General features: G+C 34.2%; 2 protein-coding genes across 2 annotated transcripts; both read right to left on the bottom strand.

The window, feature by feature from the left end:
* Positions 1 to 26455: 26455 nt before the first annotated feature.
* LOC141449369 (uncharacterized) lies at positions 26456 to 33451 on the bottom strand. Its single transcript, XM_074118755.1, has 3 exons — positions 32999 to 33451; positions 31852 to 31913; positions 26456 to 30057 (listed from the first exon to the last, which is right to left on the bottom strand). Exons 1-3 carry the CDS (start codon positions 33020 to 33022, stop codon positions 28344 to 28346), a joined length of 1800 nt encoding a protein of 599 aa, XP_073974856.1. The 5' UTR covers positions 33023 to 33451; the 3' UTR covers positions 26456 to 28343.
* Positions 33452 to 40442: 6991 nt separating this feature from the next.
* Positions 40443 to 46536, bottom strand: LOC141450189 (uncharacterized). Its single transcript, XM_074120344.1, has 3 exons — positions 46435 to 46536; positions 43652 to 43719; positions 40443 to 41217 (listed from the first exon to the last, which is right to left on the bottom strand). Exons 1-3 carry the CDS (start codon positions 46534 to 46536, stop codon positions 40443 to 40445), a joined length of 945 nt encoding a protein of 314 aa, XP_073976445.1.
* Positions 46537 to 50556: the final 4020 nt, after the last annotated feature.

The following is a 50556-nucleotide window of genomic DNA, read 5'->3' as shown; positions in this document are numbered from 1 at the left end:
ACTGTTCGATAAGTTAAAGGTAACTTACTAAACATTTAATGAGCTGTATTTGCAAAACATATCCCAATTAGAAGTGTAATCGCTTTGGTAAGAGAAAGGTGTATGGATGTTTCAGAGTGGTTTTTTATAATCAAATTAGACAAAAAATATAGAAAGAAAGGCTGATGAGGATCGTCAGATTTATTTACAGCGGCGTCCTTGATGAAAGAAATTGCTTCATCAGTGTTACTGTTACTGTCTCCTTAATGTTTACACTGAGTGCAACAGTAACAGAGTGAAAGTTGTTATACACCTGGGCCACCTCCTGTTAATCCTTTCTTTTCAAGTTCAAGGTGCGGTTTGTGCAACTATTTGCATTATTTTCTAACCGATTCCTCCCCCTTTATTTGCATAATACTCTTACTGTACGTACACGAATCTGGTATTAGCAGTAATATGTTGTCAAATAACAAATCAAATTTTGAAGAAGTACCCATAAGTAGCACTCTAAATATATTCATTTAATAATTATTAAATTTTTTTTGGTAATTGATTCATTTAGCCAAAGGGAAAAATGTTAATTGCCAATAACAGTCTTAATGTTTTTGTTATTTTTGCCAAGCTTTCGTCCTAAACGACCAGGGCTCAACTTATTAACTATGTCATTTGTTTTACATTCCTAACAGTAAAGGTTGGTGTGTCTTCTGTCCTGACTGTTTAGGCACTGAGAGTATCTTTAATATTAACAATTCATTTTGTATTTAATATTAATCTTTAATGTTAACAATTTAAAACAAATTTTATTCAGTTTAGTTTGTTTCTGCACGTCTCTTAGCCCAAGCCTCTTTAGTTTACGCGGAGGGACGGTGCGGTACTTTCAGCAAACGGGAGGGAGGCACGGTGGTAACATAGTTTGTCTTTAAGAGGAATTTATGGAATCTGTGGTAACGGGTGAGAAACTTATCATTTACAGAAGGAATTTTTTATGCCGTGTAGCTTCTTTCATGCTAACTTACTAAAGGGGTATTTACAATTTTACCGAAAATCTTGTATAGGTAGTTTGAAGTAGTGGATGCTCGACAGAACCCAAAATTCAGTCAGTAAATCAATTCAGGTTTCAGCAAGGAGCTGAATATGTTTTTTTTTTTTAAAGTGATATTTGAACGTTTGTCTAGTAGTCTGAAAAGATGGAGATTGAGTCTATTGTGAGGGTTCCACGTGAGCCTCTTAAACCATGATATTCAAAGTTCTCTCCTTGGTCGCAGGAAGTGGGGTATCCTAGCAGTTAATGATGAGGACGTGACCCTCTACGGAGGAAATGTGTGTGATTCTTCTACATTTAACTTAATTCTTTTTAAGATAGTAAGAGTTCTTGATCAGCTGTTAATTGGCAATACTTTCCGAGGAATCTTTAGTTTTGGTCAAGTTTTTGAAAGAAACAACTCCATATTTCAACATATCAGCTGAGTATATCTGATAAAGATGGTAGCCACTTCGCTTCCTGGTGGAACACCTGCAGGAAAAAGTCAATGAGGTGAGAGGAGTAGCCCTTAAGGACTCGGATGTTCTTCTATAAGATAGCTGCGATTAGATGAGTCACCAGATTTAGGCTGCTTTTAGATTCAGTAAAAGAACACAAACATTATTCTAGCCCTTTGGCAGAAAGACTAGTAAAGTTCTTGACTCCTCTAGTTTTACTAGTCTCTAAGAGCAAGGATAAAGTGTTTTCCAAACAGGTGGTAAATTACTGACGATCTTGTATTTAAGTGCCTGGAACCAGTTAAGCGTGGAATTCAGTTTTAAAAACCCCCCCACAGTGTGCGGAATTAAAAGACAATGACGTGTATACACGTCGAACGCAGGGCAAAACAACCAAAAGTTTACAACGTCGTAATAGTCACTGCAAGCAATTTTTCTGCAATCTCTGGGACTTGAGATTACAGAGCATTCTGTGCATTTCAAAATCTTGCACCGTTTCACGTATGCATTGCCTAGTTGACTAGGGAGGCAACAGCTTTTACCAGGAAGAAAAGAGCTTTGAATTCTGTGCAAAATCTAAGGTAAAAACGACATTGCACAAGGGTTGAGAGCTTCTATTTGTGAGCGTAATTTCCAATCTCTAATGCGGAGACCAAACATGTACCAACCACTTATCATTTGGCTGGCTCCCTCCATATAAAATACTTGGCAGTTCTATTGGTAAGATAAAGGAAACATCCAACCAAATAATATTCTTATTGTATTTTATTAAAATTATGAGTTTTTACAGTTAATGGCGATTTTATATTTTTCACAACGAGTATGCACGTCGAACGCACCGTAATAGAGATTTGGTTTGACGTGTACACGCGTCAAACACGCTTTACAGGATTAGCGCCAATAGGCGCTAATCAGCATTATTTCTCTTGCTAGAGATACCTGTGGATTACAGTTCATCACCATATTCTTCAATGATCAATAAAAATCTAGGATTTCAAAATTCTTAGAAAAATCTCCAGACATAAGTTATTTCTTATTAAAGTTTAATATACTTATGGATTTTTTTTTTAACTTTTTCAAAGCAATCTTAAAAGGAAGATTTCTTATTTAATTCTTATATTAGTGGCACCAAATACTTCCGGGAGTATTTGGTGCCACTAACGGACATGTCACAAAGGTTTTGATCCAAATCAGCCGATTGGAAGTAACATTACGAATAATTTTTCACTTTTTTGAGATTTACGCCATTAAGAGAAAATATTCTCTTTAATCAAACGAATATATAATTGTTGTATATTAACTTATAATTTTTAATTTTATCTACAGCTATAAAAAACAAAATTTTATACTTTGTCTTTTTGTTGACTTGTTTTATTTCCTTATCTTTTTATTTTAACCAGTCATTACTTTATTTGGCATTTTGAAAATGTTACATTCATTTTATAACTAGTGGTTTCACTCATTCTCACTTATAAAAATCATCCAAAGTTATTCGAAGTTGTAAGGGTGTCCACTTAATAAAATGTAAAAAAAAATTACTTATATAAAATTAAAATTCATCTGAAAGGAACAAAAAAAGTAAAAACAGTTTCGTTTCGAAATGTAAAATTAAAATAAAATAATTATAGAATAATTAAATAGTTTAGAAGGAAATGTCATAAAGGGCGAATTCCAAAAATGATTTTATAGTTGATGAGGGAAGGAAAAATAAAAAGTAAAAAAAACAAGGCTAATAAAAATATATTTCTTTTAACTTAAAGGGAAAATAAGCTGAAATTGAGGTAACAGTCGAAATGTCGTACGCTTGATGATTCTAGAATAAAAATGGATTTATTGTTACTTCTATTTGCGCAGCTAAAGCGATTAAATGTGAGGAAGTTTCCCAGGAGTGTCAAAAGGGGAAGCTAACTGGCGATACAAGACGATATAGCGCCATCAATCCTGTCGTTAGTATGCTCAACTATTTGGAAAAAATGTTTAGTCTAAATCTATTTAATGCTATTGTTTTCTGTGATTACTAAGATAAGTAAGTAACTTCTGATACAACGTATGCACATTATCAACATAATTTAAGAACTCTTTATTTTTACTGTAGAAACTATAGAATTTTTACTGTAGGTGGTGATTTTAGATAATATAGTTACCACGAGTCCACAATTTTTTTTTTATTTTATGATTTAAGGCGCGTCAACATCTAAGGTTATTGGCGCCCAGAGCTTTTTTCAGTGCACTGCCGGCCTCCGGACAGTGTTCTCTCGTTACAGACAACACTGTCCATCACCGGACAGTGAGCTGTAAGAAGCTCTTAGGAAGAGAAAATCTAAGGGTCAGCAGCTGGATTCGAACCCGGGACCTCCGCGTGGGAGTCCAGTATGCTAACCTCATAGCTAATCCCTTCCCTATTAGTCCATAATTAGTTGTTTAATAGTAAGCAAATACCTGTCGGCAAAAGGAAACCAATGAAAAATTTCCTTCTAGGTTGTATAATCAAGTTCTGAACAAAGGACTATCGAATGATAAGTTCACATGAAAATATTGGCTAGTGAATTAAAACAAAGTGTGGGCTGATGTAGAGATGGAAGTGGGCAAATAAAGAGGGCAAAAAAGTGAATTACCCACTTGGAATTAAACATATAGATACACTATTCTAGAATAATAATGAAGCCTTGCACAGATATTACACAATAGTATTTTAGGATTTCCTAGTTTGTAATAAAATAGAAATCCACTTTCCATCCTCATTTTATTGTTTTGTTAGAACGTTTTCTTCATTTACCTACTTTAATAAAGAACTTCAAACTACCGTTATAAAGCAACAATTCTTTTCCAATATTTGCAACGTGGGCACATCAAGTGCTTCTACGGTAGACACCCTCTTACAAATAAATTATTATATTTTGCAAAATAATTGTTAGAGATATCCGTTCTTTATTTTACTACAGGAAAGCTTTAAGCCCAAGTTCGCATGCACTTTAAAGAACTTTCAAAGCCATTTCGCCGAAGAATGCCATACTTTTACAATAGGATATCGTTGATTCTTCAAGGCTCACTTTTGGCAGCTTAACATTTCGGGCACAATGATGCTCACAGAGAACAAACGATGCTCAGAATCAACAGTAAATCTTTCCAGCGGTCAAAATTGGAGTTGTATGTATGGTTAACTCGGACAAAATAATCGAAAGCTTGTGATTATTTTATCCAAAGCAAAGCCGCAGCTAAAACAATTAATATTATCAAATTAAAAATAATATGATAATGCCTCATCAAGTGAGTGAACTATGCAAAAATAGTAGATTTACCTTCTTTTATTTATTAAATGTATTAGGAAATTAGCAAGGAAAAGCGCAGTAGCCCCTTAACAGAGAAACAGGACCGGTATTATTCTAAAGGTTAGGTCCTTCACATGTGCACAGAAATGAGGAAGGAGTCTAGAAAACCAGCAGCAAACCAAGACTTGCTAGAAATACACAGCCGGAAAACTTTTTGAGGATCTAGTTGACTGATTTAGGAAGGACTAAATATAATGAAACAAATGCAATAATTCCTCTTAACAGGTGAAAGAATAGTATCGAGCTTTCATGTTACATAGAGAAGTCCTGACCCCTTCATCCTGGCAAATTTGAACAAAATCGTGCAATGATTTAATGAGTTATTAGTAATAGTATTTATAGAGGGTGCCTGACATATGGGGCAAACTCCCCTTGTAATGTATATACAGACAGTGTCGAGAGTCCCAAAAGGCAAATCTGCATGTGCAAATCGAATGACACCTCATTCATGAAAATCGGTACACCGTTTAGGCGCTTCGTTGTTCACAAAAAAGGTAACAACAACAACAACAACATTTTCTGGAAATCCCTTTTTTTTTTCCAGATTTTTGCAACTTTTTCCTCCAAATCTATTAGATCTGGGTTTTTACAAAAAGGTTACAGTTACAAACGAGGATTTGCCCTATAGGGTACAGTCGAGTGAGATGGCCAATCTGGAGAGATGGCTAACAGCCGAAATTTAACCGAAATGTCGTCTGACGGCGCTGCGTGACCTCTCCAGTGATGAACGTTCATGTCTGACTACAGCGAGTTTATTTTGGTCTGTGTCAAAGCGTTATTAATTAACTCAGAGAACAAAAACATTATCGTCTCAACAAAAATTTTTATGATAGTTACATACTGCGTGCTGCAGCGAATGTATTTGTCGAAATTTTAGTGTTGTTTTTACATATTAGGAAAGTACTGTATACATTAATGAATCCTAACCTCTAAAACTGTTAAAAATTATGCGTTGTGTTATGTTTATTATGATGGACATCTCTCTCTGGCATTCGGGACAGTTGGCCATCAAATAGTAGGGATAGATGGCCAATTATTTTTACTTTTTTTCTGTTATAGTTTGGCTCAGTTTCCAATTCACTGCAGAAAAATGCCAACTCAGCATAAAAGACAGAACACTAACCGCGGAAATTATACTGAAGAAAATTTGAGATCGTATTAACCCAACACCCAAACTGTCGTCTCTGCAAGAAAACGAGCCAAGTCTGTTGTCACTTTATTAACTTCTCTCGAGCATATTGCTGTTGTGAAAAACAGAGTTGCAAAGAAATCCAAACCAACAAGAAATACTATCCCCAAAGAGACAATTCTGAAAGAAAGGATTGTTCGAAAAAGAAAACGCTCACCTTCCCCAAGTTCCGATGAAGAGGACGAAACAGGAATCGAATTTGAAGAGGAAAGTGATGCCATTTTAGAAATCGATGAAACTGAATGTACAGGATTTGGGGAAAGCTACAACAAGACCAGAAAAAAAAGATTGGTTGGAATGCATAATATGCCGGAAATGGTTCCACGAAAATTGCTCTTCTTTTGCATACGCTTGCCAAAATTGTAATAAAAGAGCATTTAAAAAGAAGAATAATAAGTAAATATTAAGTAACCATTCATTTTTTTCTGTTATTTTTACGTTTTACTAGTGCAATTTCATTTACAATATGTGGCCATCTCTCCCAAGTTACATTGACCAACTCACCCAACCCAGTGGGCATAGATGGCCAATCGCTATTTTTTTTGGTAAGAATAAAAATGTTTCCCTTAGCATTTTTTCTGAAATTTTTTCCTTATCTTATGTTTGTGAGCGTATGAGGTTTCCAAAAATAATAATAAAGTAAGCCTAGCCCTAACCAAAAATTTGCAGGCACCCTCCAAATAAAATGGTCGCCATCTCACCCTACTTTACCCTATTATAAAGAAAATATAATAATTTTATCTCTTATAGGAAAATGGGGGGGAAAAAATGTCAAAGTTGGGTATTTTTAAACGTTGCACTTTTTTGACGAACAACCCTTACACAACCGTCTAACCAGGCAAGTTTTTATTTGGAAATCAGAAATTTTGAATGATCAATCTGTTGGTCATGTGAGCACCCGGAGGATTTTTCTGAATTCGGCCACAGTGTTGGTGCAAACAACGGGACTGGAATATCTCTAAATCCTCACAGCTGAAGGCCTTCTTCTGAAAGAGGGTCGCATAATATGTTCCAATGTAGGAAACCCATCAGTTACAACTACCTCGAAATTCTCATTAGAATTACCGGACCTGACCAAGGCGATATTTTTAGTGGTAAATATTCATTTTTTGTAAATTTAGATATGTTTATTATATATTGTATGAATCAGGTTATCATCTTATCTATATCTCTCGAAGGACTTTTCTACTAATCATTGAGCTGGATGGTGATTGCATCTCACAAATCTGTCAGGCTGCTGCGATCTACTGAGATTACTTCTCTACTGAGAAGTACTGAGATTGCTGCAGGCTAACTTTACTAAGACTGCAAATCTAAACCATTTGTATTCAGAGACATTGAGGGCCTAGAATAAGAAGGCTAATGCAGATTCTGAACAGAGGGCGAGGTATTCCCAACATCCGACGGGTTGCGTTGCTATAATAAACTTAAGAAGCCTAAATATTGAAGAAACATTCTCTCTTCTAGAACCACTGCAGAGTGTAGCAATCCAAGAAGGGATGCTACATATGTATTTGAGTGAACTTAACCCAAAACCAGTAAAGGACTACACAAACCTCTCTCAGTCGTCGCAGAGCACAAATAAGTTATTATATGTAGATGCTAATTAAATTACTGAGTAAAAATAGGTTTGTCACTCTGGAATTGTGTCACTTAAGATAAATAACGATGGATCCATTTTATGAGGTGGAACGGGTCGCTAATGAATGGCGAACAGTGTGTCAACAAAGTCTGGCTTCATTGATTTTTCCATGGATTCCTCGAACGCTCTCAATCGTGTCCATTATTCTGGTCAGTCACGTTCACTTTGCAATAAAAATGTAGAATAATTAACTTGCCTGTTTATATGCTTAAAGCGGAAGGAATCAGATAATCAGTCTTTTTATTTAATTATTGAATTAAATGTTTCTAATATTTAATTTGTCTTAAATCTATTCTCACTTTTGTATCAGCTGTTTACTTTTTCTTCAAAATAATAAAAATAACTTTTTCAATTGGTATGATACACATTTGGGACACCTTTGTTTTTTTGAAACCAGTAGTGCTATCTGTTAGTTTTTGGTGTCTTACTACTCTTTGAGGTAGGCTTTGTCTCCTGCAGAAGGCAGCGCGTCAATCGAGTAGCAGCTTTGTCCAAGAGAGGACCGTGTTGATTTTGTCAGTGCTAAAAAGTTTTCTTAAGGTTGATTTTCCTCTAATTTTGGTTAAAGTCCCCCCTATCATGTCTTGACCTAGTTCTCTAAGAAAACTGATTACACCCTAATTTTTATCCTTAATGTACTATAATTGTGTAAAATATAGCTTTGTGGCATATTTAAGGCTTCTTTTTACAATTCATGGAGAAACGATAACAATAAATATAATTATTATGTGTGCCCCATATTACCACCATACTTTCTGAAAACCCAATATGGCATCACGACAGACTTTTTCAGTGTAACTCCAGGCTCTGCTGTAATCCACTCAGGACTCCAAATTTACAAAGACAAATAATGTATGTCTATGATTTTACTTCAGAGTAGATTTTAAATTCAGTAGTGTTCAAAATATGCAAGGTAAAAAAAGACTGTCCCATATTACCACCTTCTCCTCTACTTATTTTTATTGTATTTGATGTATCATTGATATACAGAACATAACCTGCCTGGTGAAAATCAGAACTAAAATGAAGATTGGAAATGTTATTTATTTCAAAATTTACACACCATATTTTTTTATATTATATGTACACACTTCTTAATTTAATGCTCGTCAACATCTTAGGCCATTTGCGCCCGCATTCTTTTACAGTACACTTCTGGTCTCCGGGTAGTGTTCCACGTTATAGACAATCTCAAGAAGCTGGCTGTAAGAAGCTTCTAGAAAGAGAAAATCTAAATTTCTATTTTAAAATATTACTTGTAATCGTAGAAGAAAGATTTGTGAAGGTTGTTGACTGTTGCCCTTCTAGACAGACTGTAGTCGCCGGGAATGAAAATGAAAGTAAAGTGAACAAGGAGTCATGAAAATTGTTCGATAATGGCTGCTTTTCCTGCTATGATATGTCACACTAATATTGTGCGCTAGAACTCCCTTACTGATTCATAAAAGACTATTTGTCCCGCAGTGCAATTGTGTTTATTGAACTATGAGAAAGCGATAAAACGCTTTTCTTTCACAAAAGAAGGTAGGTTAGAGACAGGAAGTTAAAATAGAATGCAATCACTTTCATTAATGAGATTGTTTCTGAAAATATACTTACAAAATAATTTAGCAAAAAGTGCTTGGCCTAGGAATATTCCGGTAGTATAGTACAAGGACTCGAGACTTTTACGCTGTGAAATAAAAATTGATAATTAATTTCTATAAACTCATGACTCAGCCGGCTCAAGAAGAAGCGAGGAGCCGGGGTATGCGGTGCTAAACTGAGGTATTATAAGCCTAGAATAAGCCACAGTCTTTGAGGCTGACCTAGTTCGACTGCTGAGATTATAAGAATATAATAATCAATTCCAGGGTCCTGTTTTTCTCAGTCATCTCACAGGCAGGCGGCTCGACTGGATATCTAGTGCTACGAAGTTAATTTAAGTTAATGGCACCGCTGGATGCGTTATGGTACATATTTTCGGGTGTCCAGGCATTAAGGTCAGAGTAATGGGAAAGTTCCCGTGGTACCAACAAAGGAGCAGAGCCATTTACGCTGATCGAAGCCCACAATACGTAAACTCAATAAATTGTCTAGTTTAACTCATAATAGTTGACGTAACATCAATTCGGTGTAAAACCTCAGGTATGGGCACCACTGTAGCCGAGCAGTTACGAGACGAGGCCCACAAAGCCAAGAAGTATTGATGCTGGATTCGATTCCCGGTCTAGTCTATTAAGAACTAGTGCACAAGTCACAAGTTTGAAGTGTTGACAGGATTTTAATTGGTAGATCACCAAACATTTTAAGAGAAAAAGTCGATCATATATTTGGAGATAGATAATCTATTTTAATTAATTATAATTACTATCTTGTGGCTATTTTAGAACTGTTCAGAAAGCATATGTATTTTTCAGTGAATGAGTATGGTTATACTTTCAGAGAGTTGGTTACGAGCCTGCCTAGAATGAAATAAAGTTCATTTTTTTAATAAAAGATTTTTTAAGCTATAGTTGTCTTTTCAAACAGTATTTATAAAAACTCCAAAATATAAAAATCCTTTACACTCATTTATTAGGTGGTGTTTCACCATTAAATGCCTCGGTCTGCGATTATGCTCAGCAATAGCCATTATATTGGTTGATCCTCGTGCATTGGTTTGCCCCAAACTTGAAATTCTAGCTGTAAGAATAAGACACACTAATAATTATTGCATAAATTATTTGTGTATGATTTGTTTCTTTATATTCATCTCAGCTACTTTAAAAGATTACACAACAAACTAGATTCACACATCAACCCACTCAAACTGACATGATCTCCCTGACCTTCCATGAGAATCCTCCCAGACATTAAAACGCTACCAGCTAAGCGTTTTAATGTCTAAATATCCTCTCAGAGTAAGAAGAGTAACCTGTCTAGGAAAAAAGGTTTCGTTTAAGCCGAGACAAGTCATTTTACTGTGTGAACAAATTTACTTTTTGCACTGATTGCAGCTTTTAAATATTAATAATAATAAAATTAAAATAATATATTTATAGCCTAAAACTTAACAAGAGGCTTAAGAAAAAAAAAATAAATTTGATTTAAGATTAACAAATTAACTATTTGAATAATAGTCGAACAGTCTCAAGGAATTTACAACGCTTAGAACCTTTCACCCTACAACAATAATTATTTAACGCACTAACTATGATTGGAAAGAATATTGTAGTAGCTGGTCAATTTCCGTACTGTTGTTCCTGATTAGAAAGTCTTTCACGTTCCGTAATTCCGCCGCACCTTCATTCTAATTTTTATTCTTAAATATTGCATTTTTATTTAAGTATTTTAACCTTACTGTAAAAATCACCGAATCATCCCATGCTGAATTCATTGATTAATATTACTTAATACTGTAGAAAAAACTATCTTAAAATATCGAAAAATATAATTTTTTATTGTGGAAATTCTTCGAAAGTTAAGAGGTGGCTTGATCAAAGCAAAGAGATTCAACCCTCGCCTAAATGGAACGGGAACTTACTGGATAGATTTGAGTGAATGCCCAGGGATACGAGAGCAGATTGATGCATATGTTTGTTTACTTAATTTGTAGACATATTGTAGTTTTTACGGTGGACGTCATTGAAAACTTAAAAAGGAGAATTGCGAATTTATCTGTGGGCTTTAGATTTGAAGGAAGTACTTTCGGTACTTCTCGGTTTTGGAAAACGTTTCGCTTCATTTATAGGTCCATTGTTTTGTAGGCCCTACAGCATTTCTACGCTAACTTGTTTTAAAAGTGTGGGAGAAAGCATACGGTTTTTGATGCTGAGTCAGTGGGTTCAGCAAAATGTTCATCAACATATGAAGCAAGGAATTGTGCTTCGCCTATTATTGTAAATTTCTCTAGACTGGGATGGAAGATTTTTAAAGAAATAGCTAATCCATTTCTCTCTAATAGTTCACCAGGATTAATATGGACAAGATTGATTTGTTTTCGTTATTTTTTATGTTCACATTGAACGATTTTGATGACTAATGGGTCAGCGTTCTGCAATTCGACAGTTTCGTTTTGAGGGATATTTCAAGGTTTAGGCCATCATTTAACGATTTTTCGAAATAAATTTCAGTAAAGTATATCATTACAGGCGATCCAGGAACATAAGTAACTGGATTAAAACTGTCCGGTAGGACAGTTGTATAAGGGTTGATCATCAAAAACTGCACGAAAAAGTGTAACGTTGAAAAACACCCAACTTTGACAATTTTTTTCACTTTTTCTATAAAACATAAAATTCCCAAATTTTCTTTAAAATAAAGGGCAAACCCTCCTTTATAACTGTAATTTTTTTTGCAACAACCCAGATCTAATAGGTTTTGAGAAAAACGTTGCTGAAAATGAGCAAAAACGGCATTTTCAGAAATTGTTGTTGTTCTTGTTCTTGTTCTTGTTGTTGTTGTTGTTACCTTTTTTGTAAACTTGATGTATGTTGGTGTAAGCATTTTTTAAAAAAGTGTGAATTTTTTTAGCCTCATAATTTTTTTTATTTTTAATAACGTTTTCTTTTTAACATGTAATTAATAGTTTGATTATTATAGATTAAAGTCAATCTACAGTGCTACTTGAACAAATATTTTGTAGATGAAAATGGCCAGCATAAGGGTCTGTGACATCTAATAAATTCTAAAAAATGTGAAGGAAAAGTTAATGCAGCAAAGTTATTTAAATTATATCAACTAAGCATGAATGAAATGTTGGGTACTTGCTGATTTGTGTACCTTTTGGCGTTTAATCAACCCTTATACTTAACATTTTAAACTGTAAGTTTTTGTTAAGGAGTTGATATTTAGAGATAATAGAACTGGAGTACTAGAAAGAAGAATTCGGAGAAATATTGTGCGAAGGCTTAGATAAAAGACAGAAATGTCAAAGGGATTCGGATAACATTCAAATTGTACAACGGATTCTCCAATATAACTCTATTTAGAGGGTTATAGAATAATCAGTCAGTGTAAATGAGATTCAGTGCCCTCTTAGCTCTATCAATCACCCAATTAATGAAGCGCTCATTCGGGAAAGAAGGAAAAATTCCTAAGCTGTTGTCAAGGTATATATTTTAAAAAAAAGTTGCCCTAGAAGTTCAAGTAAACTTTAACGGGCACGAAAATCTCGCATATGGTGGTATTAGCCAAATATCTAATTTACAAAGAAAGAGAGCCAAAATAATTCATTAAAGGACTTCCGTAAATGCTAATGAGCCTCTTGTGGCTGCGGTGCCGTGGGGCGTGGGTCTCGTTTTATCTAATCTAATCTAAACGCTAATGAAAAACTGGTTAAAAAAGGCCAAAAGATTTTAAAAAAATTGTAAAAGACCAAAGCAATGTAGAACTAGCAGGCTACAATTTAAAAAGTAAAGGAATCGCTTCTTTTTTCAGTCTCAAAAATGTCTCCAAGTGAAGCGTTGTGTCACCTGCTGAGACGGCTTAGTAAAACGTAATTTTAAATGCAGTTGTTGAATTTGTTATTTAATGATTCCTTTCTGAATCAAGAATGAAAAAATTAGTTGGTGAGACATATGGAGAGAACAGATCCTGAACTTTTGTCTCGAAAGATGGTCTGCCTGGGCATTCAAATAAGTGACAGATGGCTGGAAGATCTGGCAGAAGAAGACAAGCGGATCGCCAATCACTTTTTGATCGAGACCAATGAGAATCGTATCGACATTCGTCTTATTGAAGACAATATTCCTTCCAGTTTCTACTAGTTTGCGTTTTGTATTTAACTGAACACGCAATTATAGTGTAGCAGTTATTTCAGGTGAAATAAGAAATTCGCTATATTAAATTGTAAAACCAGTTTTAAGTACGCAGTTTGAATATACTAGATATGTCTATGAATGAATAATACACTGTGTGAAAGTTCGACCATGGCACTGACCACCTCCTCGTGTTCCAAACACAACTTCCTGCATCTTCCAATATCTAGCTGTGGGACCTTGCCTCTCACCTAGCTAACTGGTCGGAGCTCCCTCTTACTTTCATCCAATGTCATTGCCGGTTGGTCATCAACCTTTTCCCTTTTACCAACCATGATATCTCTTTATTTGTGCAATGCTTTTGTCGCAATTCACATCTATACGTAAATAAAACTCGTTTATTTGGTGAAAAAAAAAAATGATATATACCTCAAGGCATAAAAAGTTACTTTTACAAGTTGTTCTTAAAGTATCCATCCATCTTAATTAAAAACTGAAAATCACGAAAAGTGCAACTTTAATACTTGGGTGTAGGCGCCACTATTGAAACCCAATATTAGGTTTTGATCCCAATACTTTCAATAGCCACATGAGCGTTATCAGAGCAGGCAGTTTGAACACCTGTCCCCCAGTGCCTTAGACAGATAACCAATTAAAAAATCAGTGGCTTTGTCATGGACATGGCCGTGTGTTATAATGGGTTATATTTTTTATCTAAAAAAATCTTTTTATTTATGTATTTAGGATGAAATCAAATTTTTCATTATTTATCGACGTTGATGAAATTAAACTCATTGAGTCGCGATTTAGAACCCAACAGTGGTGCGATACAGTCCATTGTCGATGTAGAAGCGATTTCATCATCCACTTGCATAATTTCAACAGCCCCAGCTGCAAATGTACTGACACCAGCGTTGATCCGCTCGGCCGCATACATTCTTTTACGTTCCCGGCACAGCTTGACTCGGTCATATGGTGTTTTATTATTACCATTCGATTGTTCTTGAGAAGCCCTTTCCAACCGTGTACGATCTCTGTATTTGGTTTTGGCTTTTCGACGCGTATAGGCCGACATTATATATTTTTGATATTTTTTTATTCTAACACCTTATTATATTCACTGTCACTATTTTACAATAATGTTTTATATACAATCGATAGATTGTGACGACAGCTGACGATTAAAACTTAAACGAACATCGTAGCTTTTTTGTGTCAAAAGTTATACTAACTGCAAATCTCGACACGCAGCAAAATGATCTCAAAATGGTGGCGCTTCCCCCTCCACCGCGCGCGATGCGTCACAGCCCTCGCTTATCGTAATGAATTCTTTGATCCTTTAGCTATCCAGTGGTCTAATTTAATTTTGGATGTAGACGACAGATTCGAAACTATAAAGCCAAACTGTATCCCCCGATTTTGTTATCATAAGGTTTTTTTGGATTGCCTCCATATGATAGCAAATTTAAAATTAAAGGTATTCACGTCAAAAAATGAGCTTTAGAAATATATGTATAAATACATATATATAACTGTTACGAAAACTAAAAATCTGTCATTGATGATGTCGAAGGTAGTAAAAGGTACTAATCAAAAGGAATGAAAGGAAACAAATCTATCGGAAATTTTAATCAACAATTATAAAAATTTAATGAACGTTATATTTATTATGGTGAGGTTTCGGAAAACTTTTGGCTAAGATTTATTTGATACGACAGCGTTACTTCTGCTGGAAGCAGAAGGAAAAAGTATTTCTTCATTTTTACTTCTCTAACAGACAGGAAGTGGAATTCTCATAGCATCACTTCACCTGCCTGAAATTGCCTGAAAAAAGTTACGTTATACAAAACAACTGAAGGAAATCTTGCATTCTTCTCCTGAGATAAACGGAGAAAGAGAGTAAGGAACAAAAATTAATTCCAACTGGCAAAAAATTCGCAAGGATAATATCTTTGTTAGGTTTTGAAACTCGAATTTGAAAGAAAGTTTGTTTATGCTTTTTTTAAATTTTTATCCTCTGGATTACTAAAATATTATAATGTTGCGTATTCAAGAATTGGTAAATGAATTTTTAATGAAATTGAAAAAACGAGTTTTTTTTAAAAAAAGTTTCCTTCCGGCTCGTCAGTTGTAGCTTATTATTATCAACCAGACCAGATTTCGGTTACAAAAACTTCTACACAAGTATAACTGGTTTCTTAAAACTAAGTAATTCTCTTTCTACCTCATGTTACGTTCGATCATCAACTTTCTAAGTGAAATAATTAATATAGGAGAAGAACTAAAGGTAAATATTACTCTCTTTGATAATGCCAGCCAAATTTTCAACTTTTAGGATTCTTTTCTTATTATTTAATCGAAGCGGAAATTGATATCCTTAAAAATAGTTTCAGCCCTGAAAGTAGGTATATCACTTAAAAGTATTGATAAGTGCATAGTCTGTTTTTGAAACTATTTTTTTGAAAATTATGTAGAAGAATTACGTATGTAGAAAAATAGTTTGATTGAGGAAACCTATTCTAAGAAGTATTCTGTATTCTTCCCCAAAAATACTAATATAATGTCTTAAGTATTACAAAGAGGAGGGTTAAAGATGTGCTCAAATTTCGAGTTTGTGGAAAATTTGGAGCTGAATAGATTTTTCACTTTTCTGAGATTTCTAAGTAAATTCCTCCTTGGGTTTTGTTACGAAAACTTTGAATATTGGTCGAAAGCTTTTATTTTTTAAATAATTTTTCCCCACACTATACTTAAAAGAACAGAACTAATCAGGCGCTATCGACGACTTAAAACACTCTTAGACGATTGTTCAAAACTCTCTCTGTGGGCAACAAAAGACTGATTTATACTTCTATTTTGAAACCCATCTGGACGTATGGAATAGAGCTGTGGGGTTCAACCAAACGCTCCAATCTCCAAAGGATTCAATTGCTACAATCTAAAATACTTCGAACTATCGTAAACGCTCCATTTTATGTCTCCAACCTGACTATACACACTGACCTTAACATTCCTTTTGTCACACAAGTTGCTAAAACACGATACAGAAAACTCCACTTCATCCTGCAATCTCATATAAATCCTCTTGCTCAAAATCTTTCTTCTAGAACTCTTCCTGTAAATCCGACAAGACGTCTTAAAAGATAGTGGCCTCGTGATCTCCTCTCTAGTGAAGAGAGTGACTAACCATTTAATGTTTGGGAGTGTTACCACTGGGTAACTTCTCTACTCGCTATTTATCATTTGTTTCTCGGTTATCATTGTTACTTATAGCGCTAACGCGCTGATTGTAGCATAAATAAACGCAAAAAAAATTCTGAAAAAATATTTAAAGTAGAAGTTAAATTTTATAACTTAGCAACACGGAAATAGAACTTAGGCAAGTAAGTTGTTCACACCAGATTGGTTTTACATTGTTCGTGGATCCTTCAGCTAGTTTTGTTAAATCATAAAATTCAAAATAACATTGCTATAAAGTGAACTGTTTCCTACATTTAACTGTTAACAGTACATTTACATTCCATTCTTTAAGACTAATGAAAAACTAACTATTGTAATCGAAATTATAAGTAATTACACTCCATGAATTGAATGAAGTCTTTACTTAAGCTCTCAGCTTATGATAAATAAAAGAATGTAATAAATGTAAATGTTGAATGATATAGAACTTTCCTTGACTTTAAATGTTACATAATAAAGTAACTTTATGAAATCATAATGAAATAAAATTTTACATCGAATTCAGTGAAATACACTTTAAAAATGAAAAAGTTAGTTTGGCAGAAGCGCATTAATATTGTGTACGAAAGGGACAACATGAGGAAGTTCAAGCAATATTAGAGGTCATCTGTTGGGCGAAAGTGACCCAGTCTCTTCCGGATTGTAGTGCATGTCGGTGCTTGCTCTCACGCTTTAACTTATCTCCTACATCCTGCGATTTGGCTTATCAACTTTAAGTTTGTGTTTTCATTTTAATAAATTTTATTTGGTCAGTACATTTTGACGAGCTTCTCAGAATCTGTAAATGCTGTTAATTCATTTTGGAAACAATTTTACTTTCACTTTATTACAGTGAACAAGTTTTGCTTTGCTTTGTCTAATTGTCCCTCCTAATTGCAACATATTGAGTTTTTTTTTCTTTTTAAGATAAATTATCTCTTTGGAAATCCAAATAGGCTACCAGTTCGTTGTTGCTGCTCTTTCATTCCACGGGGGTATTCACGTGTAAGAATGTATGTAGTAAGATTCATCAGAAGATTGATTAAAAAAGAGTCCCAGATGTTCTAAAACATCATAAAAAATAAACAAGTTCCAACCATCTCTAGCGGATTGCTTATTACCCTAGGCAAGTTAGCATGCAGCTGCTGAATGCTAATAACGTCACAATACTGGTCTCTGGTTTTATCAGCTATATATTGTTATAACTTTAGTGAGTGTAATGTAGGCTATAAAGTGAATTTCAGTTCAGTTCCACAATCTACACTATCTTACGATATACACGGTCACTTTCTGTAGCCTTTGTAAGAGACCTTGTCATTTTTGGATTGTCTTCTCAGTTTCCACAAAGAGATCAAAGTGTGCCTTAGTAAACCTAGTAGAAAAGGATCTAGAAAGAGACCTTGAACCTAATGTGACCTTGAAATGTACGCTCCTTTACCAAATCCGTTGTGTACCTAAGACACACGTCTGGATAGTCTTCTAAAACTCTGGAATATGGTTCCTAAAGGTAACATTAGCTACTACACTAGCAGGAACATTCCATTAACAAAACCGTACAATTCTGTGTTCCCATAAAAGATAAAGAGAGAACTTTTGCAGTAACACTGGAATGGTTAAGGTTTGTAAAGAAGGTCTTCTATTAGGTTAAGTTTTTATTAACTTTTGGTAATTTAACCGCTTTTTCCGCAGCTTAATTCTCTCCGTCAACACCAGATCCGCTGCTATTTGCAACTATCCACTTTTATTAGGATATTCTTGTGAACTTTTGAGGTGGTGGAATTATTAACTATCTTGAGCGTTGTCCACAGTCTTACGCACGGTTGTAACGCTATTGACCTATCTTGTAAAACTGCGAATAAAAGCAGGATAATAAAATGTATTTATAATTTCTAGCTCTATGCTTATCACTTAAACTAAGTCGAATCAACTTGTTACCAAGTAACCTTTCAACACTTGCTTAAATTACGTTACGTTACGGTTTCTTGAATATATGGGCCATCGATTCATTGGGAGCAGGTAAGGATAGATCATAATGAAAATATGCCGAGGCCACGATCCCAATCGACATTCCAATCCTCACTAGCATCAAATTGCTGGAGCAGAACATGCTCTAGGAGGGACCTCGTCATTTACTGTAATTACCATCAAGAACTTGGAATAAATTTGGTAAATTTAAAGTTTTTTAATTAGCGAACATTTTGCGTCAACTTAGCAATTTAACGCCTAAGTTAGTCTTTTTACATATTACTCTCTTTCTTTAATCTTGTTAACTAACTATTATAATTTTCTATTGCAAAACTTCTTCATTAAGAAAATTACATATGTGTACTGATTGGACTTGAAGAAATAATGCAAATGAAGTTTTCGTTTTTTATTAACTTCCTAACAAGGTATTTTGTAAGTAATTTAGCGTGATTTATTTGCTTACAAAGTGTTAACACTCAATGAACAAGATAATAATGTTTTAAATGCTTTTTAGCATAGAAAGCTAAAATCAAATAACAGCGTTACAAAAAATAATTTTGTTAGTCAATGAAATGCAGTAAATTGTCTCTTAGATTAATAACAATCTTATTATGTTTTCAATTTTCATTTGATGAGTGAATCAAACTCACTTTATCAAACATATTTTTACTGACTAATTCACTTACGACTCAATTAGATTTTTTTATGGAATGCCGCGCATTATAATTGAACTTTAAACGATGACTCAAGTCACGTTAACCAGATATATGGATTCCCCAGAGCTACTGCTAACTATTTTTTCATTTGAAATGCTAACAAAGCATAATTGGAAATGTTTTCTTTTATTAATTTAAAAGACGATAGTAGTAAGTACTTTTATTTTCTATTGATTTATTATAAAGGTTTCGGTGGCAGTTTATGAATCTGTGTACATTAGTTAATAAAAATTTTGAATGTTTTTTTTTCAAGATTTTCTTAAAAGATGTTCAAATATTTGTTTCTTTAAACTAAGTGTTCAACTTAGTATCGTACAAACAGCATAAAAAACTATTTCATTCGAAAATTTGAAGTGGAATTTTTGTAAACTGCTTTTTCAAGTTCATTTTCTGAAAAATTGATGATAAATGAGTTCTTAGATGCAATAATCGCTCTAAGAGGAAGCGGAGAGAGCTGTGATTCCTTAAAGCAGGAATTATTAAATAAGATTTCATTGTTCCAATTTTATAAACATTTCTTATTATTATTTTGTTTGAAATAAGATTAAAACTTTTCAACAGAGCGTAACATAACATTCCTTTTTACAAAACAAAATAAATTCTATTTCCTTCCTTTACTTTATAAACTAAACTTTCCTTCCTTCATTTTTTCGAATTGATTAATTCTATGATAACGTTTTATCATACAAATGATTCCTTATAATAAAGGAGGTCGATCCTTTTAGAATATTAGTAGATCATTGAGGCCTGTTTCGCTGAATGACCAAACATTACCATTATTCATTTCTATCTTAGATAATTTCTATAACAGAGCCTCTTCAAAGTTACGAGACACATTCTGAATACAGCAAAAAAAGTTAGACAATTCAGGAATATTTGCATGGAGGCGAAACGATAACAGGTCGCTGTAAATATGGTCCAAATTTGGAGAAAAGCCTCAAGGACCAATTGATGACTTTGGAATAAAGTAGAGTGGCAAAAAGAATTGCTAAAACTGCCGGATACTGCAACTATACAGGTAGAGTAGACAGCAAATATTTAGGAAACAGCAGACAAGGCTGTTCGCCTCAATACCAAGTGTAAGCACGTACACGAGCGGGGATGATTCAAGTGAAGGAAATGAGTCAGAATCTGATTTGAGAAACATCCAGGGAGCATAAAAAGTATTACTCAATCTCAAAATAAGTGGAAAGTGGACAAAAAAACACTATATGACCCAAGTGCTGCAAAGTCTATAAACAATGGAAATTTTAGTGTAAGCTAAAACTTGAGCAAGCAGGAGGCTTATTAGCATATACTGGTATTGGAATCGAAACTATTGGGCAAGCAGCAGTGAACGTTGATGCTTTCAGCCAAAAAAAAGTTTAAACCTGATGGTGGTACGGTAGAGGGTCATGATACCCTTTTTTGCCTAGAATTGGTTTTAGCGTCTGTTAAGCCTCTCTCCTGGAACACGTAAATGTTCAGTACAAAAACATGAAAGGATAATTACAGAGCAGGCTCAAGAGGATCTCATCGCATCCCTGCGCAATCCTGAAGTTTTTGAGTTCTCTAGTTGAGGACAATAATTGGATACAAGGCAACAGTACGACTAAAGATTTCTTTTCCAAGCCAATGATATTTTCTTTTGCATTCAAAAGAGATGTGGAGCGAGTCATAGAAGAGGTAGACGTTAGCATTACTCCCTTACCAATATAGTAACTATAAGTAGTAAATAAAACTGCAGTGTGGATCTGCTGAGATTTCAACACCATATTAATCCATACATATCATCCGTTACCCTGATTTGAAAAGTTGTTGCAAAACTATGCCAGGGGATAGTATACCCCGAAATAGACCGAAATAGGTGTAAAGAATGCTTACTTGCAATTTGATGTGGAAGAAAAATCAAGAGAGCTATTATTTATTGCAAATTACAAAGTTGCAAAAAAATGCCATTCAGAGTGCACTTTGCTCCATCATTTTTCAAAAAGATAAAGGACACTATTTTACAAAGCCTAAAAAGAAATTACAAGGTAGCTAGATGATATTGTAACTAGAGAGAACATATAAAACGCGTTCGCCTAGTTCTTGAACGGCTTCGGAAAGTGGGCATTCAGTCGTAAATGGAGAAGTGCAGATGATTACAAAAAAGAAGTCAAATAACTCTGACATTTAACAGATGAAGAAGGATACACCCCACTTCCTACCCTATAATGGCCATTCAGGAGATGCCTTTATCTCAAAATGTTCATCAATTACGCTAATTTCTAGGAATGGTATCGTACTTTACCAGCTTTATATAAAATCAACAAGAAAAGTGCCTTCCATTATAATATTATCGCTCGCTAAAGAGCCAGATTAAGATTAACTAAAGACGCAAGTGTTATTGGGATTGGTGAGGTGCTTGCACATTCTGTTGAGGACATTGAGAAACCTATTGCGTTCCTATTGATAGAGGCTGAAAAGAAATAGTCGTCATTGGATAAAGAAGGCCTTGCAATCATCTTGGGCGTCACCAAATTTCATCAATACTTGTTCAGAAACAAATTTATTTTTCATACTGATCCAAAGCCTTTAATGCGTCTATTAGGGGAAGACTATGAAAATCCAAAAATCATCTTACGCGATGGGCATTTACTCTGGGCAGCTATAACAACCGCGTAAAGCCCACTCCCAGTAAACAAAATCTTACAGCTTTGGTACTCTCTAGATTACCTTGAAACAAGACAAACAGGTAAACGGTAGAACGGAAAGTGTAGGTGTTCCTGCTGAGGATGGAGGATTTATACAGAATACGGATTTGTGAGAAAGCGATCGTTCGGAGAGAGAGAAAAGATTTGGAAGACAACAGAATGTGCTACTACCCAAGGGTCATAAAAAAGTGGACAGGGAAGTTTAATTTAAAATCGAACTGGAAGACGGAAGAATAAAAAGGAAGCACCCTGACCAGTTGCCGTCTATCAGGAGAAAGCCTCTTCTAGTGATGTAGTGATATCTGATATTATAGTTCCTACTTAATTATTTCAATTATCTAAATTTACTTAAAAACCATAGTTGATAAAGTATTAAGTGACTTGTATGTGTTAAAACAAACTATATAAATTAAATATTACTCTTATTAAAAATGAGATTACATTTACGTTGGAATGAAGAGTATCCTCTGATTATCTTTTATAATGATATAAATTTATCTTCTACTTATTTTTTATTATAAGATCTAAAAAAAATTACTGCTTCTTCCCAACGTTTCTGCTTATCAAGAAATTACTTACTTTGAATTTTTCTGCAACTAGATGTCCAAAAAACATTTTGAATTTATATATCAAATCTGTGATAACAATATAGTCCTTATTAGCCTTGTAGAAATTAGTTTGTAATTAGTTTTCTTTAAACCATCTGAATTTCATTCTGTAAGCTTGATCAATTGCTGCTTGATCAATGAATAAATTATTGAAAAGTGGCTTTGTAATTCGTTTCTTTAAAAAAGGTGACAAATACGATGTACCTATGTATAAAGGTCAATAAGCTGTAAAAAGCTCCCAGGAACAATAATCTAAAAGAGTGGCATTAAATTTATGACAAATAATTGTGTTTACACAATTTAAGCAGCTTCTCCTTGGAAGAAGAAAATATTCTGAAGTTTAATTATTATTAGAATCCATTCATTCTACTAAACATGGGTCCTGTGCAAGGATGGCTACTATTAAAATTTATTGGAAAAAGAATGATATTTCTCCTAATATTTCATTAATGAAATTATAGTACATAGTACATGTACAGAACATTTAAATGAGTTTTATATAGTGTACAAGAAATACTCCGTTCATATTCTCTACCATGGTCCTTTTTGAATGTATTTATTTTTCATGTCAAAAGTTTGAACATCAAGAAACTAATCTGTATTTAAAAAATGCTAGAAACAATACAAAATGATTTTACTGAAAGAGAGATAGGGCTACTTCCCAGAAGCCTGAAATTGCTAGGGCTGCCTTGACAACTGATGTCATTTATTTGACTTTCTTAATTATAACAGGCACTTATTACAATTAAATTTAATGGAGAAAGTAAAAAATAAATTATTTTCACAAACGAAGTCTAGCGTACTGGTTAATGTCGCGATCTAATGTCAATTTTGTAAACCAAGTTTCTTTGACTAGCATCTGCTGCTATCTAGTACTTTTAAAAAAAGTGTTTTTAGAGAGGATTTGTTGCTTAGAACACAATCTACTGGCACTTTTGTTTAACTTAGTCTAGGTAAATTCTAAATCATTGATTCAATAAAATCCTAATTTATAAAATTCTAAAATTCCTCAGTTCAATCGATTTATTTACCGAACTTGTAAGAGTTCATCTTTTGTTCTCATTTATAAATTATTTTACGGCCCTGAGTTTGAAAATAGATTCTTTAGTTTATTAGTAGAGAAATTGACTTCTACTTATAATTTTATCTTTTGCGCTTTTTAACGTGAAATGTTTTCTTATTTGTTTAATTAATAAATAAGAGATTAGTAGCAGGCTGTACTTGGTTAATTAAGGAGAAGTAAAAACGTATGACCTATTAAATTATTTAGTTATTTACCTATTTAATTATTTTAGTGAATTCTCTTACAGATTAGTCTAATTATTGATGTGACTGGAACTGTCCAGTAAGATGAGATAAGAGTAAAATTTTTCCATTTTTCCTCTCCATAATGTGAAAGTAAATTAATAAAATTTGTAAAAACCTAGGAGGTGGGCATAAACTTGCGTTTAAGAAGAGAGGCCAGTAATGAAAATTAAATTTCATTGTTCAGTCGCACACAGCCTTTGCAAGGTCGCGGTTTCTAGTTCCCGCTAAACATTTGCTGTGTTTCTTCTCATTTCTTTTCAGACTACCAGACAATGCATCTCATTCATCGGCAGAAGAAGGAGCAACAATCGCCTTCCTATATCCTTCACATATTCATCTCTTCAGCGTCAGTTCTTCTTCATCTTAAGCTTTAGGTTTGGTCCGCGGAGTTCTTATTTTCACCCTCTTTAAGGCCCTAGCCCTTCCAGCGTTGACCCTACCTGGAGTCCAACCTTGACGAGGTGGTGAGGCATACGCACTAAGGGCACTAGAGACTAACCCTCTCTAAAATTCTCGCGTCTCCGCATCTGGGTGTAGGCGCCTTCGCGTGCCCACAGTTATGTTGTAGAGAAGGCATGAACAGAAAACCATAATTATAAAAACTATATTCTTATTAGCCTTCTACCAAAACCTAAATTCTAATTTTTCTGGAAAAATGTTACAAATTAAAGTTTTAGATTTATAATTTTTTTTTTTTTAATCAGTGCACAAAGTATTTGGGTATCACATTTTATTATATAATAAATATAAGTAACAAGGTAGAACAATAAACAGTAATGGTACTTTAGATGGTACATTACAGCTCCTTTCCTAGAACGGCAGTTAATAGAATATTCCTGGAAATTAAGGTTGTAAATCAACCAACTGTATCGATCAATACTGTTGGTACAAAAATTTTCACTTTCTGCGTTTATATTATTTTCTAGTTATGGTGGCAACCGATCGGACTGCAGCAATTACAGATGTACGAATATGCATCAAGGCTAAATGGTAGGGAATCGAAACCTTTCATGTGCTAAAAGAAGTCAAGTAGGTTGAGCTTCTATTGATTAGGTGGAGAAGATATGAAAGAAAACATCCGTAAAAGCTCAGAGCCAGATTTTTTGTAGTACAAAATGAAAACATAAGTGACCTAGAAATCTTGAAACCAAACTGATTAATCTATTTCTGCTGTTGGCTGAAAGTCCAAAATCGATCAGGGATTCAAGGAATGTACGTGTTACGACGTTTAAAATCAAAGATATAATCCAGCACTGAGCTCCTAACCACATTTTCAATCTTTCTTTTCAACTTTCATTTAATCATCCCACCTTTCTGTTTTCAAAACATCAGCTGCACATTCCAGACGTTTATTTCCGCCAGATCTAATTTTAATAAGCTTCACTAGAGTATTGTCTTTTTAGTAAAGGACAAACCTTACTTAAAATTGTGTTTTAAATATCTGTAGGAGAGATGACTGCTTCTATAGCAGGTGGCAAGGGTTGTAAACAAACTGTTTGTACTATTTAAATATTGGAAAGTGGAAGGATTGGAAAGAATACTCTATGAGTTAACATTTATTTTTTAATCTTTTTTATTAAAAAGGATTCTTTTTTGGCAGAATCACTCTCACAAATTGCCAAAGTAATAGAAATAAACTTCTTTCCGCTAAATACAAAACAATCGCTAAACAATTGCAGTTGGAGCAGTGGTTCGGTTCCACTCTTAGAGTTATTTAATTATACCCCGATGTGAAGTCATGACCGGTTAAAATGATTTATAAACCTCTAAAGAAAAAGTTGTCAAAATTCTTTATTTAAGGGTGCAGCATAAATCAGTTCAATTTAATTTAGTAAATAACTATATAAATAGAATTAATTATATCTTATGGTTAGAAATACTTCCAATCAAACACACATATTTTGATGTTCTACATTAATAAAGTTTTGGTATTTGAAATGTTTCAATTTATCTTACATATTGGCGAAGAGTGAAAACGAGAAATCTCAAAGTGGCAAATAAAAGGCAAAAACAAATTTCCTGTAGAGAGTCGACTGGAACGAGACGCTCCTGACTCAAATAGTTAAAATAAAACTTTTTTATCCAAATGACGAAGAATGGATACATTACTTCCAACCCCTAGAAATGCGTTTGAGTGCTAAGAGTACTTGACGATGATAAAGCAGACAGATTCTGGCGATGTTCTTGATTAAACTTTCTCCGGAACCATTTCAATTACTCATTAAATATTTCTGCTTGCATTCGATGAATAATATTTCTTATTGAAAATTACTAGAGTTGTTAAATCTATATTATACAAAACTCTATTCACTTTAGTAGAACGAGAGGAGTAGAACACAAAGCGACACACAGACGCCATCAGAGCAATTGCAGGGCGTTGTAAATCTGACTATATGCGTAAGGAAGGAACTGGGACTAGGAATTTTTTATTTATTTATTTATTTACAACCTGTACATATACATATACATCAAGTAAATGTGTTCTTAATTGAGTTAGGGATTGTAGGCTGAATGTTAGTGGGTCCAGCGCCACAATCGGGAAGGCATGCTGAGAGGGGCCAGCCAATACTGGAACTCTCTAGAAGTTGGAAGGAAGTTTAGGAAATTGGTAAAAGGTCGCGGGGCCAACGTCTTTTCAGGCCTCGTGGAGGACTGTCAGGATGGGTTGTTGTGGATAAGGCTTGTACTGTGCGATTAGGATGTATGGTTTGGCTATTATGGAAATTAAGGAAGCGAAAATGGATTAGGTCATTGACAAAAGAGATATTGAGGTCTGTGTAGAGGGTTAAATTGGATACATAATAAGGAGCGTTGACGATATGCCGAAGGACTCTAGATTGAAAGGATTGGATTCTTTGGATGTTGCCCCAAAGCTCAGCTCCGTAGGTTCCAGATGGGTCTTAGTAGTGACTTGTGTAGAGTCAGTTTGTTCTGCACTTTCATGGCTAATCTCCGCCCTAGCAGTCTTCGTAGTTGTCCGTATCGTCTATTGAGTTCTTGTCTTTTCAGTCTAGTGTGTGAGTTCCATGTAAGTCCACTGTCTAAATACAGTCCTAGGTAGCGTACTTGTATGGAGGTCGGTATTACTCTGTTGTGTATGAGTAGTAGAGCACAAGTTTGTCTACGTAAGGTGAATGTAATCTGTTTGTCTTCGTTTAGTCTAATTCTCCATTTTTTTGCACCAGGATGAAATGAGGGACCAGGAAATTAAACATAATTACAAATGATGGCAAACAGATATGCATTTTAATGTCTTCCACTTTCAGAAGTAGAATCGACAGTTTTAAATTTAGTATAATCAGCAAGGAATTAGTGGGCATTTAGAAGTATCGAGAGCCGCTAAATCGGTGGTAACTGAACCATTTGGATGAAGTACGGAAGTTTTCTACTGGACAAAACAATATTAGGTTATCCACCCAAACGTGGAGCAAGCCAGTAAATTACTCGTCAGGTCAGTGAAAATGACATTCAACGTTTCAGATTTGACTGGGTTCCTGCTTTCAACTTACCTGGGCAGATCAAAGCACAAGGAAAACATGGGGAAAAGTGTGGTATAAATAAACTTAATACAATTTAGTAAATCATTATTTAAATGTAATTAACTATATCCTACAGCAAAACAATCCCCCGCGTTTAGATGTTTAAATTGTAAAATACTTTCGAAGAGATCTTATTTGAAATTTAACAATAATTTATCTAAAAAACTGTAAAATATCTCAATCATTTTTGTACCCCCTAAGGCCTGCTATTGCAGCTGTATGATTGACAGTTGCGTTCTGACCCAACTTTGAAGATTTATTAGTTAATCAAAAACAGAATGAACCTTTAGTTTCTTATAAGGAACAAAATTATTTAAATTTTTTTAAAAGATCTCACAAAGTACTCAGGCGCCAATATAATTGTGATATTCAGGTTTTCATGAGGTGGAACAACACAAGAATATATTTACAATATCTCAAACCATTCATAAAATTATTAACAAGAGAAATTAAATATATATACAATAAAATTTGAAACTTCATAGAATTGTACAAAATCATATCAGTTTAATTTGACTAGCGACTCTAATTGTTAGAGATGAATTAATTTTCTTAGAAAGTAGAGGAAATAATGAACTTATTATGGTAATTAATCTGACCGTTTTATTTTGAATAAAGAAATCACGTTAATTATTTATTAATTCCATTATCCAACGGTATTAGGAACTACTAATTGCAAAGTTATGGATATGAGGATAATATTTGCAGTTCATTTAATATCCAGTGGAGCTTTATCTGTTGTATCTTCCTTTCAAACCACTCATAGAGAAAGTAAATTGCAAAATAAATTAGCACATTTTCTGAATAAACTTCCTTCATAAGTGGATAATTTGTTCTGCTTTCAAAGGCAGAGAAAATTTTAAAAAATCAATGAAGTCCCATATAAATAATGATACAAAAATCAAACTATTCCCATAAAACTGGCAATAGGCAGAGATTATCTTAAATGTTGGTTGATTTCCCTCTACCATTTTACTAAGTTTGATCAGAATTTATTCTTTTTCCAAAGTTAACTTCCTGGTAACTGGATGACAAGCCTGTGCCATTAGTTCTGTGGCCTATTTTTGACTGATACACAACAGAAAATCCGTCACTTTTATTTTTTGTTTGCGTCCTATATCTTGAAGGATTCAAACGAGGCATCAGAGTGGCATCACGATATTCTGAAGTTTGTACTCCATTGTTGGAATGATACTCAGGAGTTGTAGGTTGTAAAGGATTATACTTTGAAGCAGGTGTTGCGTGATATAATCCAGTACTAGAAGATAATATCCCATGCGTACTTTTTTTATTGCTATCTTTGGAGTAAGAAGGAAAATTGTTTGTGCCACTGTTGCTTATTTGTTCCTTACTGTAATCTGTATTTCCTGGTTTATTAGTATTCATAAGATGGTAACTGTGATTAGCGTCTTGTTGATTATTGGGTTGTAAGTAATTGTAGAAATCTGGTGTATTACTTGTTGAGCTCATGCCGAAGGAATCATTATAATGTCGTTTTCCTTGATTGTTGTTAATTAGATCAGTATTGTAAAACGGTTGAACTAAGTTTGGTAACGATCTGTGGGGTCCTTCGTTAAACGGGGCTATTATAATTTTTTGAACACTTGGATTCAGATGATCATTATTATCAAAGTTTTGTGGAGATTTACCGGTCAAACTTTGTTCTGTAATTTCACCGTTGAAGTAGGCCGACAAAGGTATACTCAAGGCATTCTTTCTCACAGCTTCATGGCCTGATTCGATACTTGAACTTTGCGGGAAATAGTCTGATTTGCCATTCCACGAACTACCATAATAATCAGATGAAGGGACAAATTCACTAGAATTAATGAAGTCATCAAAACTTATTTGACTAAATTTGGATGAACTTTCCTTAGGCTTCTGATCCCAGTCATCAGTGTGTTCAGCTACTGGAATAGACCATTTTGTATTTTCACCATCTTTCTTATGCCAGCTTGGATGTTCTCGTCTCTCTGGCCAAATGCTATCTTTACTGTAACTATCTTCAAATATTTCTGACCCTTCGTATTTATCATTGATTAAATAAGGTCTTCTACTTCTGGGCTTTTGATCACGATGTGGTTGACCTCTTTTTTTACCATTCGATCGATAATTAGTTGGATTAAAGCTGCCCCAATCTTCTTGTACTTCATGAGATTCTTCTTCATAATCGCATTTTTTTTTGTGAATACGTTCTTTATTCCCTCGTCCTCCCCGGGAACCAGACACTTTTCTTTCTCTACCATCCATTAAGTCTTCAAAATGATCCCTTGCCAAGTGTTCCAAATCTTCAGAGAAATCATTATCTTGTTTCCAGCCTTTCATTACTCCGTAATAATCCTTATGTATTTTACTTTCTTCTGCTCCAGATTCTTCGTAACTATTTCGTTTTTCATCCTTTCCTTTGGTTACAACGAATCCTTTTGGTTTAAATTTTTGCTCATACCCTCTTGTCTCTTTCCAATTTTGATTGTCTTTTCTATTGCGACCTTCATGTATTTTTGGCTTCCACTGGTTATCTTTCCAATCTGGTTTCCATTTGATTTCTTCTTGAATTTTTACAACTTTGACAACTGGTTTTGGCTTAGGTTTAGATATTTTTTTTGGATGTTTGTGTATGTGTACTTTCTGTGTGTGTTGATGGTAAATGTGCTTGATTCTGGATGGCACTTTTATAACCACTTTCTTCCTGAAATCAATAATTATAATTAATAATGTGCACGTAACATTATTTTTTTTCAAATGTTTATACAATTTTACTTCATATTTCAATTAATTAATATTTGAAAATTATTTTGGATAAAATGATACTCTGGTCACCCTATATACTATTAATTATGGAACGTTATAATTTTTTTTGCATGTTTTTTTTAGTATTTAAGCTCCTAAAAATACAAAAAAAAATTTTGAAATCGGTTAGGTTTTTCAAAAGTTATGGTAATTTAAAATATGAAAAACAAATTTCACTTTAATGTCAAAATTACCTTATTTTTTTTAAAGAATCTGTTCAAACTGGGCACAATCAACGGATAGGCAAGCCAAAACTCTGGACTCCCACGCTCTGCTTGTAGCAGCACTTGTGGTGGCGAAGTCAAGATTTAGGCAGGCTAGAGTTATTCGACGTTCAGGTAGTTTATTCAACAAACGTTTGGTGAGGAGATTTAGGAAATCAACTAATCGGCCCATTCTTCTACAGAGAGAACTTAGCTGGTGCAAGGTATCTAACTTTTTTTAAGTGACATTTTACCAGTTCTGCTTGAAGATGTTCCTCTACAACGTCGGCTAGATATGTATTTTCAACAAGATGGTTGCCCGGCACATAATGCGAGAGTGGTTCGAGGTTACCTGGACACAAATTTCCAAGAAAAGTGCTTAGGGACTCATTGTCCCATCCATTGGCCACCTCGATCTTTAGACTCAACCCCAATAGGCTATTTTTTGTGGGGATATCTAAAAAATAAAGTGTACTGTAACCTTAATCCCGTAGCTTCAGTCGATGATCTGAAACGTCGAATAACTCTAGCCTGCCTAGATCTTGACTTCGCCACCATATGTATTGCTACAAGCAAAGCGTGGGAGTCCAGAGTTTTGGCTTGCCTATCCGTTGATTGTGCCCAGTTTGAACAGTTTCTTTAAAAAAAAATCACATAATTTTGACAATAAACTGAAATTTGTTTTTCATATTTTAAATTACCGTAACTTTTGAAAAACCTAACCGATTTCAAAACTTTTTTTAGGAACTCAAATGCTATAAAATTATGCAAAAAAAAATATATAACGTTCCATTTGAAAAAAACAAAGTTGGATGCTGTATCTCGAGATACAGGGGTTTAAAAAAATTGGTCAATCACTAAAAACAAGCTAGACTAAAAATGATTAAATATGTGTTTTTTATTTTTTCGAAATTTCCCGTTGTTTAAAAAAAAAAGTGGGTGGAGCACATAACTCAGGTCACCCTGAATAATTATCATTTATCTGTTTATCGTTGAACAATTACAGGTGCAACTTAGTGAAACTATGGCGCTGCTACAATATTACTAAGTAGACCTAAATGCAGTTACAACTTTGTGGCATCTAATTTTTGAAATGCCGATTGTCTTAGTGTCATTTGAAATTTTAACAAACCCGCACTTGAAGAATTAGAGCTCAATCCAATCTCAATCATTACAGAGTAAACAAATAAATAGGGTAGTTAAAATAAATTATGTGTAGTTAAAATTAACTGTAGGCTAGGTTTTATGATTATACAGTTTTCATAAAAACTTCCTTCTATTTTAAAAAGGTGACAGCATTTTCAAGTGCTTGAATGTGTGTTTAAGCGTAACTTAATTTCTTAAAATCCAAAAACCGTGAAAGGAAATGTAATTACATAACCTGCATCCATTTATTGTTCATGATTTCGAGGGGAAAATTGGCCTTTACAGGAAGGAAAGCGGAAGTATTGTTAGTTTTTCTTAATAACTATCTTTATTCTTTTACTTACAATTTCTCATCTGCTTTTGTGTTTTGAAGAAATAAACATCCGAGAACCGCCAGAAATAAGCCCTGTGAACAATAACAAATTGAAATGCGCAAGTCATATTACTTAAATAACTTACAAAGCATAAAATCAACCACTAACAAAGAAGGCAGTTTTGTCAATAGCATGAGATCACAGGATTTTGTTGAAGGATAGGAGACTTCACAGCTCCGTCACAAACAATATTTCCTGAGAAAACGTTGCAAACTGAAGTGGTTGGTCCCCGTGGGTTGAAATTCAACTAACTCGTAATTTTGTTTTGGCGTTCATGTAATAAATAGAACTGAAAGAGCTGAGCGATTGGAGGCGAGGATCAGAAAGCTATGATTTAATGTGGTACTGAATACGATTCTCGGTCTGGCCTTTGAAATTTATTTTACAGTTAATTGTAAAGTGAGTTAGTTGGGCTGAAGTGTTACTCTAACAAGTTAATTGTCATGTTAGGTTTGTGTCTCTTTTCTCAACTATTGTAACAAACACAAGGGTTCACGCCTTATTCTAATATACTGCTTCGGTTGCAGTTATGACAGTTTTCAAGCCATTTCAAGCTCTAAATGAATTACAACGCATACTTACGTATTTTCATTTCTAGATCGTTCTCTCTTTATTCAATCTAATCCAAATCTTTTTTAAAGAAGTATGGCAAATATAGAAAACTATTTTGCAGAATCACACTACAGCGTTAGAATCATTTTATTGGGAAAACGTTGGACTAAGTGCATTACTCAAAGAGTTTCTACTGAGAAAAATGAATTCATTTTTGAACGAAAAAAAACAGTCCTTTAATGCATCGGTCCCTCCGAGAACCGCGCCTATGAAGATACTCTCTAACATCTAATGTGCCGACAGGGCACCAGAGACTCTCAACCATCAAGAACTACGAACAGACTTGTTCGTAAAAAAAAAAAAAAACTTTTTTGTATTCAAAGCGTTTAGCTCCTTGAGAACTCAAATTTCAAATCAATAATTTCTACGATCGCAATACTTCTCTCAAGAGGTAAGAGAAATTAAAGGAGAAAGCGTTGAAAGACTGATGTAGTCCTTTATAGTTGAGATCCTTTATTAATAAATAGCACAACACTGACACATATTTGGGCACTTGATTACTTACAATTCTGAGAACGAGAAGCGCCATTAGAAGTGAAGAGGTGTTCCTTGCACGATGATCGATATGCACATACACTTTGAAACAATTTCAACACCAACTGTACATTATATACCCACACTCTATGGTCAGCTGGAGCGCATCCATCATAATCCCCTCATTGTCTTATTATTATACTTTTAATTAAGGAGACATCTTCATTATTGGTGCTCATTCGACCGCATCGAATGTCGTTTTTGTTATTATTATAGGCAAAATTCCTTAGCACTAGATTTCATTTGTAACCAGTCCATTTTTTTCCGTATTTTGGTTCTATGTTTTAGTAGTCATCGCTATAGTGTTGAAACTTACAATGGTGAATTGATAAAAAAAATTTGTTTTGATAATAATGATTGTTTAAACACGTTTCGTTAATAAGATTTACATATAATTTCTTAGGAGAGAAGAAAATCTAGTAGAAGGCAAGTGGAGAATGGTAAGAATTCACAGTAACTTCTAAATAATGGACCTTTTGATAAATTATTGCCATTTGAAGTGGGAGAGTTTAAACTAATCATTATTTTAACCTTTAAGTAATTGTAAATATCTAATAAATATTTAAATAAGTATTGCAATAATAGTACTATGAAAGTGTAGTAAGGAATAATTTCTGAATCAAAACACGGTGTATTTTTAAGTTCGATTACCTATTGTAGGTAGAGAGAAGGAATTGAATCGTACATTTTATCGATTTTGAGTTTCCTCTAGAGATATCCATTTTAAGGATCCCCTGAGTCGAAAATATAGTTTTTAATAATTGATCTGTGTTTGTGGGTGTGTGTGAGAGAGTATCCATGGTAACTCAAAGAAAAAAATCGCTTAAAGTTCAAATTTGATATTTCATTTTGGTGCCAAAAGAGAGCGCCATAGTTTTGGTCGCTTTGCTGTAATAATTTCTTAATTCTTAGGCTGGAAACATAGTGGAGCGGCGAGCAAAGCGGCGATGATAGCGAAGAGCGAAGCGGCGAAATCAAACACAAGTTAACATATGGGACCGCGCATAGTGGCGAGCAAAGCGAAGATAGAGCAACTCTATCTATTTCTAGTTTTTGTTTTTGCCGCTTTGCTCTTCGCTATCATCGCCGCTTTGCGCGCCGCTCCACTATGTTTCCAGCCTTAAGGGTTTTCTCAAACATATCTTCCACGATTTTTCTTTCTAATGGTTTGCAGATATATAATTTTTATTGGACTCATTTTTACAGAAAAATTGGTTGTACTACCAAAATTGTAAAATTGAAAAATTGTACTATCTTACAATCTCCTTTTACTCTAAACATTTTTCTTCAAAATTCGATTTAGGTTACTCCTGAAAGGCAGATTTCTCCTAAATTGTTGAAGGATTAAATAACACTAAAACAATTGGTGTTGGAGAAAATTTGATTGAAAACTGAAAATACTAAGAGAATGTCGTGTGAGTCATCGGGTTCATCACATTTCTGATATTCTTTTTAATTTATTTGATATTTACAATCTACAGGAAAATATGCAGTAAATGAATATGATGATATGATTTTCTTGAGCGAAATAGCCGCCTCCAGCAACACTCTCGCTGGGGTTGGAGGTGGTTTGGGAGGCCAACAGCATCCACAGTGATGGATTATCTGGAATCCAGATGGAATTAGGATTTAGAGAAGAATAGAAGGAGGTCAAAAAAATCTCCGTATTTAGTTTATTTTTGAGTGATTTACACATGGGATTTTATGATCTTTTTTAAAGAATTTTAGACATAAAATTAAGTAATCTGTAATCTGACGAATAATTTTTGATTAAAAAGACTGGATTTTCTGTGAAATTGTCAATGAACCCTATAGTTCAAGTCTAGTTGGTTTGATCATGCTGTTGTATTTTGTCGTTTCTGTTCAAATGGTAATTTCATCATCTGCCTACAGGGGCAGTAGTACTTTGTAGGTGTAAGTTATCTATTCAGTTCATGTCTTTTTAGTCTAGTGAGTATTCAACGTGATTATCGATGAACCAAGTTAGCAGGAATAAGAGGAATTTCTAACGATCATAATCGTATAACCTCAAGTGCACACATTCTCGTGAGGTAACATTAGCCACAAGATTTTGCTTTGTCCCACATCTCCCTTTCTACTAATCCTATTCGTACTACAGGCTTAACTCAACTTGTTCGATCTCACAGCCTTCTCGATAAGGACTTGTTGGAAGTTCGGGAACTTCCTGGGGCAGTTTGTCCCTTGTTACTAGTATTTTTAGTTTGAAAGTATTAGATTTAAAACTGAAATTATTTTACTTTTTCCTTTAACATCACATTAATATTTATATTCATTTATTTATAATAATAATAAACTAATAACCTTAATTCTCACATGGGTTATTAACCACTATTTATTTGCATATACTTAATCCCACAATTAATAGATTTATTTTTTTTAATTAAAAGGGGAAAGTTACTTAAGTCAATAGAAATAGTGTGATGAAAATTTGACAAACAAATTCTTCTTGTTAGCTGAGTACTGTTGCTAAATTTGATTTTTTCACCCAACAATTGAAGCAGATGGTATAAAAACTTTTGTTTATAATGCAGTAATTGTGACTAAATATAATGTAGTGAATAAATCGGAAATACAATTGAAGCGTATCTATTTGAAACAGAGCTGTAAAATTAAAATAGCTGAAAATATTCAAAAAGAGTCCTTAGAATGAGTTTTACATCGAAAGAAAGTTTTTTACGGCTAGATAAAAATATAGAAGTTAGATTGTTACTACAATTAAATACTGTTGAGTTTACCATCAGTAAAGTATTCTGTCATCCTTGCAATGAACATCGTTCGTATAATTAGTAGGAGAGTTAACTGTTGCGGATCTAAAGTATGATAAGCGAGGAAGTTGGATTAATTAATACGAGAATGTAATTCACTTAATTGGCGAAGATAGTCTAGTTTTTTTTTTAAGTTTTTAATCAGCTTCTTTACACCTTTATCTTTTAAGCGAATAATGCTATACAATGGTTTTGTCAAAGGGAAATAATGAAAGTAATGCTTAAATCGTTCCTCTTTCTAAGTAACTCTTGTTAAATTATAATTGATTTTCACTTGGTGTTAACTATCCAATATTTATAGTTACATGAATTTTAAATATGGGGCTACGTTGACCGCTGATGTGGATATCTTCTGTTTGGAGTGACCCCAACCTGACTTCCGTGTCTCTTACAAGCTAGATGAGCTGGTGTATAGGCTCCTGCATATGGTGATCTTGAAGTAGGGTATGAACCCAGATGATTGGTGATAGAATGGATACCAAGACGTACAATGAATTTTGAGTGACTCTTTGGCTAGAGAGTTGTGCCTTCGCGTAGACTGACTGACTGATTGAGGGAGACAGGAGAGCCTTTGCTGAGAGGTACGCGCTAAGCCGTTGTTTGCTGCTTTCCGGTCCTGTATTTCCCAGGTATAAATATAATACAGGTTATTTGCAAAAGCTATCGCTTCGCAGCGTCACACATCACCCATGGGTAATCATAGAAGGACAAGGAATTTAAACACAAGTTTGCGAAGTGTTACGAAAAGTACCTTTTAGGAAATTGGCACAGTTTTCAGCGAGAACTTCTTTGTTTTAAACCTTTCAAAACAGCCGGCCACCTTCAATGTCGTCAACCGTAGCTCAAAAAGCAAAAACCAAAGTACCAAAAAGTTCCTTTTCTATATTTAGATTATGTGACACCACTGGACCCAACTGTAAACTTTCGGGCAAAAATCCAGTTTTTCCTGTTTTTGGAGAGTATTATTTGGGAGTATTCAGTAGCATTGGGAGTTATAAATTTCTTAACACTTGGTATATTAATTGTGCCCTAATCTATAACATTTCACCAGGAAGGGCCCGTTTGGGGGTAGGGGGTGGTGTCAGGCTTAAAACGTTTTCTCAGGCAATATCGATTTTAGTGGGTAGAAAAAGTAATAAAACACGCATTGGAACTTCATTTTACCTGACTTTTATTATTTCCTCTCTCTCCCCCTTCAGCATAGAATGGCTAAGTATGTGTAATAATACATTGTAAATTTAATGTAATAAGTAAAGAATAATACTTAATGACATCTTGTGAAGAACTCACACCTATTCACTAGACTCATTCAAATATAACCCACTAACTCTTCAATTACTCCATTCATTTGTCCAAAAACCTTTCAGCCGTCTGAGTGAGTTATGAAGAAGGATAGAGAATCAAGCTGATGTACTAGGGGGTTAGGAGATCTCTGAGTATATTGTGGAACTTTTTATATTTAATTTCAACTATTCGGATAGGGAATATTGAGGTAATGGGTTTTGGACGGTTATGAATAATAGTATTTTATTGACAACAATTTGAATTCAACAGGGATTAAAAATGCTTGGTTGAATCTTAATAGGATCGTTAAGTAGATCAATCGATTGCGAAGGGGCGATAGTTTTGATTACCTTCCAAGTAATAGTAACAGTAGTTTGATTAGGTCTTGTCTTTTTAGCCGCGTGTTGTTGTTCATTTGGCCATTTAAAAACACAACTTTTAAACATATAACTTTTATTCAACAATAATTTTTATGGTATGACATTTTTTTAAACAAACCATTTTTATCTTCATTACTCAAATTAATACAGTCTGGATCTTGAAAAGAACTATCAATTTTTATTCAAGTTTAAAGTGTAATCTGTCTTTCTTTCAATTTGTTAATTAATTAATCCTTTATTTTTAAAATAAACAAATAATAGTATAAAATTCAAAATTTGGAAATTGCATGGCTTACAGCCGTCTGCAGGAGTTAGCCTTTATATAAAGAAAGAAAAAGTAATACATAAATACATTAAAATAAGAAATACAAAAAATAAGGACATGATACAAAAAAAAAGAAATAAAAATAAAAAAGGATTTTACGGATGTATTTAAAGTGGAGGTGTAAGGTGAATACAAAAATAGGATCGACCGAGGTTTCCAAATGGAGGATGTAATTAGGGATAGAAGTGGGGAGCGCAAAGAGCTTTTTTATATAGTAGCGCTGGAACTTTTCTAATACTTCAAATTCTTCACAACCCCACACCTGACACCCGTAGCAGACACATCGCACGGGCAAGTACATTAAAAAAATTAAGCTTTGCGTAGAACGGGACATCATTTTAAGCTACGAAGCTGGACCAAACTCTATTAATGCCTGCCTTAGCTGAGGAAATTCTATCAACTAAATGTGGTGTGAAAGACAGACGCGAGGTTAACAGAATCCCTAGATATTTGTAAGAATTTACATTCTCTAGCCGCTTGTTCTTATAAAACCAACGCTCGTTGGCCGCTGGTCGACCTCCTTTCTTAAAAACTAAGACCTTAGACTTGCTGAAATTGAGAGAAAGGTTCCAACGATCGCAATACCTCTCCAGAAGATCGCAATTCCTCTGCAGTAGAACAGGATTATCGGCCAGCAACACAACATCGTCAGCGTACGTCAAAATACTTATCTTTTTCCCACCCACGCGAACTCCGCCTTCCAAAGTTAAAGGTAAATCATTTAAGAAAATACAGAAAAGAATGGGACTAAGAAGGCATCCCTGTCTGACTCCACTAGCAACCTGAAAAAATTCCGAAATACCTCCAATAGCACGAACCGCCGACTTAGCTTTTAGATATAGTGATTTCACAATTCGGATGAAATTGGAAGATATTCCCACATTGAATAACTATAAATTAAAGATGCATGGTCCACACAGTCAAAGGCTGACTTGAAGTCAACAAAAAAACTGTACAGTTTATGACGTGGTTTTAAAAAGGTTAAGTGAACAAGGCTGGTAAGGATAAAAATATTATCCAATGTAGAGTAATTACGCCTACAACCAGCTTGATTTTCACATAAAATGTTCTTTCAATTTGTTTTTACTCAATTTTCCGTAATCAATGCATTTTATATATTTCTTATGATATATTTTCTTTTTGTTGACATGTTTTGACTCTTTTCCTTCTCTCTTTTTGAGAGAGTCTCAGAAGAGACCACTTGAGTCTCTTCAGTTTTATTACAGCTTATTTCTTCAATAATTCGCTCCTTACAGTTAAAACTATCTTCTTGATTCCTCTTTTTCATCTCAAATTCTTCAGTTAAAATTGATATCAACCTACCCCATTTTGTGATCATTCTTTCATTATAAACTTTTCTTCCCTTTTCTCAAACAATTTGCGTAAATAATTATCCAAACTTTTGTCTATCCAGAGTTTTCCTTGAGTAATTTTTTTTGAAATCCTGAAACCATTTCTCGACAAGATAATCGTTCAGCCTCAAAAATCTTAAAAATCATAGAATTGATTTTTTGTTGAATAATTGCCTGTCAAACCAAAATTGTAGGTAATTATTTCTAAGAGCAACATTAATATCATCAAAAGCAAAATATAAGGAACCAAATTATGATTGGAATGCATTGTCCTGAAAACTTTAAATCACAACTTATTAAACAGATTATTTTATTGGACTATAAATTATTACCATATGACATTTTTAAAACAATATACACGCCGATGTTGTTCCCCACTTATAAATATATATAGTGTATAATATATGTATATGCATATTTATTTATATAAATCACTTATACTCAGGGCCGGATTTAGATGAAAAGAGGCCCTAGGCTATTTCACTTATGAGGCCCTTTCACCTCCCATTTTTATGTTTGTAAATAACATGAGAGATAATAAAATACTTCATTACTGTGATATATATCAATATGTTAGCAATTAGTCCTCAACTCAGAACAATTTAGAAACTTGGCGATAGATCGTTCTCCTGATATGAATCAGAAAAATATGTGTGCATCAAGTGGGTTCATCAAGATGTTCTCTTCAATTAGCTTAGAGAAGTTGTGTCACATCTAAAGCCTGGGGAACATGTCCTCTTTAACCGTTACCTTTTCTTTCTCCAATATTAAAATCATTGTTTAAAGTAACGAAAATCAATCATTTTCATACTTGATTGATGTCGACACTTGATTTTGAATGATGGAACAAATCTTCGATATTTGAGCCTGATTATATTTTAAAAGTATTCAGATAAGAATATATTGCCTTTCTAAGGCGTTGAACTCGGAACAATCTACGAAGAGGCTTAAACTAATGAGATGAATAATGCTGGTGGATCCGAAACGTGTTATAATTTAAATTATTGGTATTGTCTTCTTACATTCGCTGTGGAAGAATTGAATACAGAAGACAATTTTAATTAACATATATTAAAAAAATAAAATAAAATATACAAAAACTACCATTAAAATCTAACTAATTCTCTTAGATTCAAATGGACGATGAGGATTTCAGATCAGTAACCTCAAGGATTAAAAATAGATCAATAGGAAATGTAAAATTCGCTTTCAGCTTTACATTGATCCTCTACAATAGGATCTCTTTTCTTTGGTAACATGACTAATCCCAACATATCTTAATCAAGGATTATAAGTAAGGGTATATTTCGCTCCCGATTTGAGAATAAATACTGAATTCGTCATTGTGTTCAGCATATCGTGACAAGCCTTCATGGTGAGATCCTCCTTCATCGTCGATATTATGGTGATGTTTGTGATCCGCGTCGCCATGGTGTTGATGGCCATGCCCAAAATGTCCACCATGGTGATGACCATGTCCATGCTGACCAGAATGTTTGTGGCCATGGTGTAGATCTCCTGCATGGTTGTGCCAGTGCCCTTGGTGTCCATGATGGTCGTGTCCATGACCGAAATGTCCACCATGATGATGTCCATGATCACCATGTCCTTCATGTTTATGTCCATGGTCGAAACTACCACCATGATGATGGCCATGCCCAAAATGGCCATCATGTTTGTGACCATGTCCATAATGTCCATCATGTTTGTGCCCATGTCCGAAATCACCTTCGTGTTTATGACCATGGTCAGCAGAGCCGTGATGTTGATGTCCGTGTAAGGCATGTCCTGTATGTGTGTGTCCATGTCCAAAGTGGCCTGCATGATGATGTCCATGATCTTGCCATCCATGATGTTTATGGCCATGACTATGGTCGCCTAGATGTTTATGAGAGTGGGAGGCTTGGCCTGCATGCTTATGCACATGATCTACCTGCCCTTTGTGCTCATGTTTGTGATGGACTGTGTGATCTTTTTTGCCACCGTCAATAATTTTGTACACAGTGTGAGTGTGCTTTATTATTTTTTCGTGGACAGGAACTTTTATTATCACCTTTTTATGCCTGAAACAAAATTTAAATATTTAAACACGATTCTATGTATTTAATTAATATTATATTATTAAATAATAATTATTATTATTATTATTTAGGCACTCTTCAGAAGACTGCTTAACTAGTAGTTTTGATGTAGCAGCCATTTTCGACGCAAGTTCCATGAAAACTGCTTTTTTTTTACTTTTTGGAGATGATAAAATAACATTTAAAGAAAAGTAAAAGTAAAGTAAGTTGTGCCTATTTTCAGATGGGCTTTAATTACCTAATTAGGCTAATTATTATCGCCGGCGGAAGCGACTAGCGTACGAACTTTACTATATAGTTCACATATTAACCATCAAATAAAATCCAATGCCTAGACCCGGAAATGCCGAACCCCAGCACCCTAACACATCTTAGCCTCGCCACTGATCGCTCGGCTCCGAAGTAGAGGTCCGATCTGTTCACCACACATGAGCATATATTGTTGTCCGAGATACTTAAATATATCCTAAATGGACGGAATTTTAGTTTACAGAAATAGGTAATTGAAATCCTTTTTGCAGAAAAGTTTTCAATTTGACGATATTTTCTAAAGCGTTAACTACCATTTCCTTTCAATTTGTTATACAAGTTGAATACAACTGGATGGTCCATGGATGGTAAGTAGTGAGAAGGCAGAACAAGTTGCCAATGTCTAGTGCATGCGTCCGTATAAATGTATTTATTATTATTATGGGACAAGCAAATATATTTGTACAGAAAATAAATATCATATATACTCTATTCGGACTTCCTGTGTGTCACAGAAAAACGTTTTGTAGATATCTTTAGAATATCTTAACTTTTCTGATAGCATTGTTCTCCAGGAGCTTCACTTATTTTTGCAATGTCTTTCGGGGTAGAGAGTTGGTATTTCTCTAGGTACCCGAAAAGTAGAGAGATAATAAAGATATTGGTCTCTCAAACGTTTTCCTAGGGACATTGCCAATAAAACCTAATCAGAATTTAAAGCCAGGTGATTTAACTAACAGAAAAAACTTTGATATTTAGTAACCATCACAAAGAAGATATCTACATAAAAGGAAAACCAAGTAGAATAAATCACCAGTAACTGAACTGCTTAATTTCGTGGAGCTTTTTTTTTAAATTCATATTCAATTAATTAAATATAGCGACTGCTAGAGAAAGAATTAAATGATTATCATTTTAACAATTCCTCAATCCTGTGTTATCCACAAGCTCATACTCTTGGCTCTTTACGTTATTCTTATCTCTTTTTATTTGTTTGTATTTCTTGACACAGCCACTTTTATTTAAAAATCATTAGATTTTTTTAATTTATTCCTAATTACACCCAACAGCTATTAAACATGTCTCAAAGTATCCGATTTTGAAATTCACGTAGATTGGCTCATCTAGATTCTGGACTGTACATGATAATAAGGAATTTGAAGGAAGTGTTGTAGTAGACATATTGTGGATCAGAGGTTTGTAATGACTGTGTAGATTTGAGTGGAGTTTTGTGTATCGAGATTGGGCTATTTCAGATACGAGAGGAATATTTAGATCGGAGTGTATGGTATGATTGGACATGTAGAAGGGTGCGTTAACTATTGCTCTTAGAATTTTAGACTGTAAGGTTTGAAGTCGGTTGATGTTCGATTTTTTTGGCACTTCCGTAGAGCTGTATTCCGTACGTCCATATTGGGGCAAGTAGGGCGGTGTATAGTGTTCTTTTGTTCGTCAGGGTCAGTTTTGAACGTTTGTCGAGTAGTCTTAACATTTTATACCTCAGATTGAGGTCAATTCGTTTCCGTCTCGTGTGGGGGTTCCATGTTAGACGTTTGTCAAGATGTAGTCTGAGATATCGTACTTGGTTAGTAATTGGTACAGAAGTGTTGTGGAAGGAGAGAGGAGGGAGAGTTATGTATTTAGATTTTAATTCATTCTCTTTGATTCTCCACTTTTGAAGTCAAGGCTCGAGAAGACTTAGATGTGATTGGAGTGAACGCATGCTATTACAAGATCTAGATGAGGGGATAGAATTGCAGTGTCGTCGGCAAATGTGAAAATAATTGTAGTCAGGTGAGTTGGTAAGTCAGCAGTATAGAGAATATAAAGTAAGGGGGCTAGAATGCTTCCTTGAGGAACTCCAGCGAGTATTGGAAGGATAAGAGAAGAAGAAGAACCTTATTTGACTTGGAAGAAACGGTCGGAGAGATAAGCCTTAAGAATGAGATAAAAGGTAGAAGACAGTAGGCGTTTGAGTTTATAAAGCAGTCCTGCGTGCCATACCCGGTCGAATGACTGAGATATGTCTAGGAAGACACCCGGGCAATACTGATTTAACTCAAGGGAAGTAGCGATTAATTTACTTATTTATTGTTGAAAACCTTTGCTATCATCATCTAACTTACGATTTATTTAGAACATGTTTGGAAATAAAAGTTTAACTTACGATTCTTCGGCTTCAGAATCACCAATGGATGATATTAAGTGCGGCGTTAGAGCCAGGGAGAAAATAAACTGAAACAAAACAACACTTAAAGAAATATTTGTGCAGCCATTATCTGAAGTGAGAAAGATAGAAAGGTAAGAGGAAGAGCCTTCAGATGAGATTACCTTAGTTGTATCACGACAGTTATGTAATATAAGGGCTACACAGTATAAAGGGTTAGTTATCTTCTTGGAATGTCAGCTTCACCTACCTCCAACTACCAACAGGGTTATTCTAAACATTTCTTTATTCTTTACTTCACTAATGGTTTGAAATCATCAGGGTTAATGGTTTCTACTCCATGTACACCTATCTCTTTTTTTCTTAGTTATCTTTTAAAATTTAAAAGAAAAATGTTCTTCCCACTAGTAATACGAAAAGTTAAAAAACTAACTATACTATGATTACCTAAGTTATTTATTTTGTTCTTTGAGGAATGAACATTGTTTTTATTCAAGAAACGGTGCGTTTAGTAATTTTACTTTTATGTGTCGTTCAGAAGTTGAATAAACTGTAAATGTAAAAAAACGTTTACTGACTTGTGCCATTGCGTGTTCAGAATAAACTCAACAATTTCTGAAGGCACCCTAACGTTAATTATTCTTTAATGTTAAGGAAGCTCCGTCTATTAAAAAAAATGTTAATCACATAAGATGCGCCCAAAGTCACACGCATTGTTTTTTTTAAGTTCTTAAAGATGTTACTTTTTGAGTTATCTCTGAACTTCACGCGCGATAACTGTCACGATCACGAGTATACAATGCACAGGTGTTTCTACACGCTATCAACATTGAAACTCTTCCTTGTTTTCTATTATTATTAATAATAATAATATCTGCTGCTATTTTCCTTATGAATGTGCACTACTAGATTCTTTGAATGCAAATAGCTTTCCCTTTCAAGCTTCTAGGAGAAAAAATAAGCTAAAATACAATTAAAGAAAACTTGATGGGCATCTTTTAACACACTTTCTTTTGATGCTTTCCGCAATTCACGAACATTTATACTGAATTTTATACAACTTTGTTCCAGTTTTTTATTTATTTATTTATTAGCGAAGCATAAGTCATACAAATGAGTACAGTATTCAAGCAAAAAAGTAAAAATCATAATAATACTAATCTTCTAAAAAAAATGAATATAAATAGGCAACAAAAACAATTACTTTAACCAAATTGTTGAAAAAAAGAAGTAAAAAAGAACATAAAATAAATATTGATTCAAATTAAAATAAGTTGATATTATTAAAACGAAAAGGAATAAACCCACTTCTTAAAAAATAAGTTTTTTGTAGTAACGTATAAAACTAAGCAATAATTCAATTTTTGGAGTCACAACTTCCGTTTATCGATAGTGTTCTGTCTGAGACATTCCTCTTTTAATCTCAGAATTAACCAATAACACTATTCGGTAAAAATATTTTTTTTTTTTCTACCAAATTAAAGTTTTCCAATTCAGATTTAAGAATAAAAGGTTTTATTTTAGGGAATTTATTACTATTATTGAAAAATCTTAAATCTGCACCTCTACCTAATGTAGTAAGTAGCCATGTAGCAATGTAGATTTTGGAAATAGTTCACTGAATTTAAGGTAAAATTTAAAAGAAAAATTTCTCAGGCAAATTTAACGTTTTTCAATTAAAATAAACATTTTTAATATCTTAAAAAAAACCTATTCTCAGTTTAATTAGAACGGATGTTGGCCTTCTCAATGAGCCTTCATTCACCTCTATATTGTGCAGCCGCTTTTAATTCTTCATCCCCAGCTTCTAGCTTCAACCTCATCAGTAAAATGCTGGACCCGAAAAATCTCAAACAAACTCATCATCCTCTTGAACACAATTATATCTCTGAATATCTAATTTCATTTGAAACATTTCTAGTTTAATCTTTGTGATTCTTTGTTTTTGATCCTCACATAAAACACAAAGAAGAAAACTAATTCTTAAACAAACATTGATACTCGTAGGACTTGGAAAACTAAATTTGAACTATTAATACGTAATAGTTGCACTAACAGAGTGAGAAGAATTGTTAAGGAAATAAAGTAGTAATTTCGATGGAATGAAATCAATCTTGCACGGTCCAAACATTATGAAAGTACTATTAGTAGTAATGGGAAATGTATTTTGGTCCAGATAGTTAGATCAGGAATGCTTTCTGACATTTTAATTTACAACAGAAGAAAAGCTGTTTAACTGTCGTTTTTATGTAACTTAGGAATTTGGTTTTTGTAACTTCTTTTTTCAACTCCTACTGATCACTCTTTAAATGATTAATTTTGAAGTTTTATAACTGAAACACTATCGGTTTTATTGCAGCTTTAACTGAGCAAACTGAAGGGCAAATGGGTACGACAGAAATTGGGTAACTTGGTTTTTAATTTTCCCAATTCCAAATCTATCTCCCACTTAATTACTATGCCAAAGAAATTTTTTATGTTTATCTTATAATTTAATCTTTTGTTTCGCGTTTAGAGTTTTTGACAACTATACTCGAAAAAAGTTTGTAACGCTGTTAGGTCTTAGGCCTAATAGGTCGAAGACGGTCTGGTGGAATGATCACCTCGAGAGAAGAAGGCGAGAGGTGAGGAGGCTGTTTAATAAAGCCAAAATCAACCAAGACTGGGCATCGTATAGAAGGGTACTGACGCAGTATAACGTTACATCGTAATATAGGTTTGGGACTGCCTAGGTGCACTGAAGGAAATTAGTAGCCATAATAAGGTCTTCCTGGTTTGGGTACCTGGGCACTCGGGTTACAGAGGCAATGAGGCGGCGGACCGCCCAAGCTAACTGCAGAATTACTCCAACTAGGACGGGTGGCCATAAGGATAGCAGTTGGCATTCTCACTGGCCATTGTAGATTAAATAAGCACATGCATCGCATGGGCCTGGCAACGGATAGCCTGTGTAGGTTTTGTCAGGAAGAAGAGGAGACGGCACTGCATGTGGTATGTCAGTGCGAGGGGCTGGTCTGGCTAAGGTACCGCCTCTTTGGCAAAGAGAAGCTGGTGCCCACAAGCCTCAGCCAGGGCCCTCTCTCGGACCTATTAAGGCTTTTAAGGCAAGCAGAACTCGAAAGGGTGCTCTGATGGCAGGTGCTCTGATTGACCACCTGGGAGCCCCCCCCAATTCCACAGTTCGGTTAAGGACAGGATAGGGGGAGGGTCTCCAACTAGGGGGGTGCCACAATAGATCCTTGGGGTGTCGCGGTGGCGTAGGCTGAATAGCCAATTCCCCCGGTAGAATCTATCTATCTATCTAGGTCTTATCCTTAAAGCTGAGTTAGAGATTTAATTAAGAGTGTTAAGAGTGCGCCCTCAGATGGAAAGCAGAAGATAAAGAACAATTCAAATAAAATCTGCTTATAAAGATGGAAGGACTTGTCTATAGCAATTAGAGATCTGAACGATAGAGCAGGATGACAGAGAAGTACGGTGTCAATACGATGAATGATAATGGCGAGAGACACGTTTAGGAAATGACCTGACAGTTTGACTTACGATGTTCTCTCACAAGGAAATACTTGGATGTACTCGGAAGGACATTAACCCTTCACTGACAGGGTTCCAACATGAGGAAGAATAAAATGGAACAGGATATTAATTATCTGTGTGAAAAGATTTTGGACTTGTAAGTAAGGGTTATCAGTGCTTCTCGACGCCAAAAATGGGATAAGAAGATATAAGTAAGGGTTATCAGTGCTTCTCGACGCCAAAAATGGGGTAAGAAGATAATATAAAGTAGTAATAGATAATTAAACACATTAATTAAATATATTTAAACAAACTTTCACTCATATTTATTATAATTCATAAATAAAACTAATTATAGCTAAAAGAATTATATCTGTAGAAAGATAATGTTGGTTACCAGGGTGTTTCTAAATTTTTATTTGATCCACTTCGCCACGACCGAACGTTTACTTGATCACTCCAAACATCATTAACAAATAAATCGTATTAGGCAATCTAAGTTAAAGGATTTCCTGTGGAAAATCATTATCGCAATAAGGAAAAGAAATTAGCCAAAGACACCTGTTTGTATACTTTTAGTTATAGGTTGTCACTTAATTAGATGCGCTTTATAACTGCATTATCTTCAAATATCCCTGGCTGGTCAAAGCATAAAATTAAGTATAAAAGCGTAAAACTACGGTAAAAAAAAATGAAGTAACCAATCACTTCAAATCGCCAGAGCATAAAAAGAAAAGGCCTTGAAATTGCAAAAACTGCCACAGCTTAAACAGCTAAATTTTCCTTTATTTTATTGGAAGAGCTGAAATTAAAATTAGAAAAGGTGACTTTAATATGCTTATAAAAAGCTTATGGGTTTCGAAGGAAGAGATTATTTCCAGTTATTGCGTTACATAAACTGTTCGTTTTACTTTCACTCAACGTTGGCAAGTAAATGCAATTTAGGACGGTTTAAACAATGAATAGTTTAACATTCTCCAATTTTCAAAATTTAATTCTCAATAGAAATACCCGTTTTTTATCCAGCAAAAATCTCAAAAACCAAAAATTCCTGGAAGTTGAATCTTCATCTTATCGTTTGGGCTTTACCTTGGGCTCTACTCTGATCTGAATGAAACTTAGCGATTAGCAATTCTCATCCGAAGGAATTATACTGTAAGGATCGTTCGCTTTTTAATTTTTTTTTTTTTTTTTTTGTAGAAAATGGCCAATAGCCAATTATGTTTAAGAGGAGTTTAGTTCAACGGCCAACCATATCAACTCTCACAAATTTGGTCTTTTTAAAGAATTATACTGTAAGAATTCTTTTGCAACCTTACCTCTAGTCAAACTGCAACAATAAATGCTTAAATTAGGAACTGTTGACGTTTAGACGCCATTTGAGTTCCTTAAAAATTGTTTATTAGAAAGAAAAGAAAAATTACTGAAAGTCTCAACATTCAGAGTACGACAAACTGAATACATTAGCACCTCGAGAGTCGAGAGTCTCGACAAAGTCGTGAAAGTTCAAACAATTATGTGCGCGTTTTAATTAAATTTATCATTTTTTCGATTATCATTAAAACAAAAAAATATATACACATATATAAATTTTAAAAATAACTTTTTTTTTTGTATCAACAATCATGGCATTATTATTAATTCACATTAAAACACACATCACACATAAAATTGAAGCTTTTGGTAGAAATAGGTTTACAAGAATCTGTGACAGAAATAGTATTAAAGAAAGTTGTAGGAACCGATTTCAGCCACATCTCTGGAAGCTGACAAAAATGGTTCCATAAAGGCGCAATTTTGTCGAAACAATTTGCATTTTGAATTCGGAATTTAATCTCGAAAATGTTTCTTATTAAATATAAAAGTTAGAATCGTAAAATAAACCAAATTTACAAGAGAGACCTTAGACATGGAGGACACCCATTTCCTTGAACCTAACTGAGGTGAATTTTCGAGAAAATGTATTTCAAATAAAACCCAGAGACCTAAAAAGTAGAGAATGAACAAAATTTAAAGGAAATTATGGCAATTCAGAACAAAAAAAAAACTCTATTTAATAATTTAGAACCAAACCTCTGAAATCTTTTTCCCTTATAGCTCAGTATTAAATTGGAATATTCTACAATTTTTCTTTCCAGAGCTACGAGTACGCTGACCTTCCATAAAAGCATTCACTTGCACAGACCAATTTCTAAACATAATTTTCTCATTCTAAGGAAATCTAAAATAACATCAATGCAAAAATTTAAATTTAAAGTTTTATTTCAATCTTTTAAAGAACTGAAAATTTCACATAAAAGGAAATTACTTGTTGATCTACAGCTTGTAAGAAAAATGAAAGAGAAAACCTTCAACCATTTTATTGTTTCTATATTATTCCATACATTATGTAAATATTGTATACGAACGTTTCGACGTTCTTACCGTCACCTTCAGCTTACAAATCTATCTGCAAACTTATTCCTCATTTCAGAATTTGTATTTACACATTAAACGTCCACCTAAACCATTTCGGAAGTAAGCAATGGGTTGCGAATTGGTTTGCTGACGCTGGAGAATTGTTTGAATACAAAAATGATATAAACGAATGATTGAATAAAGAAAATAAAATTATCAAAGGTTTTTTTAGCTAATGTAACAACATGTCGATCAACAAGATGAAAAATTAGTGTTTTTGAAAAATAGAAAGAAATTGCTAGAACCGTTTGCCAGAAGATCCGCTGTATTGTATTATTTAATAAGTGAGATTTGTGAAGAGTGAGATCAGCGTGATTTTAACTTAACGGAATTGCGATCCGCAGTTCAGAAGCGACGAATCGGACAAGCACTGATAGAAATGAGGAATCTTTAACACATTGTTCAATAGTATTAAGGCGAGTAATGAATCGAGTGTGGGTGTGTGTGTGTGTGTGTGTAAAAGAGCACAAACACTAACATAAAATGAAACACTCCACTGCTAAACACTTTTATAAATATCCATCTTAATTACCGTTGTTAAGCAGTTGTAGGACCTCATGGTGCTGATGGTGATGCTGGAAGTGCAGAATTGACATGGCCAATGATGCGAATAACGTAATCTAGCAAACTTTTATACTCGCCCTGCCATTGCAGAAGTTAGGCCCCACTAGAATTCACCACTTTAGTCTATCATGGTTACGTTACTATTAGATCGCGCCAACGGGCAATGGATAAAACAGCTTCCTTTCTCTGCTGGAGCGAAGGATCTACTTTATTCCCATCCTTTGGTTATTATTAGGGAGGGTTTAGTCTGTAGGGAAAGTGGTTTGCACTGTAAACCACTATAATTTTCTTAAAAACTGTTCCGGCTGAATGATATTGAAGATAAGAAGCTTCTCAACTTCACGCAGCTCTAATCAGCGAGACACATG

The sequence above is a fragment of the Rhodnius prolixus genome, unplaced genomic scaffold (genome assembly GCF_049639745.1).
Source record: "Rhodnius prolixus isolate KJV_2025 unplaced genomic scaffold, Rpr scaffold_2, whole genome shotgun sequence".
Taxonomy (NCBI): domain Eukaryota; kingdom Metazoa; phylum Arthropoda; class Insecta; order Hemiptera; family Reduviidae; genus Rhodnius; species Rhodnius prolixus.
Note: the sequence above shows the minus strand (reverse complement) of the source record. Positions and strands in the feature narration are given on the sequence as shown.

Coding starts and splice junctions, on each gene's coding strand:
- LOC141449369 (XM_074118755.1), bottom strand. CDS start 33,022: ATGGCGCTTCTCGTTCTCAGAATT. Junction 31,914..32,998: donor CGCTTCTCGTTCTCAGAATT/GTAAGTAATCAA, acceptor TATTGTTCACAG/GGCTTATTTCTGGCGGTTCT. Junction 30,058..31,851: donor ACAAAAGCAGATGAGAAATT/GTAAGTAAAAGA, acceptor TATTGATTTCAG/GAAGAAAGTGGTTATAAAAG.
- LOC141450189 (XM_074120344.1), bottom strand. CDS start 46,536: ATGCCAACTGCTATCCTTATGGCCACCCGTCCTAGTTGGAGTAATTCT. Junction 43,720..46,434: donor TCTGTAACCCGAGTGCCCAG/GTACCCAAACCA, acceptor GTTTTGTTTCAG/TTTATTTTCTCCCTGGCTCT. Junction 41,218..43,651: donor GATTCTGAAGCCGAAGAATC/GTAAGTTAAACT, acceptor ATTTTGTTTCAG/GCATAAAAAGGTGATAATAA.